The following is a 72,089-nucleotide window of genomic DNA, read 5'->3' on the forward strand; positions in this document are numbered from 1 at the left end:
AAACTGGCCACAAGTTCGAACATGGACCATACACGGTGCAGACATATACCAGGTTTTGAGCCAGTCTTGTTACAGTGAGAGTAACTGACCTGTCAAATACAACGCTCAGATTTCCTGGATACGAAAGGTTCATGGATTTAATGTTCATTAAGTTTTATTCGCAGTTCGGATGTTAACATTTGGGAGGCTGATTGGTTGTATCCGACGTGTTTTTGCTGTTTTGACCTTTGTTTTGCTGTCCTTGCAAGTCTCTGCTGTCTCATTTTCACTTCCTCTTTGCCCAGCTGTACATCTCTGAAATGGCACATGAGCGTGTCCGCGGGACAATGGGATCCTGTGTCCAGCTCATGGTGGTGACGGGCATCATGGGAGCTTATGTCGGAGGTATGTATGCTAGCCGGGGGCTTTGGTCAGCGATTTAATCCCGTAGAAGGTTATCTGGTCAGGAGGCAGCGCTAGTGTACATGCAGTGACTCAATCACGGCAGCGTCTCTGACGTAACCTCTCGTTTTGTGCAGTTACTTTTTGAAAAGCCCGTCAGTCAACGGGTTTTTCAACAATCTAGCTTGCAAATCCGTGATGTCATAGAACATGACGTCCTTGTTCCCTCTGGTGCAGTGTGTTTCACATCTTTGGTGTTCTCAGAATCAGTCTGTTTGCAAACCTGTTCTGTTTAAAACCAGCGAATTTCATTAAGCTGGAAAAATCGTCCTTTAAAAGTCCTATTGGGTCGTTGTGCTGATTAAGGACTCTTTCCAAAGATCCCCGATCAAAGGGCAAATGAAGAGAACCAACCAAACGGGCCGACGACGGCCGACCGTAGGTGTGTCATGTGATGTGATGTGATGTGATCATCCTCAAACATGGTTCAAATTCCTCCCTGTTAACTGATAGCACTTGATGTTTGGGACCTGTCCCAAAGAGGCCTTCCCTGACTAATGTTGTTAGCGGCGTGCCACATAGTGCACATACGCTGGTCCATCATGTGATTCAGTAGCGCTTCTGTTTCAGGCTGTGTGGGCAGCCTCCCTCCCTCCCGCCTGGTTACACTCCTCCCTCCTGCCTGGTTACACTCCACTGCAGGATTCTTATAAAAAATCACAACCAATAACCAATGTTAAAAACAATTTTTTGGGGGGGGGGGATTTTTCCCCATTTTTTTCCCCAATTGTACCCAGTCAATTACCCCACTCTTCCGAGCCGTCCCGGTCGCTGCCCCACCCCTTCTGCCAATCCGGGGAGGGCTGCAGACTACCACATGCCTCCTCCGATACATGTGGAGTTGCCAGCCGCTTCTTTTCACCTGACAGTGAGGAGTTTCACCAGGGGGGTGAAGCACATGGGAGGATCACGCTATTCCCCCCAGTTCCCCTCCCCCCCGAACAGGTGCCCCGACCGACCAGAGGAGGCGCTAGTGCCGTACCATACCCACACACGACTTCCCACCTACAGACACAGCCAATTGTGTCTGTAGGGACGCCCGACCAAGCTGGAGGTAACACGGGGACTCGAACCGGCGATCCCCGTGTTGGTAGGCAAAACTTGCTGTTTTCTTGGCACGGCCGACAGGACTGGATTTCCTGTTCAGTCTCCATATCCATCCCCGGCCACCACACATACGAGCGTGCTTCTTGGTGGGGTTTTTTTTTTTCTTGTTTTCCATAGGGTTGTTACCCCATTCACAGAGTCACATTTGCATATGAAACCGATCGTTGGTTTTGGTCGATATGCAACTATACTGTTTATTAGGTGAGGGAATACCTGCAGTCAGTTGGGACTGACTAAGTCACTTAGATGAGTGATGAAACGTTTCTCCCGCTACATGTTGTGTCCAGATGAACTGATCCAGCTTCCGGGGATTTCTTTACCTGGATTACTAAGCATGCATCAAGACATTGCTAAAAACTGAATCTGGCCTTCGCCATATTGAGAGCGATTTCAAGAAGATCATGCTCTCAAAAAAGAGCAGGCGGTCTGATCACAGCCTTGGAGAATGATCCAACGGGGCTTTGTGGGTTAATGAAGACACATTATAACACAACTATAAACGGCGGCAGTGAATGGCGAATGGTGGAGTTGTTTGAGTCAAGAAATGATCCATGTGATCGACTCTGGTCTGGTTCGTGAGACGTCCTCATCTTTGTCTTCCTCCAGGTTTCTTCCTGGACTGGCGCTGGTTGGCTATCTGCAGTTCCATCCCGCCTACGCTGATGATGGTGTGCATGTGCTTCATGCCAGAGACACCCAGGTTCCTGCTCTCCCAGGGCAAGAGGCGGGAGGCCGAAGAGGCGCTGCGCTTCCTGCGAGGTCCCGACGCCCCTGTGGAGTGGGAGTGTGCCGCCATTGAGGATGCTTATGACGAGCAGGTGAGTGGAGGCCACCCTTTGGTGACTGGTTTTATCGTCTTTCACCACTAGAGGGGCTGTTGGCCTTGATTATTTTGCATTACAACTCCTTTGCGATCATGTTGCTTAAAGTGACATGACGATGCACTTGTTTTTCTTTGGTTTTTTACCAGCACCCTGTGTTTTTCTGGTGGATGCGGTGGTGTCGGATGACTCCAGATCCCAGAGATCGATTCAAAATGAAACACAGTCTGTGTGTTTTTATTAGGGATGCTGTGCTAGAGAAGCTATATATTCTGTAACCCTTGTTTTTGTGCAAACTGAGATACAAATGCCCCTTTTCCCCTGCATGGTACCGGCTCGACTCAACTCAACTCTACTCCCTTTTTTTTTTTGGTTTTCCATCGGGCAGAAGTTAGGGGTAGTACCTGGTACCAGGTAATTTTTTGGTACCACCTCCGTTGAGGTTCCAAGTGAGCTGAGCTTATACTAAAAGGTGACATGAAAATACCACTATAAATAAACAAATAAAATGAAATATTAATATAAATAAATATAAATATATGTATATTTATTTATATTTATTTAAATATAAATAAAACGTTATAAAATAAATTATAAAGATATTCAAATTCAGATATAAGTAAAATAGAAATACATAAAATAGAAACAAAAATATAAATAAAATTCATTCATATTTATTTAAATATAAAAATCTGACCACTGATTGGTCAGAGAGAAATTGAACAGCTCTATTTATAACCAGGAAATGCCGAAGTGAGTCTTATGAAACTTGTATTATAGTTGATAATCTATGTAAAAAATTATTTTTTGTAAGCGAATCTCTTCGTGACACTAATATTGTTCACGTGAAGCACACATTTAGAGTTGGTCTTGTTGATTTTTTGGAAAATAAAACACTGGTGTGGGGCGCTGGTAGACAAGGGAGGAAAAACTAGTCAACACGCCCACAAATGACCAGCGGGGCTTCGCCGTGAGGGGATGCTGTCTGCGGTGGAAAACCACATCCCAAAAAGTAACGCCCAATTTATACTCCAAATGTCGGTTAGCAGACAGATGTCTCTCGACAATTTTGACGTCATGAGAGACACTTTTTGTGTCTCCCAGGGCTGTTGTGTACATGACACATTTTCTTATGTCGGCAATTGGGCTTAAAGCGAGTAGAGTTGAATAGAATAGAGTGGAGTTGAGCCAGTACCATGCAGCGGAAAGGGGGCATGAGATATTTTTACGTTCTTATACTCATTATATCGTCAGCTATTGTTTGTTTTTTTCTACTTTAAAATGTTGTGTTCCTGTCCTGGTGCCTTTGTGTTCAGCATCCCACCAGTTAAGCCTAACTGCTAGTAAACATGCTCGTCTGTCAGCATGACATGAAAAGGTAGTGATGAACATGTGAAGATATCCAACATAAAATGAATACTATGTATTTCTTTAAGAATCCTGTTGATGAGTCTAGGGTTATGGTAAACTTTGTTTTCCTGTCCACCGCAGGCGGCTAATTTCCAGGTGGCTGACCTGAAGGACCCGGGCATCTACAAGCCGCTGGGCATCGGTGTCATGCTGATGGTTTTCCAGCAGATGACCGGGATCAATGCCATCATGTTTTATGCCGAGACCGTTTTCGAACAAGCCCATTTTAAGGTGATGAGGTTTCTTGGTCTTTCTATGCAGGGAAAGTTGCCGCTTACCATTTATTTGTCTACATAGCACCGCTCTAGGACTCGTGTGTTTAAAGGAAGATGGCTTAGTTGAGTTTATTTGTTGATTTAATGTGATAATAATAATAATAACGGATTACATTTATATAGTGCTTTATCTAAACATGTAGGGCGTGCTGTAGGGCGGCACGGTGGTGCAGTGGTTAGCGCGGTCGCCTCACAGCAAGAAGGTCCTGGGTTCGAGCCCTAGGGTAGTCCAACCTTGGTGGTCGTCCCGGGTCGTCGTCTGCATGGGTTTCCTCCGGGTACTCCAGTTTCCTCCCACAGTCCAAAGACCTGTAGGTCAGGTGAATCGGCATTACTAAATTGTCCCTAGGTATGAATGTGTGTGTGGGCCCTGTGTGATGGCCCAGCAGCCTGTCCAGGGTGTCTCCCCACCTGCCGCCCAATGACTGCTGGGATAGGCTCCCGTGACCCTGAGAGCAAGATAAGCGGTTAGGATAATGGATGGATGGATTTATCTAAACACCCAAAGCGCTTCACAGTGAAGGGGGGGAAACTTACCTCAACCCCCCACCAATGTGTAGCATCCACCTGGGTGATGCACGGCAGCCATTTTGCACTGGAATGCTCACCACACATCAGTTTGAGGTGGAGAAGGAGGAATCATTGAGCGAATTACACAGACGGATGATGTAATACATTTTATTAAAACCCTATCAAGAAATGTTCAAAGATGGCGTGATGAGGACCAGGGCATATTTCCATCCTGGTCTTTGTTGCATCTGACAGGCATCAGAAAAAGCTACTTGAAACCAAAAAGATAACATCAATGAAATGTAACATAATATTCATCCGTCCGTCCATTATCCAGACCGCTTATCCTGCTCTCAGGGTCGCGGGGCTGGAGCCTATCCCAGCAGTCACTGGGTGGCAGGCGGGGAGACACCCTGGACAGGCTGCCAGGCCATCACAGGGCCCACACACACACACACATACACACACACACACATTCACACCTAGGGACAATTTAGTATGGTCGATTCACCTGACCTACATGTATCTGGACTGTGGGAGGAAACCGGAGCATCCGCAGGAAATCCCCCTAAGACACCGGGAGAACACGCAAACTCCACACAGAGGACGGCCCGGAAGGACCCCCAAGGTTAGACTACCCCAGGGCTTGAACCCAGGACCCTCCCGCCGCAAGGCGATCGCACCAACCACTGCACCACCATACCGCTATGTCATGATTATCCTGGCCAAATAATCGTGATTCACAATATTATCCTGATTATCATCAAAATATGCTTAAAACTCTTAAAGTGCCACTAAAACACACTGGAATCACTTTACTTTACATCTTGTTTTATTGCATCACAGATGGGACGCATCTTTTTGGCTGGACCAGCCAGCAGGGACAGCCCTACAAGCGCGAATGTCCCTGACTGACTGCTGGAGTGATCATAGTTGGAGTCACTGACAGTGATTTGTGAATTGGGCCTCTTTTGCATTGATCCACTAGCAGCTTTAAATTATGTCCGCTGGCATGGGAACTGCTGGGCTGATTCACAGCCAATAGGGAACCTTCTACTTCCGTATTTACCATTGACGTCGTTTCGTTGGCTGACCAATCGTGTCATGGTTGCCGCTAGCTGGAACCGCCGTTGGTCACCTGATCCAGAGGCCCAATGGGTCAGACTGTAACATAAGGCTCAGTGTTTTCGGTTTTTACCGATTTTCACCGAACAATACCCAGACTTTTTTAAAAGGAGCAGATCAGTTTAAACCGATTTTCACCCGGATTTGATGTTTCCACGGATCCAAAAGTTGTTCGTGTTCATTTGAGGTTATGTAACTGTGTCCTCTTGTGGCGAAATTCAGCATGCTGGATGGTTTTGAAAAATAAAAACCGAAAACACTGAGCCTTGAAAATAACACGTTTCTTCCAAAATGTTGTAGAGTGACATTCATTCATTCATTCATTCATTCATTCATTCATTCATTCATCATCAGCCACTTCTCCGGGGTCGGGTGGCGGTGGCAGCAAGCTAACTAGGACATTCCAGATGTCTCGCTCCCCAGCAACCCCCTCCAGCTCCTCCTGGGGGATCCCAAGGTGTTCCCAGGCCAGATTGGACATGTAGTCCCTCCAGTGAGTTCTGGGTCTACCCCGGGGTCTCCCCTCAGTTGGCCGTGCCCGGTAAACCTCCAAAGGAAGGCGCCCAGGAGGCATCCTAATCAGATGTTCGAACCACCTCAACTGGCTCCTTTTGATGCGAAGGAGCAGCAGCTCTACTCCAAGCTCCCTCCGGATGTCCGAGCTCCTCACCCTATCTCTAAGGCTGAGCCCAGACACCCTATGGAGGAAACTCATCTCAGCCGCTTGTATCCGCAATTGCACCCTTTCGGTCACTACCCAAAGCTCATGACCATAGGTGAGGGTTGGAACGAAGATTGACTGGTAAATTGAGAGCTTTGCCTTCCGGCTCAGCTCCCTCTTCACCACAACGGTCCGCTACAACGTCCGCATTACTGCTGATGCTGCACCAATCCGCCCGTCAATCTCCCGCTCCATCCTACCCTCACTCGTGAACAAGACCCCGAGATACCTGAACTCCTTCACTTGAGGCAACAACTCATCCCCAACCCGGAGGGAGCAATCCACCATCTTCCGGTAGAGAACCACGGCCTCCGACTTGGAGGTGCTGACTCTCATCCCGGCCATTTCACGCTCAGCTGCAAACCGCCCCAGTGCACGCCGGAGGTCGCGTTCTGATGAAGCCAACAAAACCGCATCATCTGCGAAGAGCAGAGATGCAATTCCGAGGTTCCCAAAACGGACACACTCCTCACCTTGGCTGCGCCTTGAGATCCTGTCCATGAGTATCACAAACAGAATCGGAGACAAGGGACAACCTTGGCGGAGTCCGACACCCACCGAAAACGTGTTTGACTTTGTGCCGAGAATGCGGACGCAGCTCTTACTTTGGTTATACAAGGAGCAGATGGCTTGTTGTAGAGTGACATTTTAAGCAATAAACTTTTCAAGTAATGTGGGTCACTTTAGCTGCCAGGCTCCATCTGTGACTATAGCCTTACACACACACACACACACTCTGTCTGTCTCTCTCTCTGTCTCAAAGTGACACATTTGTTCTGTCATTGGATTGTCTGTATAATTTTTCTTTGTTGCCTCTGTGGTCTTGTGTCAGGAGAGTGACAAGGCCTCGGTGATCGTGGGTCTGACTCAGGTGGTGTTTACGGCAGTAGCAGCGCTGATCATGGATAAAGCCGGAAGGAAAATCCTTTTGGTCATATCAGGTACGCGTGGTTTGCCTGCAAACCCCCCCCCCCTTTTTCTCCCCAATTGTACCCGGCCAATTACCCCATTCTTCTGAGCCGTCCCAGTCGGTGCTCCACCCCCCCTCTGCCGATCCAGGGAGGGCTGCAGACTACCACGTGCCTCCTCCCATACATGTGGAGTCGCCAGCTGCTTCTGTTCACCTGACAGTGAGGAGTTTCACCAGGGGGACGTAGCGCGTGGGAGGATCACGCTATTCCCCCCAGTTCCCCCTCCCCCTCGAACAGGCACCCCCACCGACCAGAGGAGGCACTAGTGTAGCAACCAGGACACATACCCACATCCGGCTTCCCACCCACAGACACGGCCAATTGTGTCTGTAGGGACGCCCGACCAAGCCGGCGGTAACGCGGGGATTCGAACCAGAGATCCCCCTGTTGGTAGGCAACGGAGTAACCCGCCTGCAAATCCACCATCAATGTAGTTTAGGACAAAGGGATTGGACCAAAATATAGTATTGCAGTACTTCTATTTTTACTGCTACTCTGAATCTGAAAAATCTTTTCTCCAAATTAAGATCCGTCAGTTAAGATGGTGTATATGTTATATATTCCATCTTATTTTCAAAGAAGCATTTTAATATTCACCCCTCATACTGTTTATTTTTAAACAATAGGTATTAAACCTGTTAAGAATAGTATGTAATTCTGAGATACTAACTGGTCCTTTGCTCTTTTTTTTTTTTTTAAACCTGTGCTGTCAGCAGGCTTGGCGTACAACACAGGGAATTTGCATGCAAGTGAATCATGGAAACTATCTGTCAACTATCATAGACATAGAACTAGGATGCAAACGCTTGTATGGTGAAAAAAGAGAGCTCCACGAAGTCAAAAAAAAGAAAAGTGGCAGAGTAATATCGTATAACCATGTGACGAAGGCCTGTGCTATATGTCAGTTTCAAGTCAAGTCAGTTTTATTTGTATACCCCATTATCACAAATTACAAATGTGCCTCAGCGGGCTTTACAGCAACACAACATCCTGTCCGTAGACCCTGGCACCGGATAAGGAACAACTCCCTAAAAAAAACATTTTCATTTCCTTTCCTCACCAAGGAGTCGCCATGGCCATCAGCACCGCTGTCTTTGGGGTTTACTTTTACTTGACGGCCCACTGGCATGGTAGCGCCTCGGCGAGCAGCCCGGCGGTAACCCTGTGGACCCAGACGCCGACGCCCGCACCCCTTGCTGAGGCGGACCTGACCTGGCTGGCGCTCGCCAGCATGGGGGTCTTCATCACAGGTGAATGAAATGCCCACTGTCCTTTCTGGTCTTTCACTTTCTGACCCGGACCACGTTGTTAGTTGGTTGGAATGGTATATTGCATTGGAACCCAGCCACGGAGGATGCACAAGCCTTTCTTTCATTTATTTGTTTTCTTAACTCCTGCTGATGCATGCTCTGTTGCTTTTTGTGTTTTATTGTTGGCTTCACTGAGGATTTTTACTGCTTTGTTTTACTGCATTTGATGTAAGGTGACATTGAGTGTCATGAAATGCGCCTTTCAAATATGCGGATCATAAATCAGATTTCCATACTGGACCGGCCGAGGCCCGGGTCACCAACGACCGCCACCGGTACTGTTGGCCAGCAGGGTGCCGTTGGTAACTATGCTACTGTTGGGTGAAGGAGAAGGAGAGGGGGAAGGCATGTGCAGAGGCAACAGGAGAGGAGGAAGGGTAGGAGTGTGGAGGTGAGAGTATGAACTTTGAATGTTGGCACTATGACTGGTAAAGGGAGAGAGCTGGCCGATGTGATGGAGAGAAGGAAGGTAGATATACTGTGACCAGGTGGAAGGGGAGTAAGGCCAGGAGCATCGGCGGTGGGTTCAAACTCTTCTGCCATGGTGCGGATGGGAGGAGAAATGGGGTAGGGGTAATTCTGAAGGAGGAGTATGAGGAGAGTGTGTTGGAGGTGAGGAGAGTGTCAGACAGAGTGATGAGTATGAAGCTGGAAATCAAAGGTGTGTCGATGAATGTTACTGCACTATTTTCCCCAAGCCGGAGTCCTGTGTATTCGTTTGTGTGATTAAAGTGATTACCATCCCTCAAACTACCAGACGTTATACATGGATATGGACTGATCTGAAGTTGAATAATTAAAACAATGAATATCAATGATGGCGGCACGGTGGCGCAGGGGTTAGCGCGGTCACGTCACAGCAAGAAGGTCCTGGGTTCGAGCCCCGGGGTTGTCAAACCTTGAGGGTTGTCCCGGGTCGTCCTCTGTGTGGAGTTTGCATGTTCTCCCCGTGTCTGTGTGGGTTTCCTCCAGGGGGCTCCGGTTTCCTCCCACAGTCCAAAGACATGTAGATCAGGTGAATCGGCCATACTAAATTGTCCTAGGTATGTGTGTGTGTGTGTGTGTGTGTGTGTGTGTGTGTGTGTGTGTGTGTGGGCCCTGTGGCGGCCTGTCCAGGGTAGATAAGATAAGATACTTTATTGTCATTGTGCACACACAACGAAATTGCATTTGGTAGCTCTCAGACCAGCAGCACTCGACAAGGTAAATGATTAAAAACAGGATGCATGGGATTGTTGCACGTAGTTATAAGGGTGTCTCCCCGCCTGCCACCCAATGACTGCTGGGATAGGCTCCAGCATCCCCGCGACACTGAGAGCAGGATGAGCGGTTCGGATAATGGATGGAGTATCAATGAAACAGTCATGACAGTCGTGTTTGGCCTTTTAGAGCCTTCGTGAACCTGCCAAGTTGCTCTCCTTTAAACCGGATTCTCCTTCTGTACAGGTTTTGCTCTGGGTTGGGGTCCCATCCCCTGGCTGGTCATGTCAGAAATCTTTCCAACCAAAGTCCGAGGTTTCGCCAGCGCCACCTGCGTTCTCGCCAACTGGGGTATGGCCTTTATCATCACCAAGACCTTCCAAGACCTGATGGTGAGTAACACGGTGGCGACCTGTCCAGGGTTTCTGCTGACTTTTGACCCAGTACCTTCTGGGATATGCTTCAGACACCCGTGACCTCAAACTGGACTGTTAGGGACTAGACGCTGTGTTTACATGTACAAAATAATCTGATTACAGCGGCACCAGCACACTTTCCTGCTGTAAAGTGGCTTTCAGCGATTTTAATTTAGAACATTTTTTAATAACGTTTGATCAAACTATTTCTTCATCCCGACAGCTGTCAAGTAAGTAGGTACACTGAGACATGAAGCCAGTCTCTGTGGCCACCCTAGTCGCTGTAGACAGAGACAGAACATCTTCTCTGGACCTGCTCCTCGTCAGCCAATCAGGAGAGTTCTATGTGAGCCAGCGTCTCCATTGGTCCCTACTTGCTGTCAATCAATTTTCGTATTCACGAAGCTACTAGGCAGACGTGAGGGGGTGGATTCTTTTTCAGTTTTCTGAATATAGCTATCTCTTGCCAACTTCCACTCAGGATCACTTACTCTGACTTTTAACGTCCCGTCAATAAATTTGTTTGGGCGGCATCATGGGGTTCCTAGGGGAGAACGGCACAGTCGCCATTCACATCAGTGCATTTTGTCTGCTGCCAGGCACCAAACTTCTGAGGAAATATAGGGGTTTCTTTACAGTACGCGTCCATCCATCCATCCATAATCCAAGCCGCTTATCCCAATCAGGGTTGCTGGTACCTATCCCAGCAGTCACTGGGCGGCAGGCAGGGAGACACCCTGGACAGGCCGCCAGTCCATCACAGGGCCGACACATTCACACCTAGGGACAATTGAGTACGGCCGATTCACCTGACCGACATGTGGGAGGAAACTGGAGCACCCGGCGGACACCAACGCAGTCACGAGGAGAACATGCAAACTCCACACAGAGGACGACCCGGGACGACCCCCAAGGTTGGACTACCCTGGGGCTGAAACCCAGGACCTTGCTGTGAGGCGACCGTGCTAACCACTGTGCCACTGTGCCACCTTACAATACACAGTAGAGACATTTTACTTTATCTCATCTGTGAATATAGCTCTACTGCGATAAAGCACCTCAGTTGTCGTTAAGACAGTTGAAATAAAACAGATCGCTGAAATCCAAAAAGTCAACAGGTACCGCTTGAAGGTTTTATTCTAAGTCCACAGCCTTATTGGGTGGTTTACATGAGCTGTGTAATTAGTTTTTTTAAAAATCTTTTTATATTTCATTTTACATGCAAAAGAGCCAGGTCTGAAGGTTGAATGGCCTCAGTGTACTCACAGAAAACTGAATCATTTCATCTGGACATGTTTATTTAGAGAGAAATGCCTGTCCAGTGTGTCTCCCCGCCTGCTGCCCAGTGACTGCTGGGATAGGCTCCAGCATCCCCACGACCCTGAGAGCAGGATAAGCGGTTTGGATAATGGATGATGGATGTGTGTGTGTGTGTGTGTGTGTGTGTATATATATATATATATATATATATATATATATATATATATATACACAGTGCATCTGGAAAGTATTCACACCCCTTCATTTTCCCCACATTTTGTTATGTTACAGCCTTATTCCAAAATGGATTAAATTCCTTTTTTTCCTCATCAATCTACACACAATACCCCATAATGACAAAACGAAAAAGGTTTTGTAGAAATTTTTGTAAATTTATTAAAAATAAAAAACTGAAATATTGCATGTACATAAGTATTCACACCCTTTACTCACTCAGTACTTGGTTGAGGCCCCCTTGGCAGCGATCACAGCCTCAAGTCTTCTTGGGTATGAAGCTACAAGCTTGGCACACCTATATTTGGGGTATTTCTCCCATTCTTCTCTGCAGATCCTCTTGAGCTCTGTAAGGTTAGATGGGGAGCATCGCTGCACAGCTATTTTCAGGTCTTTCCAGAGACGTTCAATGGGGTTCAAGTCTGGGCTCTGGCTGGGCCACTCAAGGACATTCACAGACTTGTCCCAAAGCCACTCCTTCGTTGTCTTGGCTGTGTGCTTAGGGTCGTTGTCGTGTTGAAAGGTAAACCTTCGCCCCAGTCTGAGGTCCTGAGTGCTCTGGAGCAGGTTTTCATCAAGGATCTCTCTGTATTTTGCTCCATTCATCTTTCCCTCCATCCTGACTAGTCTCCCAGTTCCTGCCGCTGAAAAACATCCCCACAGCATGATGCTGCCACCACCATGCTTCACTGTAGGGATGGTATTAGCAAGGTGATGAGAGGTGCCTGGTTTCCTCCAGACGTGACGTTTGGCATTCAGGCCAGAATTCAATCTTGGTTTCATCAGACCAGAGAATCTTGTTTCTCAGGGTCTGAGTCCTTTAGGTGCTTTCTGGCAAACTCCAAGCGGGCTGTCATGTGCCTTTTACTAAGCAGAGGCTTCCGTCTGGCCACTCTACCATAAAGGCCTGATTGGTGGAGTGCTGCAGAGATGGTTGTCCTTCTGGAAGGTTCTCCCATCTCCACAGAGGAATGCTGGAGCTCTGTCAGAGTGACCATCGGGTTCTTGGTCACCTCCCTGACCAAGGCCCTTCTCCCCCGATTGCTCAGTTTGGCTGGGCGGCCAGCTCTAGGAAGAGTCCTGGTGGATCCAAACTTCTTCCATTTACGAATGATGGAGACCACTGTGCTCTTCGGGACCTTCAGAGCTGTAGAAATTAATTGTTGAGCACTTTCCCTACCGTTGAGTGTTTCTTTTAACAAAGTTTTATCTGTGATGGTCTGGCGGCCTGTCCAGGGTGTCTCCCCACCTGCCGCCCAATGACTGCTGGGATAGGCTCCAGCATCCCTGTGACCCTGAGAGCAGGCTAAGCAGTTTGGATAATAGATGGATGGAATGGCTATTAATATATATATAATGTTATAATATATAATATAAAAAAATAATAAATGATGTGTCCATGTGAAATGATTCAACCTTTTGTGATTTTGCTACCTGGATTACTGAGCATGCATAAAGAGCTCAGTTTACTCCTTCCCATCACAGTCTTCTGTGCATTTCTGCTACAGCTGTATAAGTTTTGGTCAGGATGTGAAGCATGAGCCCAGTTTCAAGTTTCAGGTAAATCTAATTAGCCATGTTATAAACCTCACAGATCCAGTATAAGTTGATGGAACAAGTGTCTCAGAAGAACTTGTTTCTTGGCCGTTCTTAAGACATAAAACTAGTTTGCGGCGTCTCTGTCAGGGCTACGTTTCCGGGTGTGGTTCTGAAAACTAGATCACCTGGTTTTAAACAGCTGAGGGAAGAATCAAACAAACGTTTTGTTTTTTTTTAAACCTGTGTACTGTGTACATAGATATGGAAGGTCTTGGCACTGTCATCTTGATTTGCTTGTGATGAGCTGTTGTCCTTTAGGGTGTGAATTCCCATACAGCTGCTGGTAGAGATGAATGATACTGGAACAAAAGTCAACATTGTGATGTTTCTGTTTTTGCTACATGTGCTGCAGTGTTAGAATAAAATGCTACATGTGCTGCAGTGTTAAAGGATAAAATGCTACATGTGCTGCAGTGTTAGAATAAAATGCTACATGTGCTGCAGTGTTAAAGGATAAAATGCTGCATGTGCTGCAGTGTTAAAGGATAAAATGCTACATGTGCTGCAGTGTTAGAATAAAATGCTACATGTGCTGCAGTGTTAGAATAAAATGCTACATGTGCTGCAGTGTTAAAGGATGAAATGCTACATGTGCTGCAGTGTTAAAGGATAAAATGCTACATGTGCTGCAGTGTTAAAGGATAAAATGCTACATGTGCTGCAGTGTTAAAGAATAAAATGCTACATGTGGTGCAGTGTTAGAATAAAATGCTACATGTGCTGCAGTGTTAAAGGATAAGATGCTACATGTGCTGCAGTGTTAAAGGATAAAATGCTACATGTGCTGCAGTGTTAAAGGATAAAATGCTACATGTGCTGCAGTGTTAAAGGATAAGATGCTACATGTGCTGCAGTGTTAAAGGATAAAATGCTACATGTGCTGCAGTGTTAAAGGATAAAATGCTACATGTGCTGCAGTGTTAAAGGATAAAATGCTGCATGTGCTGCAGTGTTAAAGGATAAAATGCTACATGTGCTGCAGTGTTAAAGGATAAAATGCTACATGTGCTGCAGTGTTAAAGAATAAAATGCTACATGTGCTGCAGTGTTAAAGGATAAAATGCTACATGTGCTGCAGTGTTAAAGGATAAAATGCTACATGTGCTACAGTGTTAAAGGATAAAATGCTACATGTGCTGCAGTGTTAAAGGATAAAATGCTACATGTGCTGCAGTGTTAAAGGATAAAATGCTGCATGTGCTGCAGTGTTAAAGGATAAAATGCTACATGTGCTGCAGTGTTAAAGGATAAAATGCTACATATGCTGCAGTGTTAAAGGATAAAATGCTACATGTGCTGCAGTGTTAAAGGATAAAATGATGCATGTGCTGCAGTGTTAAAGGATAAAATGCTACATGTGCTGCAGTGTTAGAATAAAATGCTACATGTGTTGCAGTGTTAAAGGATAAAATGCTACATGTGCTGCAGTGTTAAAGGATAAAATGCTACATGTGCTGCAGTGTTAAAGAATAAAATGCTACATGTGCTGCAGTGTTAAAGGATAAAATGCTACATGTGCTGCAGTGTTAGAATAAAATGCTACATGTGCTGCAGTGTTAGAATAAAATGCTACATGTGCTGCAGTGTTAAAGGATAAAATGCTGCATGTGCTGCAGTGTTAGAATAAAATGCTGCATGTGCTGCAGTGTTAGAATAAAATGCTACATGTGCTGCAGTGTTAAAGGATAAAATGCTACATGTGCTGCAGTGTTAAAGGATAAAATGCTACATGTGCTGCAGTGTTAAAGGATAAAATGCTACATGGGCTGCAGTGTTAAAGAATAAAATGCTACATGTGCCGCAGTGTTAAAGGATAAAATGCTACATGTGCTGCAGTGTTAAAGGATAAAATGGGGTTAAATAGATTCACCAGATATATGTAGCTTTTGACATTCAAAGCTCCATTTGCAAAGAATTTATGGGGTGATGTTATAGAGTTATCCAAGAAGTAATTTAATCAGGGCGTCCGGTTGGGTCTATTCCGTTGCCTACCAACATGGGGGATCGCCTGTTCGAATCCCTGTGTTACCTCCGGCTTGGTCGGGCGTCCCTACAGACACAACTGGCCATGTCTGCGGGTGGGAAGCCCAGTGTGGGTATGTGTCCTGGTCGCTGCAGTAGCACCTCCTCTGGTCAGTCAAGGCGCCTGTTCGGGGGGGAGGGGGAGCTGGAGGGAATAGCGTGATCCTCCCACGTGCTACGTCCCCCTGGTGAAACTCCTCACTGTTGGGTGAAAAGAAGTGGCTGGTGACTCCACATGTATCGGAAGAGGCATGTGGTAGTCTGCAGCCCTCCCCGGATCGGCAGAGGGGGTGGAGCAGCGACCAGGACGGCTCGGAAGAGTGGGGTAATTGGCTGGATACAATTGGGAAGAAAAAGGGGGAACCCCCCCCCCAAATAAACAGTAGTCATAAAAAAGGCTGAACCTGCTAGATTTCATGTTCTATCTAGGAGTACGAGTTTTAGCTTAGCATGACTGATGGAACCAGTTTGTGTTACACTGTAACCTTTGTGATGTGGTTATAAGCTCACGCCAGTCGAATCCTGACTTCTCGTGTCTCACAGGCTCTCATGACCAGTGCTGGAACCTTCTGGATGTTTGCGGTGGCGTGCGCTCTCAACGTCGTCTTCGCTCTCATCTTCGTCCCAGAAACCAAAGGCAAGACGCTGGAGCAAATCCAGGCTAACTTCAGAGGGACCTCGGCGCTGTGAACTTGGTGCTCGCCCGAACCCGAACAGAGCACCGGTCCCTGAAAACTGAAACCCAGGAAGTGACCTCACTTACCTCAGATATCTGATGTCTGAACTGGCCGGCTCGTACCCTACATCAACTAGTTAGAACAGATTTATCACATACAGCAGCAGCGGGCTTGGTGGTGGTTTTGGAGGATTTGGAGCAGGATTTGGTGGTTTTGGAGAGGAGGGTGGGGAAGGGCCAGGAAGGATTTTGATTATACGCACATTTACACCCTTGCAGACTCCCTCTTCTGTCCTTTAACACCTACCTTTTACTGCCACCTGAGCGTTTGGGGTTACGGGACTTGGACACGGGCGTCTCGGTGGGAGTTTGGGGGAGCAAGAGCGTTTCTCTGTGGATTTGAATCTCAGACTCACTGGCGTTAAGCTCACTTGTCTCCGTGTGGAACAAAACATATTAATAATTGAACTGTGCACAATTTTTGGTCATTTTCTTTTTGAAATGGGCGGTTTGAAATGTTCTCTGTGTAGCTCCGCTCATACGGGTTATGCCATCTACACACACAGGTCTGGTGGTGCTGTGGAACATTCTAGCCTGTGGGAGCCAGGCTTGTCTGTTCATTTTGTGGAGCTGGTGATGATCCTTCACTGCCAAAACTAATTATTTCGGCATCCGGGTGGCGTGGCAGTCGATTCCGTTGCCTACCAACACGGGAGTTGCCGGTTTGAATCCCCATGTTACCTCCGGCTTGGTCGGGCGTCCCTACAGACACAATTAGCCGTGTCTGCGGGTGGGAAGCCGCCTCCTCTGGTCGGCTGGGGCATCTGTTGGGGGGGGGGATTGGGGGGATTAGCGTGATCCTCCTATGCGCTATGTCCTCCTGGTGAAACTCCTCATTGTCAGGTGGGTACAATTGGGGAGAAAAAGGGAGAAAAAAAAAATCCAAAAAAAAAATTCATAGTTGACTAGCGCAAGTTGAGAAAAGATTTTTGACAAAAAATGCCCCCAAAATGCATTTTTTTATTAAGCGTGTGATAGAAAAAGGAAACTGAATTGAATGAAGTTGAAGAAACTAACTGGGATCTACTGTTTACTCAGGATGTACTGAGATTTAATTTAACTTTGCATCTTTTGCTTAATTTTTTTTTTTAATTTACATTTATCAGGTGCAGGTGAACACAGATAACAGGTAAATAAATATACATTATATAAGAAAAAAAGACACATGGTGTTCACATTTAGATGAGGAGGAGAGAGATCCAGAAGAATTCTGTCACTATCTCTTATTTCAGATCAATTGAGAAAATATGCAATAATTTGGAACCACTTAGTCAAAAATACATCCGTTATTAATTGTAATCCATGTAATGAACATCCTTATCCTGCTCCCTCCGTTGTGTTAGCGTGGGGGCTGGGGCCTCAGCCAGGACACTCTGGTTGTCTTCTTGGCAGTTAGAAGACGGTCTCTCAATAGTGATGTCTGATTTCTGTCCTCTGCATCTTCTGGTAGTAGTCCTAATAAATAGCAAGGTGCTTGTCAGGGCGGTTCTGTGTCTAAACACCTTTTAATTTAATTTTGTATATTTTGCCAATGTTTGGATAGTTTTGGACAGTCCCAAAATATATGTGTGTATGGTCTCCTGTCTTTTACTTCATCGTGGTAGAAACGGCTCATGTAATACTAACCATTTGTGACAATACTGTAAAATTTTGTGGATTTTTTTTTCCTGAAAGAAAAAACAACGTTTAACTATTTACGTTTAAACTGGGAATTTACTGTTTTTTGTGTACTTTGAAAGCAATCCTGTTCAGATTAGAGCTAAAAAGTAAGATTATTAATTTGTTAAACAGAAGTTGGTTATTATGTTGACCTTGTGTATCGTCAGAAACGTCATGTTTTTGGCTTTTGGCGAAGCTCACGCCTGCAGCTGACATGAAAACACGTCTGTCCGTACTGGGCATCGAGGGGGACGGGCCATGTTCCTGAATAATGCCTGTTTTTGCAGGGGTGGACTTTCTAAGTTTACACGTCATTGAGATGAACTCGCCATCTGTGAGATATCTGTTGAACACCCTCGGCCCTCACGTTTTGGTTCACTGGAAGTGGGAGGAAGTATGCAAACGTCCTAAAGGGTTTTCCTCGTCCAGTTGAAGAACTAAAAAACAAATTGAAACGGCAAAAATAAAATCACTTTTCAGTTCTATTAGCGTCCATTTAAAATGATCATCTGCAATTATGCTAGCTCATTTTATTTGCTCACAACTCAGAAAACACAATGTCTTAAGTGAGAACTGTTGGTTTGAGATATGTGTGACTGAAATGCACGTGTTTACAGAGTAAATGTAAAAGTGGAGTATTGTCGCCCAATAATCCGTTTCACGTGTTTCAATAAGTGTTGAATAGTTGAGCAGTGAGGTGCAAAGTTCATAGAGAATATGTCAAATGTATTTTTGCCTGATGTTGTATATTTTGCAGACCAGTTACCGTGTGATGGCACTAGAGCCTGATGAATGGATGTGCAGATTCCACCACAAACCAGAACCTGTCTTTATTTTTGGGCACAGAACTTTCTGGAATGGAAAAATAATCTGCATGCTGCTTAGTGTCTGTCGCAGTGCAGTGTGCAGACAGCTTCTGCACATTTAGCACCCCTGCTTGCTCACCATATTTTGGATTTAAGCTCAAGTTCTGTGTTTTCTAAATTCACATTTTCCATTCAAACCGGCTAATTAAAGTTTGGGTACAATTTCCTGTGTGCTGCCCCCTAGGGTATCCTGTTTCCGATCACGTGTCTTTCTGACAGCCGCGAAATCAAAGTTTTCAAGTATCGAGTTTAATTTTGAAAATCTGCTCACTGACACGTGCTGCTTTTGAAATTAGAATTTTAAATGCGTTGACTTTTTCCCCCTGTTGTTCGATTTCAAAATAAAAGCACGTCAATTGGGCTCCATAACAAAGTGACAAAACACTCCATTTAGTTTGTCGTGCCTGTAAATTACATTTTTGACTCACACGTTTCATATCACATTGTGTTTTTCTAACAAATTAGCAACCGCAAGATCAAAGTTTTCAAGTATCGAATTTAATTTTGAAAATCTGCTCACTGACACGTGCTACTTTTGAAATTAGAATTTTAAATGTGTTGGCTTTTTCGCCCTGTTGTTCGATTTCAAAATAAAAGCACGTCAATTGGGCTCCTTAACAAAGTGACAAAACACTCCATTTAGTTTTTCGTGCTGTAAATTACATTTTTGACTCTCACGTTTCAGATCACGTTGTGTTTTTCTAACCACATAGCAACCGCAAAACCAAAAGTTTTCAAGCATCGAATTTAATTTTGAAAATCTGCTCACTGACACGTGCTACTTTTGAAATTAGAATTTTAAATGCGTTGGCTTTTTCCGCTCCGGTGTCCGTTTTCAAAATAAAAGCACGCCACTTGGGCTCCATAACAAAGTGACAGTCGCTTCCATTTAGCTTGTCGTGCCGTAAATTGCATTTTTTTGACTCACACGTTTCAGATCATGTGTTTTTCTAACCACATAGCAACCGCAAAATCAGAAGTTTTCAAGCATCGAATTTAATTTTGAAAATCTGCTCACTGACACGTGCTACTTTTGAAATTAGAATTTTAAATATGTTGGCTTTTTCGCCCTGTTCGATTTCAAAATAAAAGCACGTCAATTGGGCTCCATAACAAAGTGACAGAACACTCCATTTAGTTTTTCGTGCTGTAAATTACATTTTTGACTCACACGTTTCAGATCACGTTGTGTTTTTCTAACAAATTAGCAACCGCAAAATCAAAAGTTTTCAAGCATCGAATTTAATTTTGAAAATCTGCTCACTGACACGTGCTACTTTTGAAATTAGAATTTTAAATGCGTTGGCTTTTTCCGCTCCTGTGTCCGTTTTCAAAATAAAAGCACGCCACTTGGGCTCCATAACAAAGTGACAGTCGCTTCCATTTAGCTTGTCGTGCTGTAAATTGCATTTTTTTGATTCACACGTTGTCCTTATGCGGAGCGGAACATTTAATTTCCCGGGTTGCCGTCAGTCATCACGCCAACGCGGCGTTTCCCCCCACAAATCCTAATCGTGTCCTTCACGCCGCGGAACTAACGGAACAGGCGCTCCCGCACCCGCTTTCCGGGGGAGTGAAAATGAACCCGGACGCTTCCTGTGTCACCGCCGGTGGTGTCCGGGCTCTGCTGGAGGCTCGGCGACGCGGGGGGAAATGGAGTTGAATTAAATAAAACAAAGTAAAACGGACGGAGTTTGAGACAAAGGGAGGGAGGGAGGAGGAGGTGGGATTCTCACCCGGCGATATCTGAGCGGAGCGCGGGGAGGAGGAGGAGGAGGAGAAGGAGGAGGAGGTTTCGCCTCGAATCGCCGTTCAACACGCCGACCATAAAAACCGGGTCGGAAAATGAAGCTCCTGAAGCCGAGCTGGGTCAACCACAATGGTGAGAGGGTTTCCGCTGTGCGGGGATCTGCTGGGGCCGAGTTGGGCTCTTGTTGTGCGGGGGTGGTTTGACTGTTGTGGACTGTGCAGGAATCTACTTTTTGTTTGTGGGGGTGGGGGGGGGTTGACCTTAATGTGCAGGAATCTACTGGTCAAGTTGGGCTTTAGTTCGGGGCCCGATCAACGCGTTTCGGTGGTTCGACTCCGGTTCGGAACCTTTTCGCCGCACGTCTTCCTCTGCTGCCCAGCCAGGAATAATGCTGCGAATTCGTCTTCGGTGAAAGTTGGGCTTTTGTAGTTGCTGGGGGGTAAAATCGATGAAGTGATGTGGTGCTGGTTGCCACTTGTGCATGACTTGCCCCCCCCCCCCCCGCAGGCCTGTGTAGCCTAATCAGCCACACGCACCATTTCACCAGGCTTTCTGATTTTAATTGGAAACTGTTGTGTAATTCGGGTTGTGTTTGATTTTTTTGATTTTTTGAAACCACAGATTGCATTTCTTTCCCTAACAGTTAGCCAGAGCCAGCTGTGTCTGTCATATTAACCCACTTTTAACTTGCTCTTTGCTGTTTATCGAGGAAGGCTGCTGTTTGTTAACTTTAACTAATGTTCATGTTAAAGCAAACCAGCTCTTGGGCCAGAGACAACCTGTCACTTGGCGATGCAATACAGCATCGGGCCATCTAAGCATTTAAACGTTTTAGGCAATAATTTCAATTTTACTCGTACCTGCAAAGCTTCCTACTTCCTACATTCTCTTGAGGCAAGGCACATTTATTTGTATAGCACGTTTCAGCATCAATGCAATTCATAGTGCATTACTTAAAACACAAAAGGCATTAAGAAAAGCAAATGAAGGCAATAAAAGACATTTCAAATAAATAAAAAGGGTGAAAGTTACAGTGCAGTGTAAGATGATAGTCAGAAGGTTCAATATGTATTTAATCGTTTGCAGAGGCAAACAGGGAAGACCTCAGCCTCGATTTAAAAGAACGGAGTTGCAGTGGACCTGCAGTTTTCTGGGAGTTTGTTCCAGATATGTGGCGCATAAAAACTGAAAGCTGCCTCTCCATGTTTAGTATTGACTTTGGGGGACAGAAAGCAGACCTGCCCCAGATGATCTGAGAGGTCTGGATGGTTCATAGTGTAGCAGAAGATCAGAAATGTAGTTTGGCCCTAAACCATTCAGTGCTTTATAAACCAAGAACAGGGTTTTAAAATCAATTCTTTGATGGACAGGAAACCAGTGTTTTACCTCAGAACAGGAGTGATGTTCTGGGCGGCATGGTGGCCCTGTGGTTAGCCCTGTCGCCTCACAGAAAGAAGGTCCTGGGTTCGAACCCCGGGGTTGTCCAACATGGACAATCATCCCAGGTCGTCCTTTGCGTGGAGTTTGCATGTTCTCCCTGTGTCTGCGGTGGGTTTTCTCCGGGTGCCCCGGTTTCCCCCACCATCAAAAGAAACATGCATGTTAGGGTTTATACTCCTGTCTGTGCCCCTGACCAAGGCAATGGGTAAAGAACTGGAGTTGGTCGCTGGGTGCAGCATCACGGTGGCAGCCCACTGCTCCTAGCTACACAGATCACAGCTAGGATGGGTTAATTTGCAGTAACAGAATTTCCCCAAGGGGATTAATAAAGGAAACTTAATTTAAAAAAAACTTAATTTGATCCTCTTTTTTGGTCTTAGTAAGGAGTCGAGCAGCAGCATTCTGAATCAGCTGCAGCTGTTTGATCAATCCTGCTGAGACATGAATCGTTTAATTCTTGATATATTTTCCAGGTGATAGGTTGACTTTGTACTTGGCTTAATGTGGCTATATAAATTCAGGTCTGAGTCCATACTACACCAAGATCTGGCCTGGTTTGTGGTTTTTAACATTACCAATTGTAACTGTGCGCTGACTTTTAATCGTTCTTCCTTGGCTCCAAAGACAGTTACTTCAGTTTTATCTTTTTTTATAAGAAAATTCTGACACATCCAATCATTGATTTGTTCAACGCACTTGCTTAGTGTTTGTATGGGATTATAATCAAGTCCCCTGGTGATATGGTTATGTTAATATGTGTCATCTGCATAATTAGTTGTTGGGAGTTGAGTTTTGTTGAGTTAACTGTTAACTTCGTTCATTTGCTTTGTTCCTTCTTTCATTTTATATGTAGCTGCACCCTGTAAATAAATCACTTTTGTTATATAGAAACAGTTTTGAGTCTGCCCCAACATTTTAGCCACTCAGGCCAGGCCTCCCCACAACATATTTTGGGTCCCCCCCCCCCCGTAGTCTGAAATAGTGGGAACATAGTAGATTGCTTGTTTTATTAGTCACCTGACCATACAGATGTTAAACAGAAGCGGCCCCAGAATGGAGTCTTGGGGAATCCCACAGGTCATTTGTTGTACGCTCAGCTTTGTAATTACCTATAGACACAAAGCAGTCCCCGTCCTTTAAGTGGGATTGAAGCCAGTTTTAGTGTTGTGCCAAAAAGTCCCACCCAGTTTTCCAATCAGTCCAGTGATATGCTGTAGTTGACTGTCAAATGCAGCACTGAGATCCAATAATACCAGACCTGAGATTCTGCCATTGTCTGTGTTTAAGCGGATGTCATTAAAGACCTTAACAACAGCAGTCTCAGTGCTGTGGTGTGGTGGCCGGAAGACATCAAAACTGTTGTTTAGTGCCAGAAAATTGTTCAGCTACTGGAAAACAGCTTTTTTAATGATTTTATTTAGAAACATGAGGTTTGATATGGGCGTATAATTGTTCATTAGTGAAGTGTGTCTTGATTATTCTTTTTTAAGAGTGGCTTGATGACTGCAGTTTTCTGGGCCTGTGGGAAGAGACCTGAGAGAAGAGGTGTGTTGACAATTTGTAGACGATCCGAGGACATGCAATTAGAAACCTTTTTGAAAAAGTCTCTTGCAGAATATCAGGGCAGCAGGAGGAGGATTTCAGATGTATAATGTCCTCCAACTTTTTTATGGTTGATGGGATCAAATTGTGTCATGCTAATTTGAATTGATTGTAGGTGGACACAGGGACAACACGTGCCCTGTACCGAGTACGGAGGCACTGACTGCCAGTCTGATTTTCTGAATTTTGTCATTGAAGAAGGAGGCAAATTCATTGCAGGCCCTGGTAGATAGAAATTCAGAGGCTGCTGCCACAGCGCGGTTTGTTAGCCCATCAACAGTAGCAAACAAGGCACATACGTTATTTATTTGATTTTGTTTTTTTGGCAGTGATGTCAGAGGAGTAGGACCGCCTTGCATTTTTCAGTTCCAAATGATAAATGCGCAGTCTCTCTTTGTAGATGTCATAATGAAAAGTAAGATTTGTTTTCCGCCAGCTGCGTTCAGCTTTACGACGCTCTTGTTTATTATTCTGACCAGCGTGGCACATCTCCATGGAGATCTTGTCTTACCAGAGACTTAAGAGCAGTCGCTGGTTTGTTCATTTGACTTGCAGGATTATATCTGATGTCTTCATGGTGCTACTTAAAAAAAAAAAAAAAACATGAACAGACAAATTACATCCTCTTGAGTTGCACTGTGAAATGTAGTCAGTGTTGCAGAAGGCCTTATGGATTTTTCCACCTAAAACTGATGTCACTGTTTAAGTGCCATGGTTACTTTTTCTCTCTTTTTTTAATTTACATTTATCAGGTGCAGTTACACAGTACAGTTCAAATACACAACACATACATAGTAGTTTTACCAAGCAGTCCATGGATATTGGCATCCTCTCAATGTCCATATATTGTTCCCATTCTCAACAAAGAAAAAGGAAACAGGAATAAGTAGTGTTATTATTTGACCATGAACACAGATAACAGGTAAATAAATATACATTATATAAGAAAAAAAAGACACATGATGTTCACATTTAAATGAGGAGAAAAGAGATCCAGAAGAATTCTGTCACTAAGTCTGATTTCAGATCAGTTGAGAAAATATGAAATAATTGGGGACCACTTAGTCAAAAATATGTGTTTTTAATTGTAATCCATGTAATGAATATCCTTATCCTGCTCCCTCTGTTGTGTTAGCGTGGAGGGGGGGGGGCGTCCTCAGCCAGGACACTGATCATCTTCTTAGCAGTTAGACGAAGGACCCTCAATAGTGATGTGTGATTTTTGTCTTCTGCATCTTCTGGTAATAGTCCTAATAAATAGCAAGATGGTTGTAAGGGCAGTTCTATATCTGAACATTTTTTAATTTCATTTTGTATATTTTGCCAATATTCTGATAGTTTTGGACGGTCCCAAAATATGTGTGTATGGTCTCCTATCAGGCCACAGCCCCTCCAGCACTGATCCGAGGTGACACCAAATTTTGATATGACAAGAGGGGTCCTGAAAAATCTCATCTTAACTTTCCAGTCAGATTCTTTCCAAATGGGGCCATTTGTTATTTTATGTCCCTCTCTGCATGATAATTCCCAGTTTTTATCTGATATTATGGTGTTCATCTCCGATTCCTGTTTTTCCTTGATATCCAGACTGCTATCCATTAACTCGTCTTGTAATAGCCTATGTATGTGCGATATAATCTTCTTTTTAATCTACTCATATATTTTCGTAATGTGTGTGTGTGTGTGTGTGTGGTGTTAGTTAGTGTAGATAGCGGGACCGAAAACTAAAGCATTTATGATCCTAATTCTTTTTGGAGGTGGTAGGTATTGTCTCAGAGAGTAAGGGAAAAATCCCAGAAAATTAAAATTATGCATAAATATGCAAAATATGCGTTTTTCTAAAAATGGCTAAAAACCACCTTTCTCGGCATTTCAGATGATTCTGAGCATCTCTGATTTTTTCACCTATATAAAAAAAAATTCTGGGACTTAGAAATGTTTTGGCATTATGCAAAATATATGCATTTTTGCAAAAATGCACTTATGATCCTATTTTTTTGGAGGTGGTAGGTATTGTTCCAGAGAGGACCAGAAAATAGAAAATTAAAATAATTATAATAATTATGCATAATTATGCAAAATATGCATTTTCTAAAAATAGCTAAAAACCACTTTTCTCAGCATTTCAGATGATTCTGAGCATTTGGGGGAGGGAGTTGGAGTGGGAGGGGGGTTAGGGGCAGGGGGAAGGCGGTTAGCTGGCAGGATGAAGAGGAGGGAGATTTAGACGGGTGGATAACCAAACCGCTACATTGTAGCAGGGTTCTTCTAGTAGTTAACATAAAGAAATGTTCTATATTGGATGGTGGAGTACATAGTTTATTCCAGGGGTGGCTAACCATGTGCCATGGAGAGCCATGTGTATGCAGGTTTTCATTCCAGCCGGACTCCACACATGGCTCTCCATAGCACATGGTTAGCCACCGCTGCTCTAGATATTGACATAGGGAGTCTCAACTTCTTTCTCACATTTGACCATATTTTAAAAGTGGATGACTTTTTTCTCTTTCTAATTATCTTTCATCGCACCATCAAACTAATCCCACAAATGTCTGATACAGATGCGTACAGAGCAATATTATTCATGTTAAGGTGAGGAATACATTTTATTTTTTCCTTTTGTTTATTTCTTTTTTCTAGGTAAGCCAATATTTTCAGTGGACATCCACCCAGATGGGACGAAGTTTGCTACTGGCGGGCAGGGTAAGCTTGACACAAACACACCAGCTCAGAAAAATGCTTTAGGTTTATTGTCAAAGAAGGTTGAATCGGTTCATCTGGACACAACGTTTACTGACGGATACGTTTCATCACTCATCTAAGGGCCCTGGCAACCGTCGGCCAATGTCGGGCCGTCGGTGAGCGTCTGTGACCCTAGTTTTTGCGGTGTGTCCCGTACCGTCGGCACCAGTCGGACCCCTGTCGGCAGCTTTTCGGCCGATTCAGCATGTTGAATTGGTGGAGCCCATCAGTGAGAGCAATCACTCTGATTGGCTGTGCAGAACATACATGCTAGCTGGCCATTGACTGTAGTCTTTGTGGTGTGTTCAAGTGCTACTTTTTGACCCAGACAGCAGCCAATGTGAGGCAACGCAACAGTCGGCCTTCGTCGCTGCTAGTCGGTTTGGTGTGTCTGGGCTCTAAGCGACATCTTCAGTCTCACCTGACGGCAGGTGTCCCCACCCTTATCAACAACACAGTGGCATAACAACCAAAACCAACGACCAGTTTCATATGAAGTATGGGCGTGACCGTTAACTAGAGCTTCAACAGCCATGTGTACTATTCACAGAGGATTTGAGAACCTTTGCAATCACAGCGTTGTAAGATGGCGTTCATCTCGAGTACATCTGTCACCATCTTAAAATGCTGTGATTGGATTGCAAAGGTTCCCAAATCCTCTGTGAATAGTACACATGGCCGTTGAAGCTCTAGTTAACGGTCATGCCCATATTTGCATATTTAACTGGTCGTTGGTATCACATTCAGATTCAGACTTTATTTATCGCAGAAGGGCAATTCAGTTTTACAATCTACCCAGACCATACACAAACTCACAGACAAGTGGCAATCATCAGTATGTCAGAGACAACAGACAGATCAGTACATGGGCAAGAGATGCACACCGTTGCCCTCGTGTGGCCTTGCATGCAGACTCACGTGAGGAGCAGGCGAAGGGTAAAAATTCACATAGGTTAAAAGAATACAATAAATAAGTAATTGAAGCATCCTAAGATGCATTGCACGTTACATTCAATGAACGTACAGGCCCACAAGCCATGTGAAAAACAAACAAGGTGTAAACCAACTGTTGTGGTTTAAAACAATATAAAGCGTTCATTTAAAATGACCACTCCCAGCATTTAACAGCCTGATAGAAGAAGGAATGTGGGACTTAGTATAGCGATTCGTTTCCCTTGGGGGCGCTCTATAGCGCCGGCCTGAGGGCATTACAGTGATTTTACTGGACAGGACGCGGTCAGATTGGCTAATAATTCCTTAGGCAATCTGACCACGTCCTGGTTTCGGTTATTATGCCCCTGTGTTGCTTATAAGGGTGGGGAAAAGTGCAGTCAGCTGAGACTGAAGAGGTCACTTAGATGAGAGAAGAAACGTATCTGTCAGTAAACGTTGTGTCCAGATGAACTGATTCAACCTTCTTTCATATTCATACCTGGGTTATTGAGCATGCATCAAGACGTTTACTGTTTTTGGGTTCTCACTGATACACTGTGTATGCAATCACAGATGTGAATGATGTATGTAATGAGGTGCAAATGGAAAATTGCTCATCGGTCCCATTCAGGCTGTGTGATTTTTAAATTTATTTCTGATTTTCCCTTTTTCTCACAATTTAGTGGCCAATCAATCCCTATTTTATTTCAAACACCCACCCTCGTACTGCATGCGTTCGCCAACTGCATCTCTCCGGCCTGCAGTCTCGAAGGAGACGCCTCGCCACTTCCGTGACAAGGCGAATCCAGGCCGAACCACTGCTTTTTCCGACACACACAGGGACGCATTCATGTGAGGAACACAAGCCGACTCTGCCCCCCTCCCGAAGACAGTGTTGCCAATGATTGCTGCTTCATCGAGTCCGGCCATAGTCGGATCTGACGAGACCGGAGCGCGAACCCCGGACCCCAGTGGGCAACTGCATCGACACAAAGCCGATGCTTAGACCGCTACACCACCGCGGACTCCGGGCTGTGTGATTTTTAAAGCTGCTATGAGGAGTTTGGGATTTTTGTTGACTTTGTTGCCCCCCCTGTGGGCACAAGCGGAAATGCTTCACAGAAGAACAATTTCATTTCGCATAAGTCAAGTCAAGTCAGTTTTATCTGTATCGCCCAATATCACAAATTACAAATTTGTCTCAAGGGGCTTTACAGCAACACAACATCCTGTCCTTAGACCCTCGCATCGGATAAGAACAACTCCCCCCAAAAAAACCCTTTAAGCGTTCCCTCTTGTCACAAAGATCTACATTCATCCTCTGGTAGCCTGCATATTTGTTTTAAGAAAGATATATGTATATATATAATCCAGCGATTCAAGTAAATTCTTTATGAGACAGAACAAGCCTGTTTCAGCTGCCAATGTGGTTAAACCACATTGGCAGCTGATGAATGCATAATGCACAAAACAAGCTTGTTCTGCTATGTGTTAAAGTTTTTTTTCCGACATCTATCTTAATATATATACTATGGGTGGCGCGGTGCCGCAGTGATTAGCGCGGTGGCCTCACTGTAAGAAGGTCCTCGGTTCAAACCCTGGGGTTGTCCCATCCCGGGTCGTCCTCTGTGCGGAGTTTGCATGTTCTCCCCGTATCTGCGTGGGTTCCCTCCGGGGGCTCCGGTTTCCTCCCACAGTCCAAAGACATGTAGGTCAGGTGAATCGGCCATACTAAATTGTCCCTAGGTGTGAATATGTCAGCCCTGGGGTGGATTGGTGGCCTGTCCAGGGTGTCTCCCCATTCCCGCCTGCTGCCCAGTGACTGCTGGGAATAGGCTCCAGCATCCCGCGACCCCGATTGGGATAAGCAGCTTGGATAATGGATGGATGGAATGGATGGGTTCTCACTGGTACCATCGACACCATGATCGTCTCATTGTCCATGAAATGTGTACTGGTCCTGGACTGGGATTTGTGTGGGGATTTAGCGGTTAAGTTTTTGAGAAATACTTTGCCCATTGTTTAACCTGGAAAGATTATTACCAGGATTCATCATAGGAAGCAGTATTAAACAGGATGATGATGAAGTTTTTTAGGCACCTTAGGGGAAGCCACGTGTTCCCTGGATAGGCTGAGCTTGAACCCCACCTTCCACCTAGTTTACTACGCAAAGATCTCTAGACTGTATCATATCTGAGTAAAAAGAAAGGTCTTGATATGTCAAACACTGATGATTTTTTGGTGTTTTTCTTCTCAGGAGAGGATTCTGGTAAGGTGATGATCTGGAATATGGCACCTGTCCTTAGAGAGGAGGATGAGAAAAATGAAAACATTCCCAAGATGCTTTGCCAGATGGACAATCACCTCGGTAATCCGAACACTTTTGAATTGATTGAAGGCTTTTAATCCTGTTGTGTTAAACGTAAGGAAGTTCGGGTGATTTGTTGTACCCATAACCCAGAAGACTTAACACGCAAACAAATGTCTGTTTTGTTGCTTTTTATCACCAGTGCATTTCAGACGATGGCTGATTCACAAATATACAAATCATGAACACATCAGTGGTATTTGGTAGGACTTTGCCAGGAAAAATGGCAGGGTGCATACCAGAGGAGGGTTGAATCACTTCATCTTGACACAACGTTTACTGACAGATACATGTCATCACTCATCTAAGTGACCGCTGACTGCAGGTTCCCCACCCTTATAAACGATACGGGGCGTCCGGGTAGCATAGCCGTCTATTCCGTTGCCTACCAACATGGGGAAGGCGGTTCGAATCCCCGTGTTACCTCCGGCTTGGTCGGGCGTCCCTACAGACACAATCGGCTGTGTCTGTGGGTGGGAAGCCGGATGTGGGTATGTGTCCTGGTCGCTGTACTAGCACCTCCTCTGGTCAGTTGGGGCGCCTGTTCTTGGGGAGGGGGAACCGGGGGAAATAGTGTGATCCTCCCACATGCTACGTCCCCCTGGGGAAACTCCTCACTGTCAGGTGAAAAGAAGCGGCTGGTGACTCCACATGTATGGGAGGAGGTATGTGGTAGTCTGCAGCCGTCCCCGGCTCAGCAGAGGGGGTGGAGCAGAGACCGGGACGGCTCGGAAGAGTGGGGTAACTGGCCAAGTACAATTGAGGAGAAAAGGGGGGGGGGGAAGAAACTATTGAAATGAGATAAAATAATAGAAATTGAAGTAACTATGGTGTCCCGATGATCCGGGATTTGAACAGACGGGTGATGAAATGGAACGAGCGTGAAACAGGGTGAGGCTGAGACAGACGGTCCATGCACAGGCAGCATTTTGTTATTGAGTAAAAGTTAAGCAAAGAAGCTTTATTTAACCCTTCAATATAACATGAAGTACAGGGAGGTGGTATACACTTTTTTATGAACAATTCATGGTGCACTGACTGACTGACTGACTGGAGTATTTCTCTCTAACGTGTGATCACTGTGCAACAAACAAGACAAACTTCATCTACTGGTGGGGAAGAATAGAGACTTCTCTTCATCTTGTGTTTTGTGCTTTTTGGAAATTTGACTGTTTGGCTCAATACCGGCGCCCTGGTGGCTCACCTGGTAGAGCGCGTACCACATGAGGCTGAGTCCTTACCGCGGTGGCCTGGGTTCGAATCCGGTTCAGGCCCTTTAGGGGCGGCACGGTGGCGCAGCGGTTAGCGCGGTCGCCTCACAGCAAGAAGGTCCTGGGTTCGAACCCCCGCGGTAGTCCAACCTTGGGGGTCGTCCCGGGTCGTCCTCTGTGTGGAGTTTGCATGTTCTGCCTGTGTCTGCATGGGGTTCCTCCGGGGGCTCCGGTTTCCTCCCACAGTCCGAAGACATGAATCAGCCATACTAAATTGTCCCTAGGTGTGAATGTGTTGGCCCTGTGATGGTCTGGCGGCCTGTCCAGGGTGTCTCCCCCCCCTGCCACCCAGTGACTGCTGGGATAGGCTCCAGCATCCCCACGACCCCAGTGGGATAAGTGGTTTGGATATTGGATGGCTTGATAACATGAAGTACTGGAGAACCCGTGGGTAAAATAGCAGATAAAGCAACATAAAGGCAGACCCTGGCTGCAGAGCCGACTGAAGACTCAGCGAAGTCCAGGAACCAGATTCGTGATATAAGTCATGTGATTTGCTAAAGCTGTTGATTCTCTGCAGCGTGCGTAAACTGTGTACGCTGGTCAAACAACGGCTTGTACCTGGCGTCAGGAGGAGACGACAAACTGGTCATGGTGTGGAGGAGAGCCGCGTATGTAACACACACACACACATGCACGCATGCACACACACACAGTATAAACGGTTATTGAGATACTGACCCTTAATTAGTTCCCCCAATTATGAGTCTCTTGTATTTCCCTGAATCTGTTGTACTGTAAGATTGAACTTCAGATGCATCCGGGTAGTGTGGTGGTCTATTCTGTTGCCTACCAACACGGGGATCGCCGGTTCGAATCCCCGTGTTACCTCCGGCTTGGTCAGGCGTCTCTACAGACACAATTGGCCGTGTCTGCAGGTGGGAAGCCGGATGTGGGTATGTGTCCTGGTCGCTGCAATAGCGCCTCCTCTGGTTGGTTGGGGTGCCTGTTCGGGGGGGAGGGGAGCTGGAGGTAATAGCGTGATCCTCCCACGCGCTACGTCCCCCTGGTGAAACTCCTCACTGTCAGGTGAAAAGAAGCGGCTGGTGACTCCACATGTATGGGAGGAGGCATGTGGTAGTCTACAGCCCTCCCCGGATCGGCAGGGGTGTGAAGCAGCAACCGGAACGACTCGGAAGAGTGGGGCAATTGGCCGAGTACAACTGAGGAGAAAAGGGGGGGGGGGATCCAAAAAATAAAAAGTCCCATCAAAAAGGGCTCAAGAAAGAAAGAAAGTTTTAGAATAAAAATCAAAATTTTCAATTTTGGAAATTAGAAGGTATTATGTGTGATAGTAAAGCTTTCTCACATCATAACATGACCACTTGATATTAGCAGGGATAGTGGAGTTGTAGTGTAGTAAATAACTCGCCGGTTTGTTTCTGTATGTGCATGTGTCCTGTGCAGGTTTATTGGTCCCAGCACAGTTTTTGGTTCCAGCAGTAAACTGGCCAATGTGGAGCAGTGGAGATGTGTTACCATTCTGAGAAACCATACTGGAGGTACAGTACACACACACACACACACACACACTCATACACACACATTTTGCAAACATATACAAAAATAGCACGAAAATACATACACACACTTAAGTACACACACGAACATGTAATGTACATGCAGAGACACCAACACACAAAGCATGCTTACTTCTTCACAGTGTATACATGCATACATACATGATTATGCATGCTCATCAAATTTAAATGCATGTACATCCAAACAGAGATTGGACACAGGCTCACACACACACACACACACATACATACATACAAACATACATCAGAATCAGAAACACTTTATTTGGCGTTTCATTTCATACACTTGCACACATGAAATGAAACGACATAACGTTTCTCCCAGCCCACAGCAGTGCGACACAAAGACAGAAACACATCCAAAAACTACAAGAACACACATATCCAACCTAGAAAATATATCTAAACTAAACAAAAAGAAAATTCCACTGTCCAGGAGAACGAAGGCCAGCCAGGATGACTGTAGGAACTGCCGGTCTGCACGGGCTAGCAGTTAGCTTAGCCTGCCCCGCTTCACGTCCTGTCCGACCGCCCTCGGTGTTTCCTCTTCGGGCGCAGCTCCGGTCAACCCTCAGCCAATCAAACGCCAGCTTTCCCAGCCAGACACCTTCGACACACCTGCCCGCACTCCACACAACGACAATAAAAACACAGTCAGGGTTAGGCGAGGACGCCGCCAGACCGCCCTCGGTGTTATCGGAACTGCTGGTCTGTTATCGGAACTTAGCCTGCCCCGCTTCCGCGTCCTGTCAGACCGCCCTCGGTGTTTCCTCTTCGGTCACAGCTCCAGGCAGGGCCGTGGTCCCTGGGCCCACAAGACGCAGCAGACCAAGCTCTCCCAGCCGATCCAGCGCCAGCTCTCCCGGCCCTCAAATGAAGACAAACTCAGACACAGACGTGGACAAAGACACTGCATGGACGGAACTGGGTGAGGCCGCTGCAAACGTGAATGTGCGCCGCCATCTTCCCACACCGGAAGCGGAAATACCAGCATACAACCTAAACCTAAGCAAAACAAGCCATTTTCAATAACAGGGTTAGGATCACAAATATGTACGATGATAAACCTTTATTTATGTCTGTTTCACTTCCTGTGTGTGCCCGTGTTAGATGTGATGGACGTAGCGTGGTCTCCTCATGACGTGTGGCTGGCCTCCTGCAGCGTGGACAACACCATCGTCATCTGGAATGCACGCAAATTCCCAGGTAGGACACCCAGCAGCGGGCAAAACAAACACACCCACATCTCTCCTGTTCTTACCCTCCTGTCTGTGGCAACAAATCTAAAATGTAATCACACTTTCTGATATCAGAAATATAAGACACATCTTATATCAAATATATATGAAAAATGTGTGAAACTTAACATAATATCTGATGCTGACAAGTTCAAATTAAAGTAATAAAATTATGAGAAAAATGGGGAAAAAATGTGAGATCTGAGATTTTGTATGAGTTTTTTTTCTTCTACCAAATGTGACGGTGGTGGCGAATGTTCATGTTCAGAAGATATGTGTCTGTTCAAAGGGCCGTTTATTAAAGTTTGTGAAACTGTGCTTGTGTCCATGCAGCCTGGCTTCGTTGCCTGAAAGTGGGAACTGACTAACAGTAACGATAAAACCTCTAAGTGAAGGAATCCCGAAATCATAACCACCAAAAAGCCGGGGTGAACAGAAATTCCTAAAAGTAAAAAATATATTGTTGACACTAGAAATCACATTTTTAAATTTGACATCAAATTTAAAAAAATGTAATAAGTTCCTGAAATCTGATATCAAGTTTTTGACACGTAATATCAAAGCGATTGAAAGTGGCTTCAAACTTTGGAATATCGATGATAGGGTGTAAGAAAGTATTGATACACTCGAGTATTGCGATATTATCTTTTATGATACTGTATCGACTCTCAAAACCACTATATGGATTTTTAATTGTTTACATGTAAAGGTCTGTGACAAACATTTTGTGTTGTGTGTCACCCCATGACCGCTAGATAACAGTGTTGTAATCGATCTTCAGCCATTTGACTCTTCCACTCCAACCCAACAACATAAACTGAAACAGGAAGTAGCATAAGCACAAAGAACACAGGCCTATGACATCACAATATATCGCCTTTCTTACAGTATCGCCATGTATCATGATATATTGAATTGTAACCCCTGTATCGTGATACGCATCATATTGGCAGATTCTCACCGGTACACAGCCCTAATCGATGGTGTTATCGCCCTGACCTCCATCTCGTTCCCCTGTCGTTTCAGAGATGGTGGTGTGTCTCAGGGGTCACACGGGGCTGGTGAAGGGCCTCACCTGGGACCCGGTGGGGAAGTACATTGCCTCCCAGGCAGACGACCACAGCCTCAAAGTGTGGAGGACCATGGACTGGCAGCTGGAGACCAACATCACCAAGCCTTTCAGTGAGGTAAATCACATTAACCACCATTGTAATTTTCAGTCATTCCTTTCAAGTTTTGAAGTGGTAGTAGTACTGCTAGAGCCTTCGGTATTAAAACACAGACTTCCGTGACCAGAACATTCACTGAGGTAAAATAGGTTTATAGTGATCATTTTAAATTAAAATAATACGGCGTCTGGGTAGCGTAGTGGTCTATTCCATTTCCTACCAGCACGGAGATCACCGGCCCGGATCCCTGTGTTACCTCCGGCTTGGTCGGGCATCCCTACAGACACAATTGGCCGTGTCTGCAGGTGGGAGGCCGGATGTGGCTGTGTGTCCTGGTCACTGCAATAGCGCCTCCTCTGGTCGGTTGGGGCACCTGTTCAGGGGGAGGGGGAACTGGGGGGAATAGTGTGATCCTCTCACGTGCTACGTCCCCCTGGCGAAACTCCTCACTGTCAAGTGAAAAGAAGCGGCTGGTGACTCCACATGTATGGGAGGAGGCATGTGGTAGTCTGCAGCCCTCCCCGGACCAGCAGAGGGGGTGGAGCAGCAACCGAAATGGCTCGGAAGAGTGGTTTAATTGGCCGGATACAATTGGGGAGAAAATCCAAAAACTGACAGTAGCTGAAGATTTTGTGCATTGGTAAAGAATTATGGAGCGAAGTTACCAAGCCATTCAGCAAGGCAGCAAGTCTAACTGAGGACTTCAGACATCTTAAAGCTGAGATAAGCGATATATGTTGATTTGAACAGTGAATAAAATGACTCCTGGTAATGTGAAAGGATCGCTAGTACTGTTAATCCCGTTGAAAATCAACATCATAGTCTACAGTTTTCCGATTTTTATTGGAATTTTAAATTTTTTTTTAAAAAATCTTTCCCGTTTTTCTCCCCAATTGTACCCGGCCAATTACTCCACTCTTCTCAGCCGTCCCGGTCGCTGCTCCACCCCCTCTACTGATCCGGGGGGGGGGGGGGGGGGCTGCAGACTACCACATGTCTCCTCCGATACATGTGGAGTCGCCAGCCATTTCTTTTCACCTGACAGTGAGGAGTTTCGCCAGGGAGACGTAGCGTTGGGGAGAATCACTCTATTCCCCCCAGTTCCCCCTCCCCCCTGGACAGGCTCCCCGACCGACCAGAGGAGGCGCTAGTGCAGCGACCAGGACACATACCCCCCTCGGCTTCCCACCCGCAGACACAGCCAATTATGGCTGTAGGGACATCCAACCAAGCCGGAGATAACACAGGGATTCAAACCGGTGATCCCCGTGTTGGTAGGCAACAGAATAGACCGCTACGCTACCTGGGCGCCCTTTATCGTTTGATTTTACCACTCTGGCAAAACTCACCCCCTCTCTGGTTGAGTCCTTCCTTCTCCGACCAAACCCTGCCCCATAAAACTGTGGATAAGACGCTTGCAGCTCTTAAGTTCAGAAAGCTACATGTTCACTGCAAAATGGACAACCGCGTAGCATGCAAGCGCTAGGATTAGCCAGACTGGCCAGTACTCGTTGCCTCCGTTGGTTGGATTGGTTAAGGTTAGGGTTAGGGCGGGCTTAAGGTTAGCTAATCAGAGGCAGAGTAGGGGCAGGTCTTCCTAGAATCCTAGCGCCTGGATGCTACGTGGGGCATGTCCTGCTTAGAAGTGCCGTGGAATTCATAATATCGGATTTTTATTTGTTCCACGTGGGCCATGGTAGAGACGGGAAGGCAGGGGTGAGGAGTGAGTTGGTTCTAATTGTGTGTTCGTGAATGTCTGTAGCTCTACTGTCTGACCTCTAGAGATCAGAAAAATCACTTACCGTAGCTTTAAAATGAATGACCTGTCTGTGTACAGAAGAACTCCGACATTGCTCATTATTTGACGCGGTCTAGATCACACCACTTAAACGGAGTCTTGAGATGACAAGTGTGAATACATTGCTCTCATAAATGGGGTTCTTCATCACTCATCTATAAAAGCTAAACCTAATTCATACGGTATCTGTTCTCTAACGCTCTCTTCTTTTTCTCTCTCTCCCTTTCCCCTCTTTTTGTCCTCACCTCTCATCCTCTCATATCCCCCCCCCCCCCGTCCCCGTCCCTTTCTCTCAGTGTGGAGGGACGACCCATGTCCTCCGTCTGTCCTGGTCTCCCGATGGTCAGTATCTTGTATCAGCTCATGCTATGAACAACTCGGGGCCCACCGCCCAGATCGTAGAGCGAGACGGGTGGAAGACCAACATGGACTTTGTGGGCCACCGTAAGGCTGTCACTGTGGTGGTATGTGTGTGTGTTTACTGGAAGCAACAATACATGTTTCTATCAAGTGTTTTTGGTGCTGGTTTTGAAGGAAAGCTGATTGGAAATGCCCATATAGCCAAGAATAAATAAATATCCAAAGTTTTGTCAAAATATTGCTTTTAAGCTGTCATAGCTGCTAGTGATGGAAAGGTTGACGTGTCAGCAATTGTGTCTGTAGGGACGCCCAACCACGGAGATTCGAACCGGTGATCCCGTGTTGGTAGGCTACCCGGACGCCCCCTGTTTGATTTATTTATTTATTTATTTTTAAAGCTGCATGGATATTCCAATGCAAAACGTCCTGCCTCTTCTCTGCTGCCTCGTATCACTCAGCTAAGCCCCGCCCACCAGACGAGCGCGGGCATATAATTCAAACGTTTACAACCAGGGGATGAGAAAGCGAGACTCGAGAAACCTGTATCGTAGTTGAGCCATGTAGCAAATGACTTTTTTCAGTGAATCCGCATTAAACTGATACTGTTCATGTGAAGCAGCCATGTTGAGTTGGTCTTGTTGGGTTTTTTTTTTTTTTAATAAAACACTCGTGCAGGGGGTTGGTAGAGAAGCGCGAACTAGTCCACAAGCGGCCGGCAGGGCAGGGTGGACACAAATCCATTGCGTACATGTGCATCTACATCATTTTTAGAACAGTTCGCCCTTGAGGTGGGAATCTTTCGAAATCTCACAAGTCGATTTCGATTCTTGGGGTCGCCATTCGATTCAAAGTCGATTTTCGACTGAAAGGGATTCCTGATTCACAATCGATTCTAGATCTTGTACATAGGGGTGCTAGTTTCAGGATCTACTCCAGTCCGCTGTGTGCTAAGAAAGGCGGTGTGGCACATTATGGCATGAAAGCAGACTGAAGTGTGTATGGGATTACGTAGTTTTTATATTTGGAAAAGTTACATCAGTTGATTACAATAATGTGAACACACGAAGACAAACCTAACCTTTCTCAGTAAAAAACCAACGTGATGGTGTGTCGTGCTTTGGCTCAGTTGTCTGGATCATAATTCTAAAGCCTTCATTGTGGACTACGCTGTAGCAGCGCAGGTCTTTTGAAGTGAAACACGCGGTGGATCTAGTTGCCCGTTCAGAACTGGCTGGGAGTCTGGTAAAGTGGCGCAGGGTGCGTTGTGCGGCAAGTCAACATTGCCAGCAGCAAGGAAGCTGCTTAAGACTGGGAAAAAAAATTCATTTTTGGAATTCGTGAATCTGTTCAGAATCATAGAAGATAAGAATCGCGATTCTTACGTGAATTGATTTCCCCACCCCCACCCCCAGTTCACCCTCTCTGAAATGACCCATGATTGGCTAAAGTCTCCCGTCAAGGGCTAGATTTTCTAGAGGAGCTAGAGAAGTCTAGGTTTTGCTCAGACCACTTGAATTACATTGTGCTGAAAGACTATTATGGAATTTTTAGCTGATGAAAAATTTTGTCTCTCCTCTTTTTTCTGTCTTCCTCCCCGTCTCTTTCTCGCTTATTCTCTCTCTTTTGCTCTTTCTCTCTCTTTAGAAATTCAACCCAAAGATTTTCAAGAAAAAACAGAAGAACGGAAGCTCTCCTAAGCCGGGGTGCCCATACTGCTGCTGTGCCGTCGGCAGCAAGGACCGCTCGCTGTCTGTCTGGGTGAGACCATCCTGACCAACTGCGTGGGGGTTGACCGTAGATCTTCGACCCTTAAACGCTTGCCCTTTTATGTACCACACCCGTGAAACTAGACCAGATCGAAACAGTTGGGTCAGAATTGTTCCGAAACGTGTTCGGGGTTTGTCCTGTTTTGTGTCGGCTGTTGGCGCCACTCACGCACTGGTATGTTCTTACGATACACACATCTGTTTAAGAAGTAGTGTTTCAGTTAAATAAGTAATCACTAAGTAATCAAAAACCATGGAGAATTCATTGACTTTTGAATGCAGCGTTTTCCAGGCCTTGAAAAAGTTCAGGAAAACATCCACACATACCCAGAAAGTTTTGGGAATGTCATGGATTTTTTTTTTTCATCATCCCGTTATTTAGACAACCAGTGAATCTGAACAACAGAAACATTTGGTTTTCTTTACATGCAAAAACAAGACTTTTAGTTAACGTTCAGATCCCCCGTTTAGCAAACAGAAGGACATTAAAACATGGCCGCTAACAGTTGTGGCATTCATTCATTCATCTTCAGCCGCTTCTCTGGGGTCGGGTCGCGGTGGCAGCAAGCTAAGTAGGGCACTCCAGACGTCCCTCTCCCTAGCAACACCCTCCAGCTCCTCCAGGAGGATCCCAAGGCAATCCCAGGCCAGACTGGACATGTAGTCCCTCTAGCGAGTTCTGGGTCTACCCCGGGGTCTCTTCCCAGTTGGACCTGCCCGGTAAACCTCCAAAGGAAGGCACCCAGGAGGCATCCTAATCAGGTGGCCGAACCACCTCAACTGGCTCCTTTTGATGTGGAGGAGCAGCGGCTCTACTCCGAGCTCCCTCCAGATGTCCGAGCTCCTCACCCTATCTCTAAGGCTGAGCCCAGACACCCTATGGAGGAAACTCATTTCAGCCACTTGTATCCTTGATTTCACCCTTTCGGTCACTACCCAAAGCTCATGACCATAGGTGAGGGTTGGAACCAAGACTGACTGGTAAACTGAGAGCTTTGCCTTCCGGCTCAGCTCCCTCTTCACCACAACGGTCCGGTACAACGTCCACATTACTGCTGATGCTGCACCAATCCACCTGTCAATCTCCCGCTCCATCCTACCCTCACTCGTGAACAAGACCCCGAGATACTTGAACTCCTTCACTTGAGGCAACAACTCATCATTGTGGCATTTGGTTTAGAAATATCCACCAACTCTGAATGTAACTCCCGTCCAGTTGAACCACGAACACAAGGCGTTCTTTTGGTTACAGGCATTTATTTTGCACATCCATGCCGTCGAACATGCCGTGAGAACTAGATAAATAAAATACATAAAACATAAAATTAGTCTGATCTAATACATTCCCATAGAGAATAACCATTAAAACAGATATATCACAAATACAAAATATAGCTTACGTAACCCATTAACTTTGAAGGCTATAAGCTGCTGTACTGACAGATAATTAGCTTAGCTTGCTAAACATTCAATCAAACACAGATGGGCTATCGCATTGCTATCATCCATCCATCCATCCATTAACCAACCGCTTATCCTGCTCTCAGGGTCACGGGGATGCTGGAGCCTATCCCAGCAGTCATTGGGCGGCAGGCGGGGAGACACCCTGGACAGGCCGCCAGGCCCACATACACACACACACACACAAACACACACACACACTCACTCATACCTAGGGGCAGTTTAGTATGGCTGATTCACCTGACCTATATGTCTTTGGACTGTGGGAGGAAACTGGAGCCCCCGGAGGAAACCCACGCAAACACGGGGAGAACATGCAAACTCCACACAGAGGACGACCCGTGACGACCCCCTACGTTGGACTACCCCGAGGCTTGAACCCAGGACCTTCTTGCTGTGAGGCGACCGTGCTAACCACTGCGCCAACATGCCGCCCGTGTCTATCGTGTGAAGTCCATTTAGCATATTAGCTGTTAGCATATCCGATAGCTACAAGCATGTAGAAACATACAAATAAACTTGCACCCTCACTGGCGGTGTTAACTCAAGGGGGTAAGAAAAGAAACTTCACGCTTTACAAGTCTTCACTTAATTCCAGTCTTCATGAACATTAATATACAGCAACGTAACTTAAACCACCATCCTCCGTTGAACCGGACATGTGCTGCCTCCTGCGCTCGTGCATAGCATGCAACCAACAATGACAACTTGACCCCACTACAACACAAGAACATTGGTTCCGCTATGGAAATATTAGACAGGTCTTTCAACATATGTTCTTACGTGTATGTTCTTAGTTAAACTTGTGTTAATTAACAAAAATATTCTTTTGTCAAAAACGTTAATTCTTATATTTAACTCAAAATTATTAAATAAACTTCAACTGTATGACTCTGATGACAGCTACACTGAACATACCACCCTTATCGCTCTTCTGTCTGGTCTCCAGCTAACCTCGCTGAAGCGCCCCCTGGTGGTCATCCATGACCTGTTTGATAAATCCATCATGGACATATCCTGGTGAGTTTCATACAGGCTGCATACAGGAAGTAGGGCATGATGTGCCATGTATGTCTTTATAAATATGACTTGACTTGCCCTGTGTGTGCGTGTGTGTTAGGACGCTGACTGGCCTGGGCATCTTAGTGTGTTCGATGGACGGTACTGTGGCCTACCTGGACTTCTCACTGGATGAACTGGGAGACCCGCTTAGCGAGGAGGAGAAGGTTGACATGCTCCCCTGCTCGTTCTATCCCTTTGCCTTTTTTAGACTCCTTATCTTTACACCCATGTTTCTTTGTGTTTTCATTTCTCCTGTTTTTTCATTCTGATGAAAATCACAAACTGCTGTCTAATCCCTTTTCTCGCTCTCTCTCTATCTCGCTCCTTCCATTTCTCTCTCTCTGTCCTTCTCCCTCTCCCTATTTCTCTCCCTCGCTTTACCCCATTCCCCCTTCTTTGTTTCTCTCAATTTCTCTTTTTTTCCCCTTACTCTCTCCCCATTTCTTATTCTTTCTCTGACTCTAAATTTATCTTTTCTTTCTCTCCCTGTTTTTATCTCGTTCTCCATCCCTCCCCATTTTCCTCATTCTCTCCGTCTCCATTGCTCTCTCCCTTACTCTGTTTCTGTTGGCCTCTGTCTTTCTTCATCCCTCTCCATTCTCCCTCTCTCGCTTTCACTCTCTCCATCTCACTCCATTTCGCTCTCTCTATTTCCAGAATGCCATTCACCAGAACATCTATGGTAAGAGTCTGGCCATCACCAGTACGGAGGCCCAGCTCTCCACCACCATCATCGAGAACCCGGAGATGCTGAAATATCAGCAGGAACGCCAGAACGCGACCCAGGCCAACTCCAGGCCAGGCAGCACCGGTCCGGAATCCAGCACACCTAAGCTGAACAGTGTGATGAACGGAGAGTCCCTGGAGGACATCAGGAAGGTAGGAGAGAACTTATAGCAACATTGAAAATAGAAAAAAAAATTATATGAAAATGCACTCATTTATATGACAATTTGAAAAACTTTTGCCATGCCAGGAATGTGGAACTTAGCAATATCTATAGCTATAGACGGAGAGAGAGAGAGAAAGAAAGACAGATATCATGAAGGGAGGCAGAAGAGAGAGAGAGACATTCGAAGAATGTCATAAACCTGCTTTTACCTTTCTTCATAGTGATAGTCGGCCAACTAGCTAGCAAAGCTGTGCATCATGTTAACGTGCTCTTGGTTTTTCCTCTGTCATTTGGTATGTGGTGTTTCCTGCTGTGATCTCCCATCAGTTTTACACATTAAATTAAGTGCCGTGTTATCTGTGTGAATCAATCAACATACTAATCCACAATAGACCTCCCTGATGTTGTGAGTAATCCTTCCAGCACTGTAATGAATATTAACAAAAAAAGTTTTGTGGATTCTTTAAAATCTGATCTCTATCAATCAGTGATATGAATTACAACAACCAGGGTTGCACCAATATCACCTTTTCCCTACTGAATAAGAATCTTAGAGTATTGGCTGACACCGAGTTCTGATCCATTACTTTTTCTGAACAGTGCACACTGAGACCATTAGTTTGGGGTCTACGGGCAAAATAATTGAGATAGAATCAGTTTTTTATATCTTTAAAGAAATATAAGCTTCCATGTGGCAAAAATGTAATAAATCAAGACATGTTGCTTTTATTTATGACATGTTACTAAATGCTCCTCTGAGAATCGCCACCTTAACATGGTGGAGGGGTTTGGGTGTCCCGGTGATCCTGGGAGCTGTGTTGTCGGGGGCAATAGCTCCTGGTAGGGTCTCCCAAAGCAAATTGGTCCCAGGGGAGGGGCCAGACTAAGAGAGACTCCCAGTGAAAGAAACCCAGTGAAAGTACACCAGCAGAGTTACAGCACCTTGACCGGAAAAAGGAAACCAGGGCTCCCTCCTGGAGCCAGACCTGGGAAGACAGCTCACTGGCAAGCGTCTGGTGGCCAGGCCTTAGCCCGTGGGGCCCGGACGGGCCCAGCTATGGACTCACCACCCCATGGAGCCACCACACGTGGGGATGAGCATTGGGGTAGGATGCAATGCAGGCCAGGCAACAGGCAAAGGTGGGGACCGGGGTGTGCCAACTTCTGGCAGATTGGTCCTTGGGACGTGGAATGTTGCCTCTCTGGCAGAGAAGAAGCCTGAGCAGGTGCGGGAGGTCGAGCGGTACCAACTAGATATAGTTGGGCTCACCTCCACACATAGAATAGGCTCTGGTATCAAATTCCTGGACAGGGGCTGGACTCTTTATTTTTGTGGAGTTGGCCAAGGTGACAGACACTGGGTGGGTTTGGGGATACTCACAAGTCCCTGGTTGAATGCCGCCATGTTGGAGTTCTCCCCGGAGAGTGAAAGGGTTGCCTCTATACGACTGCGAGTCGCTGGGGGGAAAGCTCTGACTGTTGTGTGTGCTTATGCACCGGATAGCAGTTTGGAGTATCTGGCCTTCTTGGAGTCTCTGGGTGGTGTCCTGGACAGGGCTCCACCTTGGGACTCTATAGTTCTGCTGGGGGACTTCAACACTCATGTGGGGCAACGATGGAGAAACCTGGAGGGGCGTGATTGGGAGGGATGGCCTCTTCGATCGGAACCCGAGCGATGCCTTGTTATTGGACTTCTGTGCGGGTCATGGATTGGCCATAACAAACACCATATTTGAACATAAGGTAGTTCATAAGTGTACTTGGTACCAGAACACCTTAGGCGAAAGATCAATGATAGACTTTGTGGTCATATCATCAGATCTGCGGCCGTATGTTTTGGACACCTGGGTGAAGAGAGGAGCAGAGCTGTCAACTGATCACTATTTGTTGGTGAGTTGGATCAGATGGCGGGGAAGGCTGCCGGACAGACCTGGCAAACCCAAACGTGTAGTGAGGGTGAACTGGGAACATCTGGCGGAGGCCCCTGTCCGTGAAGTCTTCAACAACCACCTCCGGAAGAAGTTCTCGTGTATCATCCCCAGCCTCCCTTGAGGCTGGGGACATGGAGTCTGAGTGGGCCATGTTCAAAGTCTCTTACAGATGCAGCAGGTAGGAGCTGTGGTCATAATTTCATCGGTGCCTGTCAAGGTGGCAACCTAAGAACCTGCTGGTGGACACCGACGTTGAGGGAAGCCCACAGGCTGAAGAAGGAGATCTTATGGGCTTGGTTGGCCCAGGGGTCTCCTGAAGCAGCAGACAGGTATCGGGAGGCCAGAAGGGCTGCGGCTTCAGTGATCACAGAAGCTAAAACTCAGGCGTGGGAGGAGTTCAGTGAGGCTCTGGAGGAGGACTTTCGGTTGGCCTTAAGGAAGTTCTGGCAAGCCATCCAGCAACTCAGGAAGGGGAAGCAGGGCCTGACTCAGGCTGTGTTCAGCTGGGGAGGGGAGCTGCTGACCCGGACTGGGGATGTTGTCGATGTTATGACTTGATCATAAGCTTGTCTCCGTTAAACCGCAGCATGTCTGTAAATCTCCACCCTTAGAGAGCATTTTGTGTCTATATACAAATGCAGATCAACTCCATAACAAAATGCATGAATTTATTGCTCGTTTGAAAGTACTCCCACTTATTCATATTATAGGAATCACTGAAGTGAAGTCCAAGAATCGGAAGCATAAAATGAGCCCAGCAGAATTTAATTTGGATGATATAGAATGTTGTAATTTATTTTCAAGGACTGTAGACAAAGATATAGGTAGAGGTTTACTGCTTTATATTCATGAATCATTCGAAGTTAAAGAAATTGCATTAGCGACAGAGTTTCAAGAGAATAATTTTGTGGCGATCAAATGCAATAACCAAGAGTTTTTGACGGTGGGTTTAATTTATAGGTCTGACTGTGGTACAGAAACTAACAATGACAATCTTTTGGTTCTAATGGAAGAGGTGTCAACTAGAAAATACTTCATTTCATTAAATTAAAGTTAGCAGAGGCTTTATGGGAGATGTCAGATGACAACAGAAACCTCTCGGCCCACTTCTTGTGTTTTGAACCCGTCCTGATATTTATTAGTCATCGTTATGCTTCAGGAAAGTCTTGCTTACTGCCACTTAAACTGTCTTATTCAGAAAACAGTTTTAAATGTTTCTTAATGCTTGTTGATTGATGTTCATCTCTGCTGCTGTGATCCAGAATCTTCTGAAGAAGCAGGTGGAGACAAGAACACCCGATGGCAGGAGACGGATCACACCTCTCTGTATCGCTCAGCTGGACACAGGGTAAGGACACACACCATCATCAGTGGTTACTCAGGGTCGAGTATGACTGTCCTCCTTCTAGGTCCTTGTGGGTCTTCGGGTGGGCGCAGAGGCCGAACCTGGAGCCACATATTTTGGGACAATGTGGGCAAGGGTGTGAAGGTTGTGGATGTGGTTTGGGCCTTTCTGGTAACTCGTTCCTTTCTGAGTCTGCGCTTGTTTTCAGCACCACAGTGGAGGTCATGGTTGTAGCGCCCAGCACCCTCATGGACAGCCAGTCTCCAGGCCTCCCTGTTTTCTGCTGCTTGTTCCCAGGTGTTGAGGTCGATCGATGCCAAACCTTTTGATGTGGGCCTTGGTGTTATCTTTAAATCGGTTCTTTTGTCCTCCTGGGGCATGATGTCCTGTCATGAGGTGAGAGTAAAGGACTTGTTTCGGGAGGCGAGAGTCAGACATGCGGAGGACATGGCCAGTCCAGCTCAGCTGATGTTGTGCGATGGTGGCAGTTACAGTAGGCATGTTGGCCTCTTTGAGGACACTGAAGTTGGTGTGCTTATCCTCCCAGCTGATCTTCCTGACGTATCGCTGTTGGAATGCCTCGAGTGCCTTCGGGTGCCTGCTATATGTGGTCCAGGTTTCCGACCTATACAGTAGGGTGGGCAGCACTACCGCTTTGTACACCAGAATTTGTGTTCTGGCCTGAAGGTTCAAAAGCCCTTTTACTCAATCTTGAGAAGGCCCTGCTGGCACAACTGAGATGATGGTGTATTTCAATGTCAATGTTGGCTTTGGAGGAGAGAAGGCTGCCAAGATATGGGAACTGTTCCACGTTTTTGAGTCTGGTGTTGTCTACAGAGATGGTTGTGGGGCAGAGCAGGCATGTTTCTGTTGGGTGGGGGTTGGTAGAAGATATGGGTCTTTTTTATGTTAATGACCAGGCCCAACTGCTTGTATACCTTTGCAAAGGCATCCAGTATGCTCTGTAGTTCCTCTTCTATTAGGGACACTAAGGCGTTGTCATCGGCATACTGCAGCTCTATAATGGATGTGGTGGTGGTTTTACCTTTAGCCCTGAATGTTAATATTCAGAAGATTCCCCTCAGTCCTGTACATGATTTTGACTCCCTGAGGCAGATTGGGACCCGTGAGGTGGAGGATGGTAACAGTGAAGACAGAGAACAGGATTGGGGCAATGACACAGCCTTGTTTAACGCCTGTGTGGACCTTGAAGGACTCTGTCTCGTCTCCATAACTGCTGAATACTCTAGCTGACATATGTCGTAATCATAGTACTCTGATATATTTGTCAGGGCAGCCTATTTTTGACAGAATCAAAAGCTTTGTTTGAGTCTATGAAGGCCATATACAGTGGTTGATTCTGTTCCTGGGCTTTTTCTTGGAGTTGGCGGGCAATAAAAATCATGTCCGCGGTGCCGCTTTTGGGATGAAAATTGCTGTTGATTTTCATCTTCCTGATGGCATCCTGGACTTCTCTTAAACTAGGTGGTGCTGCCATGTCCTCCTCTTTGGGTTGTTGAGGGAGCTGTTGGAGGGCATCCATCTCAGGGCTAGAGTCCTGGTTTAAAAAGTCCTGGTAGTGCTCTTTCCACCTCCCTTTGATTGACTCATCTGTTAGTAGTGCGTGCCCATCTTTGGAGCGAAGGGGGGTTAGACGGCAGTGGCTGGGACCATATACTGCTTTAGTAGCATTGAAGGAGCCTGTGGTATCCCCAGCAGCTGCAAGGTGCTGGATCTCAAGGGCCTTCTTCGTCAAGGACACACGCAGTCATGCACAGGGGTGCGGTGTGTTTGAACGTTTTCAAGGGGCCCTGACTCAAAGTGTTTCTTAAAAATGTAAAAATTTATAGTTTTCATTCTTAAGTAATCATTGTCGCTCTCGTTCTCTTTCTATATCTAAATTTCTCTCTCTCTCTCTCTCTCTCTCTCTCTCTCTCTCTAGGGATTTCTCCCCAGCTCTCTTTAACAGTGTTCCCATCTTGCCTGGGTCTTCCATGCCCACCCCTCAGCTAAGCTCTGATTCCAGCCAGGGACAGGCCTCCTCTCTGGGGCTGAGGCCAGGCCAGGACCCCCTCCTCACCTCCCCTCCACCCACTGGCACCCCCAAGGTCCTGGAGGACAACAATGATGGGTACCTTTTTTTTTCTTCTATATCCTGTTTGTTTTTTCAAGGTGGTACCCACCAGCGCCTGCCACATTGCGCTGCTATTCGTGAATCTTGTGTCTTGTCTCCGTCCGCCAGGGTGAAGCCCAGCCTCCTGTTGAACACCGCCTCCAAGATGGAGCCGATGAAAGCCCTGGACTCCAGATTCACAGAGAGGTCGAAGGCCACACCAGGAGTCACTACCGCTATCTCGTCCGCCGTGGGGCTCACGCCGCTGGACAGGTGCATAGAAGATTTGCATGATTCAATTTGAAATTCTGGTGGCAGTTAAAACTACAGTCCTGAAGATCATTCTTTCAGTTTGGCTGTCTGTCCGCTATGTAGATGGTTGTATGGTGAGTGTTGTTTGAACTCCATTCAAAATGAATGAGAGTCACCAGTGCTGTTGTGTCGGCACCTTCCTCACCGCCAAAGAAACAAACCTTGTTCTACTTGCCCAGGAAACGCTGTCCTTCTCTCCACATGCTTACTTTGTATTGTGTGTACAGTCACCGTACAGTCTTTTTATCAGGGATGGGCAACATGATCCATAAAGGACTCGTGTGGGTGCAGGTCTTTGTTCCAACCAAGCAGTTACACAACTGAGTCTACAAGTCATGGTCCTTAGCAAAGACTCTTGGTTGACAGTAGAATCAGGTGTGTAACTGCTTGGTTGGAACAATGACCTGCACCCACACCGGCCCTTTCTGGATCATGCCCATCCCTGCTTTAGATGACTTAAAGTAAGATGATAGGGGGCGTCCGGGTAGCGTAGCGGTCTATTCCATTGCCTACCAACACGGGGGTCGCCAGTCGAATCCCCGTGTTACCTCCGGCTTGGTCGGGCGTCCTGACAGACACAATTGGCCGTGTCTGCGGGTGAGAAGCCGGATGTGGGTATGTGTCCTGGTCGCTGCAATAGCACCTCCTCTGGTTGGTCGGGGCGCCTGTTTGGAGGGGAGGGGGAACTGGGGGGAATAGCATGATTCTCCCACGCGCTACGTCCCCCTGGTGAAACTCCTCACTGTCAGGTGATTGAAGCAGCTGGCGACTCCACATGTGTCGGAGGAGGCATGTGGTAGTCTGCAGCCCTCCCCGGATCAGCAGGGGGGTAGAGCAGCGACCAGGACGGCTCGGAAGAGTCGGGTAATGGACTGGTACAATTGGGGAGAAAAGGGGGGGGGGGGGATCCAAAAAAAAAAGAAAAGAAAGTAAGACGATACTAAAACGACAGTCAAACATGAGGTGTAAGAACTGTCTTCGTCTTGTCTGTTGCTCCTACAGGGCGAAGGATACCTCCCTTGTCCATAAAGATGTGAAAAACAAGGAGGACACCAGCAGCGACAGTGAAGACAAGATGGCCACCATCAACAAGAATCTGTCATTCACCAAGAGGAAGGCGGAGCTCATGATGGACGGAGGAGAGGTGGTGGAGAAGAGGAAGAAGGGGAGACCCAGGAAAGACAAGATGCCAATAACCATTTCTCAACCCTACTCTCAGGTAGAGAGGTAGAAATCAATAGGGTGTCTGTTGGGGGGGGGGGGGGGGCGTGGACGGATGAGGGAAAGATGAGTGGGTTACTCGGGTGAGGAGGGGTGGTGCCAACTTGAGAGTGTAGAGGGATGAAGGGAGAAAAAGGAAAGAAACAGAAAAACGCAAATATCGAAATCGAAAAGATAGGTGAACGGATGGAAAGTCCCTCCATCAGATGGTGTCTCTCTCTCTCTCTCTCTCTCGCTTTCTCTGTTCCCCCCCCCCTTTTTTTTCTCCCCAATTTAACCTGGCCAATCAACCTGCTCTCTGAGCTGTCCCGGTCGCTGCTCCACCCCCTCTGCCGATATGGGGAGGGCTGCAGACTACCACATGCCTCCTCCAATACATGTGGAGTCACCAGCCGCTTCTTTTCACCTGACAGTGAGGAGCTTCACCAGGGGGACGTAGCGTGTGGGAGGATCACGCTATTCACTCCAGTTCCCCCTCCCCCCTGAACAGGCACCCAACCGACCAGAGGAGGCGCTAGTGCAGCGACCAGAACACATACTCACATCCGGTTTCCCACCTGCAGACACGGCCAATTGGGTCTGTAGGGACGCTTGACCGAGCCGGGGGGTAACACGGGGATTTGATCCAGTGATCCCCGTGTTGGTAGGCAATGGAATAGACCACCACACCACCCGGACGCCCTAATTCTGCGGGGGTTTTTAATTTCAGTGAAAAATTGGACAAAGAATTGATTAAAGGTTTCTCTCTCTGTCTCTCAGGTGATTCCTCCATCAGACAGGGAGCCCAGTAGAGTTTCAGTTCATCCAGCTCCTGTTCTCAAACTACCGACACCCAGCACGCAGAAAGCGTTCAGCCTACAGGTACTGTTAATCAGTGTGTGTGTGTGTGTGTGTGTGTGTGTGAGTTAAACCAAACTGGATCAGACATTTCAGATGCACAGTAACAAAACGGAGCAGTGCAGTAACGGGTCGACGTGTGTTTGGGTAGGTGAGCATGGAGCCCTCGGTGTTCCTGGAGGTTGAGAACGACGTGTCCATGGTCGGGGGGTCCAGGCTCAGCCAGTTGAAATGTTCCAGAGGAGGGAAGGACTGGGAGACCGTCCTACCCAGTCCTGTACTCACGGCTGCTGGGAGCAGGTGTGTGTGTGTGTGTGTGTGTGTGTGTGTGTGTGTGTGTGTGTGTGTGTGTGTGTGTGTGTGTGTGTTCATCTTAATGTGTGTGATTTTGTCTTCATGCGTGCTCAGTAAGGTAAGGAAGGAAATCACAGAAAGTTGAATCAGTTCATCTGGACCTGGTGGTTTGTGATTTTGTTTTTTTAGGAATCGGGAACAATTTATTGTCGTCTCATTTGTGTACTTGCGTACACAAAAGAGACGAAATTTTGTTTCTCCCAGCCCACAGCAGTGCAACACAAAAGACAAAAACCTCCCAAAAACAACACCACCAAAACATACAAAACCAGAGAACAAAGCAAAAAAAAAAATAAAAAATACACGGTTAACAACACAATCCACTCAGTGCAACACAATTCAAAAATTTCACCGTCCAGAGAACGAACGCCAGCCAGGGTGACTGTCGGGACTGCTGGCCTGCATGGGCTAGCAGTTAGCTTAGCCTGCCCCGCTTCCACGTCCTGTCAGACCGCCGTCGGTGTTTCCTCTTCAGGCGCAGCTCCAGTCAGGGCTGTGGTCCTTGAAGCCCACAGGATGCAGCAGACCAGGCTCCCTCAGCCGACCCAGCGCCAGCTCTCCCAGCCAGACACCTTCCACACGCCTCCCCCGCACGCCACACCACGCCACAAACGCAGACGCAGACAAAAACACTGCGTGGGCTAGCACTTAGCTTAGCCTGCCCCGCTCTCCCAGCCGATCCAACACCAGCGCCCCCAGCCACTAAACGAAATCGACGATCACAGACATAAATAAATCCTTGTAAAAGTTCAACTCAGATGTGGACGTGGACAAAGACACTGCATAGTCGACACTGGGTGAGGCCGCCATCTTCCCACACGGGAAGCTAGGGACGTTATTGTGTCTGTCTTTTGTGTGCGTGTGGCTTTTTATGTTTGTTTGTTTTTTTATTGGACCTTATTTCATGACTGCTGTGTTTTCACACAGCTAGCAACTCCAGAAACCATTCGCTTTGAATCCCCACGTCGTCTGTGACCACAAAAATGTCCAACACCCCGACTGGTCCAGCTGGCAGTCATGATGACCGGTGGTGTAATGTGTTGATTGGTGAAGTTTGAAGTCTTCCTGGCGATACATCAAGATGTGTTCAAGTTCCCCATTGTTTCATTCACTTGTTCATCCATTCATGTGTTCATAACCTCTTCCACAGTGACGTCATCACAGTGGCGTGTGAGGACGGGATGTTGTCGGTGTTCTCCTCCTGTGGCCGTCGGCTACTTCCTGCCATCCAGCTGGCCACGCCCGTGTCAGCTCTGCACTGCTCAGGACACTACGTGATGGCTTTGACCGCGGGGGCCATGCTGTTTGTCTGGTCAGTATTGTCTTGGAAAAACATTTGACTTTTTAGTTTGCAGTTTTATGTTTCTCTGTTGTTGTCCTTACTTATTCTGTAAGAACGAGTGAAAATTCGTGGGCGTCCGGGTAGAGTAGCAGTCTATTCTGTCGCCTGGGGGTGGGTAAATCCACAAACAGCAAAACAATTCCCAAAACTGTGCTTTATTGGTCCTATATATGTTAGTGTTATGACCAAGACAATGGCTGCCCACTGCTCCTACAGGATGGGTTAAATGTAGAGGAGGAATTTTGTTGTGCGCTTGCTCACAATGACAGTGACTTTCTTTCTTTTGTATGTAAAGCTTTGTGGTACCCAAACAGCTTTATTGTCTATCACTGTTCTGGTCCACGGTTTTATTCACCGTTACACACATTTTGTACTTGTACGTTTCTGTTAAAGAAAGCTTTTCGGGCCGCTCACATTTAAGTCTCGATACCCGGTAGGACTCTTGTTTTGTTACACGAATATCCACGAGAAAGCTCCTCGCCAGTCACTGTCACTCAGGTGTTATTACAGTGAAGAGCAATATGTTAGCAGGACAATCTTGTGTAGTGATGAATCTTCAAAGGAAATCTGATTTCTGATCTGCACATTTGATTTGGAAAAGGTTTAATGCCGGATGCCCTCCCTGACACAACCCTCCCCATTTATCCGGGCTTGGGGGCCGGTACTAATGGTGTGTTCACACCAAACCTCAAGCAGTTTTTTCGCGTACTGAGATTATTCGCATGTGTTCACGTGTGTTCGCGCCACGCAACACGAATGGCGCGAATAACGCGGCACAAATTTCGTATCATTCGCGCGAGTTGAAAATATTCAACTTGAGCGAGACAGTCGCGCGACGCTGTGTCGAGAAAGCCTCTCAGCGAATCTCAATCTCCTCCCCTCTTTTCTGGAAGAGAATTCACAGGTTCGCGTACTCGATCCTGCGGCCAAACTCACGTGAGTAACGCGAATAAAAACAAATGAGCCCACAATCAAACTCGCCACACGTAAAGCGAGGCGAAAATTCCCTTCACATTTGGTGTGAACACGCCATAAGAATGCACCGGCTTGTGCATCCTCAGTGGCTGGGTTAACTGTAGCAGTAGTAGTAGTAGTAGTAGTAGTAGTAGGTGTATCTTCAAAGGACTGTCGTCATTTTTACCTTGACAATTTTCAGTCTGTAGCCATAAAAGTACATTTGTTTTTTTTTTTGTTTTTTTTTTTTTCGTCTTAAAATATCCTTTGCATATTTTACATCAGCATTTTTCAGGGATCCTTTTAGTCCTCTCACCGTTTTCACCGTCGCTCTGTCATCTATAGGGACGTCCAGAAACAGACGGCGCTGGTGAAAAATGAATCCCTGCAGACCATCTTATCAGGTGAGATGATGACACCGGCCACAATACATTTGACATCTGTCCTTTCATGAAAATAATCCACATTCACTGTGAATTTTGAGGCATTAGCAGCCCTGGCTGATATGTATTTGTCATATTAGGCTTCAGGAAGGTAGAAATATTATACAGAGAACCTTTTTAAAGGACCATTTCATCAGAATAATGTTTATTGGCCATGTAGGTTTGCACATACATGGAATTTGACTCTGGTTTTGTGGCTCTCAGTGCACTTAACATAGAATAACAACACAACAATCTTCAGATATGTACACACGGATTGACTTATACAGGTGAAATAAGAGGTGATAAAGTGCAGTGGTGCAGAGAATATATTTGACATTTCTATTTTTCATTTTTATGTTTCTCTGTTTCTGTCCATACTTATTCTGTAAGAATGAGTGAAAATTCATGAGCATCTGGGTAGCGTAGCAGTCTATTCTATTGCCTACCAACACGGGGATCGCCAGTTTGAATCCTCGTGTTACCTCTGTCTTGGTCGGGCATCCCTATAGACACAGTTGGCCGTGTCTGCGCGTGGGAAGCCGGATGTAGGTATGTGTCCTGGTTGCTGCATTACCACCTCCTCTGGTCGGTCGGGGTGCCTGTTCGGGAGGGAGGGGGACCTGGGGGGAATAGTATGATCTTCCCACACGCTATGTCCCCCTGGTGAAACTCCTCACTGTCAGGTGAAAAGAGGCAGCTGGTGACTCCACATGTATCGGAGGAGGCATGTAGTAGTCTGCAGCCCTCTCCGGATCAGCAGAGGGGGTGGAGCAGCGACGGACAGCTCGGAAGTGTGGGATAATTGGCCGGATACAATTGGGAAGGAAAAGGGGGGTGAAAAGAAAAAAATAGAAATAAAAAATATACAATAACCTGGTTAGATGAGGGTGAGCACCCTTTCATAATTGGGGATGTGGCCGAGTTCAGAATTAACCAATCACATTCAAACTCCAGGGCGAATAGTGCTGAGAAGATATGGAAAATATCCCGATAATCTGGGAATTTTACATGATTTCGATGAATATCACCTTTAATCTGTCTTCCTCTCAGATTTCCTGAGTGGTAAAAAAATACAAAAATATGAGTGGACTTTAAAGGTACATAATCTGTAATGTTATGCACCACCTCGGCTATGTGTGACAACACAACAACATTGTAAATTTGTTTGGGAAATGGAGACAACTGAAAGCCTTTACAAGGAATTGAAAGTTAGAAGCATCAGCTGGTTTTCTCATTTGCAAGGAATAAAGGAAACGGTGTTTACGAAGTCTGACCAACACGACGGCAGAAGTGAGGCGGACCGCCTCTGTGTGCATCAGTTCTGGATTGTACCTAAATAAATAATAAATAAAGCCGGGAATGGTTTTGTTAATATTTAGCGTCTTTTGTAGGTGCAGACACCACTGTGTCCCAGTCACTTCTGACCCAGCAGGGAGTTCCTGTCATCGGCCTCTCCAACGGGAAGTCCTACTGCTTCAGCTCCTCGTTAGAGACATGGTAAGATAACACAACACAATGAGGCTGTAGACAAGGGGATCCTCTGTCCCCATTCTTACTGATCATGGCATTAGAACCGCTGGCAGTTGCAGTAAGAAACCAAAACAACATTTCAGGAATAGTCACAGGACAGCAGGAGCATCATCTGGCTTTAGATGTGGATAATGCCATTGTCTTCCTCAAACGTATGGGAAATTCTATCCCTGCCCTGATGGATCAGATTAAGACATTTGGAAAGATCTCAGGCTATAAGATAATCAAATCTAAAACCTCGTTTATGCTACATAAGAATGCAGAAAGGAAAAACTCGCCTGAAGAAGCTGTTTAACTCAGCGTTGTTGATTGTTTCACTTACTTGGGCATTCAAATTTTACCATGTCTTGAGAATATTGTAGATGCTAACTAGAGACCAGGGGTCCATGAAATCTCAAATGCAGTAGATAGATGGACATCTATACCAATCTCTTTAATAGGGAAAATAAATGTCCTCAAAATGAATGCACTTCCTAATACTAAAAAACCCTTGTTAAAAACACGATTGGTGTGTTATCAACAAGGCAGAAATCAGATAGGGGAAATCAGGAACAGCAACACTTTATTTGTCATTTCACTTCGTGCACTTGCGTACATGAAATGATACGAAAGGCTGTTTCCTCCAGCCCACAGCAGTACAACACAAACACAAAAACACATCCAAAAACTACAAGAACACACATATCCAATCTAACATATACGTGTATCGCCTCTCTCGCACTCTTTAGCCCAGTATGCAGAAATGACCCCCCCCCCCCCATGAAGTTCTGTTGTGGGATTCAAAACTTGGGCTGAAAAGGGACCACAAAAAATAGGAGAATTATACAATCCTGACAGTAAACATCTGATGTCATTTGAAGAAATAGCTAATAAATATAGCATACCCCGCAGTCAGTTGTTCACATTGTGTTTCTAGGACAGAGCAATGAACTTCGTGAAGGAAATGACGCGACCAACACACGTCATAAATAGTGACACGACGCACAAATTACAGTCGGTCATTTTGACCGGTCATGGTCGTTTGAGGTAGATCTTATCATAACATTTTTTAATTTTTTTTGTGTGTCTAGTTGATCTAAAACTCATTTAAATGCAACTATATGCAATTTTAAGAGCATTCGGGGAGCAGCAGGTCTGTATCTTTTCTTTTTTTTCCCCCACAAAGTTATTAAACTTTCAAAATCCAAAATTGTTAAAATGACCGCCTTGGTCGTTCTTGTCCAAATGGGTTGGCTTGTTTGAGTGGACTGAGACAGACATCACGGACACTGATGCTGTAAACTGAACTTTCATTTCTTATCGTCGGTGCGTGAGCAGTATGAGGGGGTAGGAGTGAAGTTCTCGACTTCTCCTGACCCCATGTGACCGTGAACGTTATTATTTGAGTTGCTTATTTGGCGCCTATATGTTGCTGATGATGTTTATTTTATTTTTTTATTGTTTGTGTAGTTTTCTTTTAACATGTTCAGTAAAGTTGATTGATTGAGTAATCGATTAGAGACATGGTAAGACCAGACTGACCTCTGGTTAGACATGGTAAGACCAGACTGACCTCTGCTTAGACATGGTAAGACCAGACTGACCTCTGGTTAGACATGGTAAGACCAGACTGACCTCTGCTTAGACATGGTAAGACCAGACTGACCTCTGGTTAAACATGGTAAGACCAGACTGACCTCTGGTTAGACATGGTAAGACCAGACTGACCTCTGGTTAAACATGGTAAGACCAGACTGACCTCTGGTTAAACATGGTAAGACCAGACTGACCTCTGGTTAGACATGGTAAGACCAGACTGACCTCTGGTGGCCTTTGAACTGTTGATGCCGATGAACGAAAAGCTGCCTTTTAGTCAAACCCTGAGACTTGGGGTCAGAAAATACTTCACGTGGGGACCCCCGGTGGCTCACCTGGTAGAATGGTACCACGTAAGCATGGGTCCTTACTGCAGTGGGCTGGGTTCGAATCCGGCCCGGGCCTTTTGCTGCATGTCATCCCCTCTCTCCCCCCTGCCTTTCCTGTCTCTCTCTCTCTCTCTCTCTCTCTCTCTCTCTACTGCTGTCCAAAGAAGGCGGAAAATGCCAAAAACGAAAGAAAATACTTCACTGTATGTTGCAGTGACTGTTACCGGACACCAGGTGGCCCTGTTGACAAAGTATTGTTACCAGTGTTAAGACCAGTATGGTGTCAAACGATTTGACAGGAGACTTTTGCATACATGTTCCTGTACATGAGACTGTTGCACTGTTAAGTTTTATCACTCAGTCAGTCTTGACTCTCTTGTATATCTCTCCATAACGCTGACTTTTTAACCCCCCCCCTCTCTTCTCTCACTCATACAGGACACTGATAGCAGATAAAGGAGACTCCCTTGTCCAATGTGCCGACTTCAGGAATTGCCTGCCATCCCATGATGCATCTGTGTCGTCTGGGCCGCTGGCTGTCATGCAGGGACGCAACCTCAAGTATGACTGACACACAGTAAACCCCTCGAAATAAAATATAAACTCCTCCATAAATGTCTCAAACGCTCCTGTGTGTGTCCCTCTCTCGCCACTGAGTCTCTCTGCTTGCCCTTGATGTTGAATGCCCCCCCACCCTTTCTAAAAGTCCTCCACTGTCATCCATGACCTGTCTGATCCCCTTTGATGGTGTAGTCAGACCAGTTCCCAGAAGGCCTCATGTGGATTACAGCTTTACCCGTCTCTCTCTCTCTCTAGCGCTGGTCGCCTGGCCTCTCGTCTGTCGTCCACCCCTCATCAGCTCCAGCAGAGTGTGACACTGGCCTTCCTGGAGAACCAGCTTGCATCCGCCGTCGCTCTGCTCTCCGCCCGGGAGTATCGCTACTGGCTTCTCATCTACGCCCGCTTCCTGGTCAATGAAGGTACGCCAGTCCCTGTCTGATAATAGGGTAGCTGTAGCTTTTTTAAAGCGACAGTCCTGTAAATTTTCTATTTTTTGCCTTGTATTTCCTGGAGGAGACAATCAAATGGGACAGTAATGGTTGTTACCCCACTCCAGTCCAAAGCTTAATTCTTTATCCTACCGATGGGAGTTTGTGAAGGACCGAAATCATTACTGTTGCATTTTTTTCTGGTTACCAGAAGTGGAAATTATAGGAACTTTTGTTTCTGCCAAGATGGCACAGGATGTGGACATCGATGGGAGAAACTGCATCATGACTAAAGTTGCTCAGGGCAAGTTTTCCATTCGGATTAAGTGTTCTCAACAGCCTCTGCGGGGAACTCCTAACGAGTCAGGAGTCCTGACTCGTTAGGAGTCAGGATAATGGTGGACTGAAGAGATCTTTCCGAGGAATGATGATAATATGGTCTCACTCCTAGTCATAAAAGTGGGACTGAGTCACTTTAAGACTTTTCGGGCGGTTAGGGCCAGTTTAACAACTAAAAAGCTGAAACACGCACATCCCAGAATAGTTAGATAGGGTACAGGATCAAGGCTTTAACTTCCTGAGCCAAACAGAAAATGGCATCAGGTGACTGCCAACATGTGATGAGTGTTTCCATTAGGATGTGCTGCGATGCACAAACCCAGACTCTGTATAACTGCTGGACTGTCTGCTGTTGTCTGGTTAGCCTGGATGGGGTTCAGTCTGCTCTCCTGTGCCGTCTGTGTGTGTGTTTGGGTGTGTGTGGATGTGGATGTGTTCTTTCTGGTCCAGGTTCAGAGCATCGTCTCAGAGAACTTTGTCAGGAACTTCTGGGTCCGGTCCACAAGTCTGCCTCCACAGCCTGGGAGCCTACCACTCTGGTAAAACTCAGCCAGTTACTTATCCATCCATCCATCTATTTATCAATCCATCCAACCGTCAATCAATCCAAAAACATGATGGTGGGCATCCGGGTGGCATAGCAGACAATTGGCCGTGTCTGTGGGTGGGAAGCCGGATGTGGGTTTGTGTCCTGGTCACTGCACTAGCGCCTCCTCTGGTCGGTTGGGGCACCTGTTCAGGGGGGGAGGGGGAACTGGGGGAATAGCGTGATCCTCCCATGCGCTATGTCCCCATGGTGAAACTCCTCACTGTCAGGTGAAAAGAAGCGGCTGCCGAACTCCACATGTATGGGAGGAGGCATGTGGTAGTCTGCAGCCCCCCCCCCCCCCGGATCAGCAGAGGCGGGTGGAGCAGCGACCTGGACGGCTCGGAAGAGTGGGGTAATTGGCCGGGTACAATTGAGGAGAGAAGAAAAAACATAATGGTATTTTATTATCACTATCAATACTGGTATGCTTTTATTTCAAAATAAAAGCGCAGATCGCTGCTCCTTGTACCAAGCATTTGTCGATTTGGTTAAATGAATATATAGAAACAATAGATTCACCTGAGGTGTCAGTCAACAGTCAGCTGACCCGCCTGATTCTGGCTGAAAGAATAGTCCTGGTTTTCCTAAATATTACGAGTCCACTGACATCCGAGCTCTTGTCCGATACGGTGGCTGGGCCGAATGAAATGAAAGTTCAGTATCACTTACATGCCCGTATTCTACTTTATGGGTCCAGCTCCAGTCTTCTGTAGTCCATAATTAGGTCGTCTATTTCCTGTTGAGGAGCGAGGCCAGAGCCCCTCCCAGCAGGTGTAGCGAAGAATTACACACACCGTTATAAGTTTATCCACCGGCGCTTTTATTTTTTTATTCATTCGAAATAATAGTGTACTTTTTTATGTAACAATAAAAACTTTGAACAACGTGTCACCTAAACGTTAAATGAAGCAGGTGCGTTCAAGATTGAATCTCGAATCTTGCACATAAACCTTAAAGCTTTGGGTGTCTAGAGAAGCGCTATATAAATGTAGTGATGATGATGATTATTATTATTAGTATAGCAACCATTGCACACATCCTGCTAACCTGTTGTTTGTTGGTATTTCCTGTGTGTGTGTGTGTGTGTGTGTGTGGTTGTGAACAGGGTCTATCTAAGCGTGAGCTTCTCAGAGAGGTGCTTCCTGTCATCGGTCAGAACCTGCGATTCCAGAGACTTTTCACAGAATATCAGGACCAACTAGAGCTGCTCCGCACTAAATAACGCGCGCGCACACACACACAACGCATAACACACACACCCACATGAAACACCCACACACGCCACAACACATTTGGACTCGCCCTCAGACCGGATTTGGTTTGTTTTGGCCCAGCTCGGCTTTGCTGCGCCACTCTACTACGAATCTCTGCCGACTGTGCCGAGGTGTATCCCGGCCGGTGCCGAGGTGTACCCCGGCTGGTTTGCCCCCACCGAGACGTTCGAGACATTGGCCCGGTGTTGACCTTTGAACTCTTCTATTTAGAAACCTTTCTGGTTTTTTTTTTTAAGGACATTAATCATGGCTAAGCTACAAATTCACAGAAGAACGAGTTTCATTGCTCTTCATCACGAGGAAGAAGAGGAGTGAGCCTGCTGTTTTTCTGTTTTTTATTTTTTGTAAATATGGAGAGTTGGGGTGAAGGGTCACCCAGCTCTCGTTTTTTCCACTAAATGTCCTTCTTGTGACCTCTCCGTCTGCCCTGCCCTGTCCGTAAACCACGACTGAGAAACGCAGCGGCGGGTGTTGGAGAAACCTCGCCGGGTGGCTTTCCTGCGTGCGAGTCTTTACGTACCGACATCCTGTCCTGAGGTCTCAGCAGCCCGAGGACGCCACTCAGCACAACACACGGACGGACGGACGGACGGACTTCATGTTGACCTCACAAAAGGGAAAGTTGCGAGCATTACGGCTTTAAGTGTCTCTTTTTCCAGTCAGACAGTCTGTCTGCTTGTCGGTGTGACTGGATTTCCCTTCTTTTCTTGACTAACGTGTACAGACCTTCCTTTTCATTTGTCTTGTTTTTGTTTGTTTTGTTTTGTTTTGTTTTGTTTTTTTGCCCTCATTCAATTTAAATGTTTGTACAAGACATTTTTTCGTTTTCTATTAAATAAGATTGTGAATAAACTGAGCTTTTGTGTTTCTGAAAATAAAACGAGGAGGATGGATGGCTTTTGTTAACATCTGTCTGCGGTTTCTTTACTTGCGACGTCATTTTCTCTTGTCTGTTATTAACAATCGTATGTGACGTAACGCCTCCCTGAGGAAGTCGTCGTAGCGTCGGAGAAGCTCATCTGTGGAACATCATCCATTATCCAAACCCGCTTATCCTGCTCTCAGGGTTGTGGGGATGCTGGAGCCTATCCCAGCAGTCATTGGGTGGCAGGCGGGGAGACAACCTGGACAGGCCACCAGTCCAACACAGGGCCCACACACCCACACATTCACACCTAGAGACAATTTAGTACGGCCGAGTCACCTGACCTACATGTCTTTGGACTGTGGGAGGAAACCGGAGCACCCGGAGGAAACCCACACAGACATGGGGAGAACATGCAAACTCCACACAGGGGACGACCCCCAAGGTTGGACTACCTCAGGGCTCGAACCCAGGACCACCTTACTGTGAGGCGACCGTGCTAACCACTGCACCACCGTGCCGCCCTGTGGAACATAATGCAGAACATAATGGGTTTTCTTCGTAAAATTGTCTCGAAAAATGTCAGTACCTGCACAGCATATTAAATTGAGGCAAATATTAAATGATTTGGCCCAGAAGGTTAAATTTGGCAACAAAAAAAAGTGATGGGAGAAAACCTCCATCCCACCTGAGGGGAGATCACTCTTATCGATAAGTGTTGATTGAAATACAAAAGAGGGCGATGAGATGAACATACAGACCGGCTCGAAGCTGAGACCCGTGTGACGTTTCTCCATCAGTCACCGTTTCCTCCATGTGGAAGGTGGAGGTGATGTGGGGGTTTGTGTTGGACAGTCAGGCTTCCAGTGGAACAGTGTTGTGATATAGTGGATGTAGGAGACGGAGAGAAACAGACCTGTTGACTCTCGTTTTCTGGGACTACAAACAAGGTTGTTTTTTGCCCCCCCCCCCCACCTCCACCCCACTGTCTATTGGAGAAACGAGTATTAGGTTAACAAACATTGAGACAGAAACAACATATTAAGGCGTCCTTATAAAGTAAGGATAGAGTATGACTCCATTCTCAGTACAACATTACAATCAGTAAGTTATCAAGACATAGGGTAAACGTAACATAACAAAATAAATAAAAAGACAATAAAAATAATTAAACAGATGTAGGCATAAAACTCAAGTTTCTAACAACCCTACGGTCCCACCATCCCACTTCTGACACCAATGCAGCGAATTCGGGGGGGGGGGGCAGTCCGGGAGACCGTCGCCAGAGCCGGGACGCGAACCCGTGTCTCCCACTCCGCAAGCCACAACGTTAACCAGTCGACTAAAAGGACCGAATCGTCTACTTATCCATGCACGCTAGAATGTAGTACTACATCCTTGGCTTCCAGCTTAATTGAATGATTGTGTAAACTACTAATAAGACACATTAGCCCCTAGTTTGACACTTTAGCCGAGCGGTTAGTGATGTCGCCTTGTGGTGCAAAACACGCCGTATCGAATCCCGCACCGGGCAACAAAATAGCCGATTACACCTGGTTTAAGAAACAAAATAATCCTCAAAAAAATTTTTTCCCAGAATCCTGCTGTGCACTGACACTCATAAAATATCTGTTTAATAGTGTAAACTACTAATAAGACACGTTAGCCCCTAGCTAACGGCTTCCTCAGAGCAGCGTGTGTACCTGTACCCAACACGCAAGAGAGAGATTAATACCACAAACTATACTGGGACAAAGAGGAATTAAACTCAGATTTCACAAGGAACAACTGGGAATGATGTACTTAAATATATCTTCACCTTTCTCAGGGACACTGGACTGATGGGAAGGATATAAATTAAGGACTCTTTAACGTAATGGTAGGTGGCGATAATGCTTCATCTGCTTGCAATTCGCCAATAAAACAGAAGAAGAAGAAGGAGGAGGAGGAGGAGGAGGAGGAGAAGAAGAATCACTTCAAAACACCGACAGCCACCTTGATACCTCGCTTCAGTGTGCGGTGTATCACTCCGCCCGATCTAAACTATCATAAACACTACGTACAAGAGACATAGCGTAATATAGTTCCTAACTTACCTAAAAATATATATTTGTCAAATCACGAACCATTAATCAAATCATGTAAATATCCAACCAATGCCAAAATAGTGTGGCCTACTCGAGGCTCGCTGGCCAGCCGGTCAGGGGTCGGCCCCCTCTCTGGAGCGGTCAGCGGTGTCGCCTGGTGGCGTCGGCGGATCGAATCCCGCAGCAGGCGGAATATGCTCGGTTACAACAGGGCAATCTTCAAACCAATTCCTCACAAAAATAAATCCCACTAACAGTAAGTAAAGGTTAGGATCTGACCTTGTCCATCTACTTTCAAATGCGTCTTTATTGTGCGCCGAGAAACGATCACTCGGGTTTCATTCGCCCGAGCTATTGGCGCTCCGTCACGCTGGACGAATAAAAACGCCGAGGAAGAAATAAAAAGCCCTCCGACGGGGAAGAGCCGACTTCTTCGCGCAGGTTCCGGTGAAAGTGCGCCAGAAGCGTAGAAGAAGAACAAGTGCGTCCGGTTTGGGAACGCGTTTGAAGCCTCGCCGAGGTGAAATTTAACATTTTGTTACGTATTATTGCTGCCAAGGAGCTCCGCAGACGGCACCGTCTGGGAGTCCAAACTCAACAACACGGACTGTGGAAATATTGGGTTTTAAACTCTGGTTTCGCCCCGGCCAAACGCCTCGTCGTCACGCCGGCGGGACTGCAGAGACCTTGGCGGCCATGAGCATGCCCTCAGACGCTGCAGCTGATTGAAAACAGCTAATGTATATATACATATATATGTATATATATATAGCCATGTGATTTATTCTTAATAATAATCACCAGTTCATATGACCGAATCTCATAACTGCAGAAAGTTATGAAGAACTGAGGCTAACAACAACCTTCCCTCCCCAGATAGCATCCGGATGTGGGCCACTTCCGGCAGTGACGCGGCACTGGCGGTCTTCTTCTGGCCCTGACAAAACGGATGTGAGCCTGAAGTGGCCCACACGTATAATAGCAAATATGGCCGAAATATGGCAAATCAAATGTGGGCTTCTTTTTTTTGCTAAAGACGCGGTGCTCTGGGCAACATGTGATCTGGATGTGACCCTGAAATGGCCCCGTGTGGTAAATGGTGACTATGGCCCAAATATCACAAAACAAACATGGGCCACCTTTGGCAAATGTGTGGCACATGCGGCAATGTTATGACTTGGTTCCGGCCCAGATCTGGCAAACAGGAGCGGACCGCCCAAGTGCCATCATTCCACGTGGTATGTGGCCCGGAAGAAAGTGTCAGTGTGGGGCGGGTCCGGGCCACAGCAATTTTGCTATCTGGGTCCCGTCTGATGACTCCACAGACGGAGGCTCCTGTGAAGGAACACGCTCCTCAACCTTCAGGATGAACATGACCCACCACGAGTCTTCCAAGTCCACCTAGCCAGAAGAACCTGAAGGACTGCATCATGGTGCAGAAGGTCCTCCAAAGGAACACCTCCTGGTCCAACAAGTCACTGGCAGAACTGCAGAGGTAAGGAAGGAGCAAATGGTAAAATAAAATACTGTACTATAAAATAAGAAAAAAAAAGGTAAAATATCAAAACAAAGAAATTTGGTGTTGGAACGGCTCCCCTGGTCGGAGAAGACCCAGTGTGTCTCCATGTCCATCTGTGTGACCCAGACCTGTCCTTTTAATCAGTAACATGGCAGATCTGAAGGACTTGGTCTTGGAGTCTCTCAACATGAACTAACTCAGGGCTAGGATAACAGGTCCTCATGTGCAGTGCAAAGACCCAATGCAAGGTATACCATATAAAAATATAGTAAACCAAACATCCCCTACTATGATAGATTCCATATTGTATAGGTAGTAAACCTTTAATAGTATGTTTTGAGGGGAAGACACATTGATGTTTCCTTAGGGTGGTAAAAGGGATGAAATTCCACACAAAAGGAAAAAAACTGACTTTTCCAAGGAATTTCAGTGACCATTAAAATGGAAGTGACAAAAGTGTTCATGATTTGTGGACTATTATCTTAGATATGTTAGTAATTGGAAGTGATCAAAAGGGACATTTGTTTGCATATAGCCTAATGTAAATCTTAAGGATCGTGTCTTTAAATACATCAGAGAGGGCAGTTTTAGTTTCGACTGATACCTCGAGAGTGCCTTCAGAAATATCCAAATTTGGGTTGTGTACAGAACACGTGACATATGCAGTTACAGAAATTGCTCCGGGTTGGGTGACTTACGGCCCAATGTGAATCCTTTTCACAAGGCCTCAAAACCCTGGCGGTGCCCCCTGTTTGTCAGTATTGGAAAAACACGGCTTTGAAAGCCATTTCCCACATCCATCCATCCATTATCCGAACCGCTTATCCTGCTGTCAGCATCGTGGGGAGGCTGGAGCCTATCCCAGCAGTCATTGGTCGGCAGGCGGGGAGATACACTGGACAGGCCGCCAGGCCGTCACACACACACACACACACACACACACACACATTCATACCTAGGGACAATTTAGTACGGCCAATTCACCTGACCTACATGTCTTTGGACTGTGGGAGGAAACCGGAGCCCCCGGAGGAAACCCACGCAGACACGGGGAGAACATGCAAACTCCACACAGAGGACGACACCCAAGGTTGGACAACCCCGGGGCTTGAACCCAAAATCTTCTTGCTATGAGGCAACCGCGCTAACCGCTGTGCTACCATGCCGCTCCATTTCCCACATCTCTCATCCTAAACAGAATGTGTCATTTGGCCTCATAAGGCAGGCCTGCGGTTTTCACACCATGCAGAAAGATAGCAACTTTGCTGTCTGTGCCTCTGCCTCTTCTTTTTCAGACACGGGACAGCTTCAGGCTTTATGTCAGAATCACAGATATCAAGATGAACTTCCTGTGCTGAATGACTCAATATGTCCCATTGCTGGTGGAAAAGAAAGCAAACCATGAATTGTTTACAGCACAGTTTGAGGTTGAGGTTCACCACAGATGAGCAGAATACAGGAGCGATCAGTCTGCCGGCAAGCAGTGCCTAAAAAGCCGCTTTGTTTCAATGACGCATTCACGGAAGTACAAGGTGCACCAGACGCCCCTCACAATTAACAAATACAGCGAGTATGCCACAAATGGAAAACCACAACGCCTGCCTGAAGCAAAATATACATACGCATAACAGTCATCGGGTAGGAATACTAAATGGTTGACAACGCTATATCTCCTCTAGCTGTTCGGTCTTCTCTTCCCCGTTAAGGTTAATGCAAGTCATTTACTGGACAGTGTCATCATTCAGAATCAGAAACACTTTGTCATTTCGTTTCATGCACTTGCACACATGAAATGAAACGAAAGAACGTTTCCCCCCGCCCACAGCAGTGCAACACAAAGACAAAAAAGCATATCCAGAAATTACAAGAACTACAACAACACATATATCCAAACTAACACATATATCTAAACACACACACACAAAAAAAAAATCACTGTCCTGGAGAATGAACGCCAGCCAGGATGACTGTCAGAACTGCCGGTCTGCATGGGCTAGCAGTTAGCTTAGCCTGCCCCGCTTCTGCATCCTGTCAGACCGCCCTCGGTGTTTCGTCTTCAGGTGCTGCTACGGTCAGGGCCGTGATTCTTGGGCCCACAGGACGCAGCAGACCAGGCTCCCTCAGCCCATCCAACGCCAGCTCTCCCAGCCAGACACCTTCAACACACCTCCCCGCACTCCACACAACGACACTAAAAACACAGTCAACGCTAAGTGAGGCCGCCACCGGACCGCCGTTGGGGTTATTGGAACTGCCGGTCTGCATAGGCTAGCAGTTAGCCTAGCCTGCCCCACTTCCACCTCCTGTCAGACCACCCTCGGCGTTACCTCTTTGGGTACAGCTCCAGGCAGGGCCGTTGTCCCTGGGCCCACAGGATCCAGCTCCAGCTCTCCCAGCCATCAAACGAAGACAAACTTAGACACAGACGTGGCCAAAGACACTGCATGGTCGGTACTGGGCGAGGCTGCCGCAAACATGAATTTGTGCCACCATCTTCTCACACCAGACATTGAGATGTCGAAATCTAAATTAACATTGAAAACATTGAACTTGGCCGTGTTATTTAAGGCCATGTTATATAAAGGCCAAGGAAGTATAGCTGGCTGGTTTGCGAACCCATAAACTACAGAGACAGCCAGACAAAAGTGTCTACATCCTGCCCTAAAAAGTAAAAGATCAAAGAGCCTTACCGTAAGCTGTCAATACGAGACCTACTTCCAGTTCCAGATTTAAAACAACGATCCCCTGTTTTCCTGTTCACCAAGTAGCACAACACCCACAGCCCTGAAAAGTTTCAGGGCTGTGAGGACCCCTCAGCAATCCATCACACAAGAAGTGGTTCTGGTGTTGTAGTGCATCCTATTATATTGGTATTAGGTTCCTATAGGGGTTTGGGCCTCCGTAGCAGGATGTGAACATGGTTTGATTATTCAAACACTCCAAAAAGAATAATAAGTGGGCTTTTTATTGATCCTCACCCCCACCCCACCCCAGAGAGGTCAAAGGTTATTATTCTCCCTGCGGTTTCTTCCTGGTTTTTTTTCTCCCTGTTAAAGGTTTTTCTTTAGGGAGTTATTTCTTATCCGATGCGAGGGTCTAAGGACAGGAGGTTGTGGATGGATCCAACAGCTTTGGATGTTCACATGCTTGAAGAGATTATGAGTGCAAGTGGTCCATCCATGCACCTCCAGTAACAACAGCAAGGTGGTATTGTGTTAATATCATTTTCTCAAACACCCCCCCCCTTCCACGGGGAGGTCAGAGGTCAGCATCATGGGCAAAACAGCACCCCTGGTAGGGAATCCTGTCTTGCTGAAGGACACTTCAGCGGGGCTTGCTTGACAGCACAACCCATTCTCAGTTTCATGACACTCTGTCCACTTGGTTGTTTTATTTCAAACTTCATACGGCTCTTAAAACATACGGGGTGCCCTGGGACTCGTACCCCCTCTCCCACCCACTTGTGAACACGCCTTCTTCTGCCAGGTCATCTGGACTTGTTTTGTTCATACATGCCGTTATCCTCCCACAATTTCAGCCCCTTGCTGTCACCGATGTGTGGGCAAGAGAGCTGACTAGCTAGACTTGAACAGGATATGATCTAATATCTCCTCCTCCTCCTCCAGAAACCGTGAGCGAGGTTTGCTTGAATAAATGCTGAATTTATTCCCAGCACATTTTACGCCTGACCGTAGATTTAAATTTATCTTGCTGATTCATCTTTGTGCAATAACTGCCCACGCTCTGAAATAGGGAAGTATCCGCATGTGTTTTGGTGGCGCAGTGGTTAGTGCGGTCGCCTCACAGCACGAAGTTCCTGGGTTCGAGCCCCGGGGTAGTCCAACCTTGGGGGTCATCCTCTGTGTGGAGTTTGCATGTTCTCCCCGTGTCTGTGTGGGTTTCCTCCGGGGGCTCCGGGTTCCTCCTACAGCCCAAAATCATGTAGGTCAGGTGAATCGGCCGTACTACATTGCCCCTAGGTATGAAGGTGTGGGTGTGTGTGTGTGGGGGGGGGGGTGTGGGTGGGTGGTGGTGGTGAGGGAGGCTGTGGTGGCCTGGCGGCCTGTCCAGGGCGTCTCCCCGCCTGCCGCCCAGTGACTGCTGGGATAGGCTCCAGCATCCCCGCGACCCTGAGAGCAGGGTAAGCGGTTCGGATAATGGATGGATGGATGGATGGATGGAGTTCGGGATCTCTGATTCTATGTCACAGAGGTGCTTCGTAGGGTTTTTGATAATGACCTAACTTTCTTTCCTTGTCTCCTTTTTGGCTGTAACCCAAACATCCACCTGCCAACGGCAGCCAGAAAAAAAAGAAGATTCTAAAGAATTGGTTTGGTGGATCATAACCTTTGCTAATATGTGTTTGCTTGAAAGGTCTACAGACAAAATGAATGGAGCAAGAGAAGCAGTTCTGTCAACTGGGTCCAATGCTGTGTCAGTAGCCCAGAGTTTGTTATGAAATCCCACCCTCCATATTCCTTTGCGATGTGCCGGGTATGTGAGGGGGTACATCTTACTGCCTGCAGGCAGGGCGAGTTGGAGGAGGGCTGTAGGTACACACATCTTCCTCCCTCCTGTGGTTTGTCAGTGGTCTGTGTGTGTTATTCCAAAGAGCCATGCCGTCCGGAGCTCGGCTCCCGGTAGGGTCGCCCAAGGTGGACCCAGAGGGAGGACGGTCGAACTCGACCCCGAGTGACCGCCGATGATGATGATGACGCAGATATATGTGACGAGCCAAACTGGGTCAAATGTGGCTCCGAGGCCATAATAAACCGACACAACATTAAGTGTGTTCCTATTATTGTTATTATTCTTTTACTATTTATTGTGTTACTCTCTTTCTGTCATTATTACTTATTTGTATTGACTTTTGTTTCGTACTTTATATATAATTTTTCCTTGTTGCTTTCCTCTCCATCCCATGCACTGCTAATGCATCCCTAATGTCTGCTGTGTATATTTGTTCAACTAAATGATAGTTAAAAAGAAAGAAAGGCGTCTAACCGACGGCCATAGCACCCATCAGTAGACGTATCACAAATGCCTGCGGCCAGGGATCAACATTTATGATCAAGACTTGTCCAAACTGTCTATTTCCATTTCAGACCAAGTGGAAATGGGGAGCGTGGGAGCTGGAAGGATGCCTTCTGTGACGGAGACCCGCTGGACTTTTCTAGGCACCAGGTATAGAAACCTACCGAGTCTCCGTCAGATTTACATTTTTATGACTGGTTCACCACTTCTTTCAATTCTGTCCATCAAGATATTTGAGGGGGGGAAGTAATCTTTTTTCTTTTTTTAAATTAGTTTTAAGGGAAACGGCTCCATTTCTTGCTTCAGACCTGTAAAAACTTTAATTTTGCTCCCCATTCACTGTCAAGTTAAACAACTTAGGAAAATGTGTTGTGATTGATCGGACTTGTTGGTGTTCAGAAATATCGTTCAAGGTATTTCGGAAATGTGTGTATAAACACTCACACAAGCATATATTCTCAAAATTAGTGACTTAACTTGTGGATTAATACAATCATAAGCCAACAGAGGCATGAATTCAACTTTATCAAAAGTCATGTCGGCCTTTATTTGATAATTCTTACCAATTATCTTGTTTTTAAATGTAGTATTGTGGAGGAACCTCGCGTCTACCCACAATCCCCCCTGCTAACCCCTGAACCCGCTGTCTTAAAGGGACAGGCTCTGGTCCACATGGTGAATATTTAACCTGCCTAAAGTAGGTCACTCCAATATAATACCAACGTCATTGGCGGTCACTCGGGGTCGATCCTCAAGCCGCATAACAGGGGGATGCCTGCAAGTGACAGCTTTTTACGTGGAGGGGCTGATGTGCCTGCACCCACCACACGGTCCTTGGCAGGGGATGGCCAGAGTCCATTGGCATGGAGTACCAAGACGAGTTGGGACCACCCTCTGTTGCAGCCTTCATCCGTCTTCACTGGCATTGTGAACTGGAGACATCTTCCACTAGTTCCGCCGTTGAGGTCTTTGTTGGATCACGCTTCGTCTGGAACATCCCCCTTGACCTATCTGCCTTGGGTGACCCTACCAGGAGCCAAGCCCTGGACAGCATAGCTCTTGGAATCATTGGTACACGTAAGCTTCTCCAGCACGACAAGGTGGCGATCCAGGAGAAGAAATCCAACATAAAGATCAGCACACCGGTGTCCAACCACACCCGGTACTGTATATACCTGTTTTAGAAGACTCCAGCTTCTTGTCCCGTCATCACTCCATCATGGCTTCCAGTTTGATGTGCCACCTCACAGAACAGTGTCCCGTCATTACTGTGCTGGGAATTTCTACAGAAGGCTGATCCAGGAAAGGCATATTTATGAACTCCTGAACATTTCAAATTTTTTGAACTCCTGGACATTTCAAGTTTTTGAACTCCTGGACATTTCCTTTCAGTACAGAGTCAGTTTTTCATGTGGAAACACATTGAAAACGTCTCTATGCCACATTGTGCTTTGACAAACTGATTTGGAGTCACATCATCTCAAGCCTCCCACCCACTTTTGACACACACCAATTTGCCTACAGAGCAAATAGGTCCACAGAGGATGCTGTAGCCACATCTCTCCACACCGCCCTGACCCACCTAGAGCAGCAGGGGAGCTACGCCAGGCTGCTCTTTATGGACTTCAGCTCTGGATTCAACACCATCCTCCCCCACAGACTGGCGACCAAACTGACAGAACTGGGCCTTGCTTATTCCATCTGCCTCTGGATTAAGGACTTTCTGTCTGAGCACCCACAGAGGGTCAGAGTAGGCCCCCCCACATCTCCTCAGCTTCAGCACTGGCTCCCTACAGGGCTGTGTGCTGAGCCCCCTACTCTACATCCTGTACACACACGACTGCACCCCCGCTCACTCCAGCAACACCATCATCAAGTTTGCAGACGACACTACGGTGGTGGGGCTCATCTCTGGGGGGATGAGTCTGCATACCGGGATGAGGTGGAGCGGCTGTCTGTGTGGTGCAGGGAAAATAACTTGATCCTCAACACCTCCAAGACAAAGGAGCTGATTATAAACTACAGGAGGAACCAAACGGACAGTCATCCCCTTTTCATTGGCAGGGACTGTGTGGAGAGTGTCTCGGACTTCCGGTTTCTGGGCATACACACAGAGGAGGGCCTGACCTGGAGCATTAACACCACAGTGCTGGTTAAGAAGGCACAGCAGAGACTCTACTTCCTGAGGATCCACAGGAAGAACCACCTTACTGCTTGTGTTCTTCTACCGCTGCTCCATAGAGAGCATACTGACCTACTGCATCTGTGTCTGGTTTGCCAGCTGCACAGTAGCAGAGAGGAAAGCGCTCCAGAGGGTCATCACCACCACCCAGAAGATTATCGCATGCCCACTCCCCTCCCTGGAAGACCTATACAGTTCCCGCTGCCTCAAAAAAGCCCATGGCATCCTCAAGGACCCATCCCACCCAGGACACCATCTGTTTGAACTGCTGCTCTCGGGCAGACGTGACAGGACAATAAGAGCTCGGACAAACGGACTAAAGAACAGCTTCTATCCCCGAGCCATAACCGCACTAAATGCTAAGTCTTGATTTCTGACTCTTTGTGCAATATGTTGGTGTCCAGCAGAATGTAGAAATGAATGTGTGTGTGTTTTATGTTTTTCATTCTTTCTATACTGATCTTTGCACTGATAAGAACTGCACTTTCAAATGTCGTTGTACTTGTACAATGACAAAGTTCTATTCTATTCTATTCTATTCACCCGGCTGAAGAAATCAAATGTCTGTACTGCAAAAGGCCTTGGTTTGGCAAAATGATCAAGTGCAAAGACTGCTGCAAACACTTTCACTATGCATGTGTGAACAGTACCGGATATTAAAAAAAAATTGAACTGTGGATGCAAATAGATCAAAATCATAAATGGAAAGAAGTGCGCTTGGAGTTCTGCAGACACTGAAGATAACACTCAAAATTCAAGAAGAAATAAATGATTCACCTCAAGACAGAAATGTTAGATATATATTCATTTGGTGTTATTATTCACATTTGTTGTTGGAAACACACAGTTACATTTAATTTTACATTC

The 72,089-nt window shown here is 46.4% G+C and overlaps 2 protein-coding genes across 2 annotated transcripts in view; both read left to right on the plus strand.

Moving 5' to 3' along the window:
• The window catches only part of slc2a8 (solute carrier family 2 member 8), a 19,606-nt gene extending 3,311 nt beyond the window's left edge, over positions 1–16,295 (plus strand). Inside the window, exons 4-10 of the mRNA XM_056291952.1 lie at positions 285–384; positions 2,155–2,366; positions 3,861–4,010; positions 7,243–7,351; positions 8,446–8,631; positions 10,138–10,283; positions 15,966–16,295. Of these exons, the coding sequence (XP_056147927.1) occupies positions 285–384; positions 2,155–2,366; positions 3,861–4,010; positions 7,243–7,351; positions 8,446–8,631; positions 10,138–10,283; positions 15,966–16,112 (1,050 nt within the window). The 3' untranslated portion in view covers positions 16,113–16,295. The remainder of the gene's footprint in view (positions 1–284; positions 385–2,154; positions 2,367–3,860; positions 4,011–7,242; positions 7,352–8,445; positions 8,632–10,137; positions 10,284–15,965) is intronic.
• Positions 16,296–20,237: 3,942 nt separating this feature from the next.
• On the plus strand, positions 20,238–60,124 carry LOC130117320 (protein HIRA). Its single transcript, XM_056285534.1, has 25 exons — positions 20,238–20,565; positions 26,116–26,178; positions 29,408–29,518; positions 31,310–31,400; positions 32,197–32,291; positions 33,441–33,536; positions 34,595–34,755; positions 36,832–36,999; positions 38,540–38,653; positions 41,072–41,142; positions 41,243–41,348; positions 41,842–42,063; positions 45,270–45,355; positions 47,295–47,483; positions 47,595–47,738; positions 48,780–48,996; positions 49,758–49,859; positions 49,987–50,135; positions 51,340–51,501; positions 52,831–52,889; positions 54,302–54,407; positions 56,783–56,905; positions 57,161–57,324; positions 58,123–58,211; positions 59,367–60,124. The coding sequence occupies exons 1-25, from the start codon at positions 20,529–20,531 to the stop codon at positions 59,481–59,483; spliced, it is 3,042 nt and encodes a 1,013-aa protein (XP_056141509.1). The 5' UTR covers positions 20,238–20,528; the 3' UTR covers positions 59,484–60,124.
• Positions 60,125–72,089: the final 11,965 nt, after the last annotated feature.

This window comes from Lampris incognitus, chromosome 1 (assembly GCF_029633865.1).
Source record: "Lampris incognitus isolate fLamInc1 chromosome 1, fLamInc1.hap2, whole genome shotgun sequence".
NCBI classification, from domain to species: domain Eukaryota; kingdom Metazoa; phylum Chordata; class Actinopteri; order Lampriformes; family Lampridae; genus Lampris; species Lampris incognitus.

Bases quoted from the DNA above. Each gene is read 5' to 3' on its own strand.
- LOC130117320 (XM_056285534.1), top strand. From the start codon at position 20,529: ATGAAGCTCCTGAAGCCGAGCTGGGTCAACCACAATG. The intron at 20,566-26,115 runs GTGAGAGGGTTT...TCTTTTTTCTAG, and splicing joins GAGCTGGGTCAACCACAATG to GTAAGCCAATATTTTCAGTG. The intron at 41,143-41,242 runs GTGAGTTTCATA...CGTGTGTGTTAG, and splicing joins TCCATCATGGACATATCCTG to GACGCTGACTGGCCTGGGCA.